Source organism: Macrobrachium nipponense, chromosome 25, assembly GCF_015104395.2.
Source record: "Macrobrachium nipponense isolate FS-2020 chromosome 25, ASM1510439v2, whole genome shotgun sequence".
In the NCBI taxonomy this organism is placed as follows: domain Eukaryota; kingdom Metazoa; phylum Arthropoda; class Malacostraca; order Decapoda; family Palaemonidae; genus Macrobrachium; species Macrobrachium nipponense.
The window spans coordinates 62,523,747-62,584,694 of NC_087214.1; the positions used below are offsets into that span (position 1 = coordinate 62,523,747).

Below are 60,948 nucleotides of genomic sequence, written 5' to 3' on the forward strand. Positions count from 1 at the left end.
ATTCTGAACAAATTCATTCACAGACATATATTATATATACAGATCATATATATATATATATATATATATATATATATATATATATATATAGTATATGCAATATAAAAACACTGTATCGTGCTTCTAAGAAATCAATAGAGGGATCCACAGTAATATCCTTGTTTATCTAGATATAATATATTTATGGAAATATATACAAAGCTTATTTCCATAAATATATTATATCTAGATAAACAAGGATATTACCGTGGATCCCTCTATTGATATATATATCTATATATATATATATAAATATATATATATATATATATATACATATAAATGTGTGTATTTAGGTACTACGTACTACGTATTATGTATGTGTGTGTGTGTGTAGCTATGCAACCATACGTAACATATCTACCTATATACACACATTGAAAGCATTTTTATATGTGTGTATACACACAATTAATGTGTGCGTGTGTGTGTTATTACAACGTCAGTAGGATAAAACACCGAGGCAAGAATTAAAGCAGAGAAATAATAATTGTATTTAAGATCCTGCAAACCAGTTGAGTCTCGTGCCTATACTAGATCTCCCCCAGATCTAACCCCGAGATCGTAAACAACAATAAAGGAGTCCAACGGGAGAATGTCCAAAAGAAAACCCGTAGAAAGAGTATGATCAGATCCAAGAAAGGCTTGATAAACCATTATGACACCTGTAGCGATCTGGAAGGCTGGAAGGCAGCATGTTATGCGTTTGTGCGTCCAGGGAGTCAGGGCAGCGAGAGCGGAGGTCAATATAAATGTCACCATCTTTAGTATACCGTCCACAGAATCAGTGGCGGATCTGGAAATCTTTCACTGGGGGTTTGGGGGGAGGGGGGCCCACTTAGGGGTATCATATATATGTAACATGCAAATACGTACATTATACATATATGTAGATATTCATATATGTATGCATAGACACAGGCCCACAGTAGTACTAATTGTTGCTGATTGTATGCAATTGTTGTTGAAATAATCATTAACTAAGCAAATTTTCGTTAATAATAATGATTTATCAAAAGAACACAATGTCCTATTATTCATGTCCATGGGGGCTGGGGGCTATAAGTGACCAGGTGGTCCCCCACCTCCTTGAATCTGCCACTGTAGAGAATATGTATATATAAATAGGAAAGATATATATATATATATATATATATATATATATATATAAGAGAGAGAGAGAGAGAGAGAGAGAGCGAGAGAGAGAGAGAGAAACACAATATACAGAGGAGAAGAGAGGATTTTTAAAATATTAATGACAGTTCGTGACATTAGGAAGCATTCTCCGCACTGATTATTAAAGAGGATAATGTTGGAGAGAGAGAGAGAGAGAGAGAGCGAGAGAGAGAGAGAGAGAGATTGGAGAGAGAGAGATAGATGGGTAACGAATCGAACTCCCCTCCTATTTCCAGCCAGAACCCAGCTCCTTCAGAGGAAACCAACGGACAGAACTTCCGGCCACCCCGCAAAAAAAAATATGACCTCGAAGTATCTATAGGGACTATATACGTGTGAGGGAAATGACCCACATAAGTCAGCGATTCCTCATTCCAAGACTCGACGGGGACACGCATATCTATAACATTCCCCCCACCCCCCCGAAAAGTCGTCACTACTTCGTAGCAGCCCCACCACCAACCATCACAGCCCACCCCCCCCCCTCCCCCCGCCCCCATCCTCTCCTCCTCAGGAGGCCTTGCGCGCACCTGCATTAGGGGGGAGGGAGCGCTTTTGCTAGCGTTGCCAAGTGCCACCCCAAAATCCTGCGAACTTTCTATCCCAGGGCATCGCCGCTTCGAAGGATCCTCCTCGGGGTCACGTCGCATCTGTGACCCCAAGCTTCCCCAGGTTGACGGGGCGCTATAGGGCACGCGGGAATACGTCCCGCGAATGGTGTTTAGGGGCAGGCAGAGATCGGTGTACACCTGGCAGGTGGCTGCTGCCTGCTGCTGCTGGCTGGGATGTCTCCTCCACCTGTTGATCAGCGTTGCCACAGGTCTCCTTTCCTCATCGATCCGCCAGTGGCCTGCTGGAGCTCTCTTTGGGAACTTACACGTACTACGTCTATCCCGGTGGTGTGTGTGTGCTTGTCTGTTCGTCCGTAAGTCCAGTCCGTCTCCGTTAGTAAGTCCGGTCTATTCCGTAGAGGGAGGCCGGCGAGCATCCTTTTATTTATTATTATTATTTTTTTTTTAGACTAGTTCAGTATATTACGTCTCTAGTAGTAGTACTAGTGTATATATATATATATATATATATATATATATATATATATATATATATATATATATATATATATATATATATATATATACCATACAGGCGACCTCCTACTTCGCCAGCGACCACAGTATATGCCTAGGTATAGATCGAAGGTTGTGGTCTATACACACGCTAAAAGTGTAGAATATAATAGCAACGTGTAAAAGGCATAAACACGCACAGAGAGAGAGAAGCAGACGAGGAGAGAGATCGAGAGAGAGAGAGAGAGATGAGAGACGAGAGAGAGAGAGAGAGAGAGAGAGATAGATTGTGTATATATAAATTCCAAGTTCACGTAATTGCAGGTATGGAAATAATTATCGATATTCATTTGTTTTTCTACGTATTTTATCTTTGTTTACTCTTGTGTTGCAAAATTACAGATATATATATATATATATATATATATATATATATATATATATATATATATATATATACATATATATATATATATTATATATATATATGATATATATATGTATATATATGCATATATATATATATATATATATATATATATGTATATATGTATTATATATATATATATATATATATATATATATATATATATATATATATAAGTCATATCACATTTCCGTGATTCATATACATATATCGAGCTACAATGTCCTTTAATATCTAATTCGCTCTACCTCGGAATTAATATATTTTCATATATGCTTAACCGAAGGGGAATTTTTTCTCGATAATAGATTTGCCTGGACCAGGGCGCGAACCTATGGATCCTTTCAAACCCAGGAACGTCAGTGTAGTAGGAAAAGCTTCACTGACGTTCCTGGGTTTGAAAGGATCCATAGGTTCGCGCCCTGGTCCAGGCAAAACTATTATCGAGAAAAAATTCCCCTTCGGTTAAGCATATATGAAAATATTATAATTCCGAGGTAGAGCGAATTAGATATTAAAGGACATTGTAGCTCGATATATATATATATATATCATATATATATATATATATATATATATATATATATATATATATATATGTGTGTGTGTGTGTGTGTGTGTGTGTGTGAGTGTGTGTATACATACATGCATACAAATATATGTATGCATAACCTTTTTTCCTTAAAAAAGTGACAAGAGGCAAAAAGCAAAGTTATTCATGCACACGAAAGATCAGTCAAGGATGAACCCCGTGTGCGGCAAACTTCCGCAGTATCATCTTTATAAAGTGGCCTAAGCGGATACCTCATCAGCAACACGTCTCTCTCTCTCTCTCTCTCTCTCTCTCTCTCTCTTCCAAGGTCTCTCCCACCCAACTTCTTCATCTCTGTTGACGTAAGAATGGATCATGTAACTGATGGTTAGTCGATTGTTGCGGGTTGCAGTTAGTATAGTGAAGGACAAGTACTAGAGGGGGTTATTGGCTGCATACGAGAGAGAGAGAGAGAGAGAGAGAGAGTCCTTAAATGAAACCCTAAAAGTCTGACGCTAACGGAGGAGACAAGAGATGTTAGAACTAAGGGGTTCACTGAGGTTCTATACGGGCTGCTCTATGAACAAGAGCACCGTGCTGGCATAAGGCCAGCTTAATCTCCAACAAAACAGCAACCATTAAGGCATAACTGAACAGATTCTGGAGTCTGAATTTTTTTTTTTTTTTTTTGGGGGGTGGGTTGTGTGTGACCGCTGTGAGGTGTCCAGAAGGACAGACAGATTATTTGATCTAGTTCCGCAAGATGGCGTCGCGATCTTTGGCCATCAGTTTGTGTGTGTGATTTCCAGATGTGTGTGACGGTTGGTTTTCTCTCTCTCTCTCTTCTTCTTCTTCTTCTTCTCCTTCTTCTTCTTCTCCTACCCTCAGGCTACCGATTCTCTCTGGTCTTTTGTGGTTCGCAGACTCCTATGAAAAGAAAATCTTCCGTGTTTGATATCTCTCTCTCCCCGCAAATACCTTCTTTTGTTTTGCTGTTTGGTGTAGATTCGGTCAAGTAGAGATACTTTTTATATTCTTCATACACATACGAGGGCTTTGGGTTTGAAAATGATCGAAAACATTAGTGAGGTTGGATAAATACCAGCAATGTCTAGACTCAAGCTCCACTCGAAAGAATATACTTTATAAAATATGGAGACGAAACTTGAATAACATCCAGTAAAAATAAGTTAAATCACAAATACATTTAAAAATAAAAACATAAATCACACACGCAGTAAGACTCGGCGAGTGGTTTTACCCTAATTGTGATTCGAAATATAGTTTCATTCAATTTTACACAATTTCATTCCCATATTTTTTAGTATTCTATAAAGGCAAATTATTCAGGTGGCTATTTGTCTGTCCGTCCGTACTTTTTGTCAGTCCGCCCTCAGATCTATATATATATATATATATATATATATATATATATATATATATATATATATATATATATAAGTCATATCACATTTCCGTGATTCATATACATATATCGAGCCACAATGTCCTTTAAATACCTAATTCGCTCTACCTCGGAATTAATATATTTTCATATATGCTTAACCGAAGGGGAATTTTTTCTCGATAATAGACTTGCCTGGACCTGGGCGCGAACCCATGGATCCCTTCAAATCAGGAACGTCAGTGAAGCTTTACCTACTACACCACGGTAGGTAAAAGCTTCACTGACGTTCCTGGATTTGAAGGGATCCATGGGTTCGCGCCCAGGTCCAGGCAAGTCTATTATCGAGAAAAAATTCCCCTTCGGTTAAGCATATATGAAAATATATTAATTCCGAGGTAGAGCGAATTAGGTATTAAAGGACATTGTAGCTCGATATATATATATATATATATATATATACATATAATATATATATTATATATATATATATAATAAAAGGAGTCCATAAAAAACACCAAAATATTTTGGTGTTTTTTATCGGCTCCTTTTATTAGATGGAAATAATATATATATATATATATATATAACTACTGAGGTTAGATGGCTGCAAATTGGTACGTTGATCATCCACCATCCAATCTTTAACCATACGAAATTGCAGCCCTCTAGCCTCAGTAGATTTTATTAATTTTAAGGTTAAAGTTAACAACGATCGCTCGTCTGGCAACACAGCAATGCAGGGCGGCTCAGCCGGGCTGAGAGTTTCATGCAGTATTTTCTCAAGAGTATATATATATATATATATATATATATATATATATATAATATATACAGAAAAGGTTAACCAAGAGTATATCCCGTGTACATTAAACTTTCTCTCTCTCTCTCTCTGCTATAGTCACATAACTACAAGTACTGTACATAATTCAAGTATATCATTATTATTGTCATCAGAGTCGTTTCTTCCGTTGAGGATCGATCTCGCTCACCGTGCTGGCGAGGCTATATATATAATGCGCGCGCGTGTATGTGTGTGTACTTAGCGTGCGTCTACGTATATACCTATACACCTCAGCCATGTTCTTACCTGGGAAAATAGACTGAAATAATAATACAGAGAGAGAGAGAGAGAGAGAGAGAGAGAGAGAGAGAGAGAGTTGATGAAAAAAAGTTGATTTAATCTTACAGCAAGAGGGATGGATAACAAAAGCAAAGAGAGAATCCCGTAGCTGATCTGCGGATCAGTCAAGAGCGTATATCCTGCTTCTGTCTGTGTGTCTGTGGCCACTTGGCGCGCCATTTTGTAGGTAACCAGAGATCTGACAAATCATCACGACTCCAGAATGTTTGCTGGAGCTGTGTGTGTGAAAGAGAGAGAGAGAGAGAGAGAGAGAGAGAGAGAGAGAGAGAGAGAGAGAAATGGTGGACACCGTATACCTACCATAACATTTAGCGCGCTTTATATGGTGGGATACTTATATTATATATATATATATATATATATATATATATATATATATATATATATATATATATATATATATATATCCTAGACCTATAGAGGAGGCAACGCGTAGTACTGACGCACGCTCGCACGCAAATTCATCTCTCTTTTATCAACGGCGGGCGTGCTTGCAGCTGGAACAATAGGCATATATACCTGTTGACAGCATCTTTTGATAATGCCACGAGCAAGAGAGAGAGAGAGAGAGAGAGAGAGAGAGAAGAGATGCGAGCGCATTCAATGGCATCTCCCACCTCACGCCTATAATAGCTTGTTTATATGGCAACCCCACCCTTCTGGGAGAGAGAGAGAGAGAGAGAGAGAGAGAGAGAGAGAGAGAGAGAGGCGTCCCATACTCTTGAATAGCAACCGAGAGCACCATCTCATTGATAATGGACGAAGGAAAATGGCGAGATCTTGACTATACTGACACCCTTGTCCTTGTCCACGTCCCAACTATCATGGCTCATGATACTAGTTCCTCCTCCTCCTCCATCCTCCACTCGACCTAACGTTATGCATAGTCCGTTTGAAAGTTTGAAAAGCTGCTCTTTAGGTCTAGGCCGTCTAGCACGCCATCCGGCTTTTAAGGACGACCTGGAAAGACATCGAATACATTATTAGATCTCGTGTCCTCCTGTGCGATTCCAGAATCATCTTACCCGTTCGTGTTCAAAGGTGGAGGGCATTGTCCTTATCTTTCAGCTTTCAGCCAAAAAAGATACCTGCCCTATACCTCCTCCAGCTTCAGTGAGGATAACATGGTCCCCGCATGCACCACCTGTTGCTGGCGACCCACATCAGCCATATTTCCTTTCTCTCTCATATTTTCACAATTCCGCTCCACGTAACAATCCAGGTCAGCTTGCCTGCTTGAGTAACATTGGAGAAAAGTCCTGGGATCTTTCTCTTTCCTACTATGAGATTCAGGGCCTCTGTAACACGGTTTTTTGGACTTTGCTCCTAATAGACCGGGAACCCGGACCATTAAGATACAACGATCGAGATACCGACTGTAACCCCTACTGGTTTTTAGGAGTAGACTTGTCAACTGTGAAACTGACCGTCTGCCAAAAATAGATGGGTGGCTTACTTAACAAGTAGCACCACTAATTGCTGGTTAGATTTTGGGGCTAGATCCAATATATGAGATACCAGATGAAACTAATATATAATATATCTGCAGACTCTACTGATTACAAAATGACCAGTGACAGACATTTTGGAGGGTGGGTTCCCCCTGACAGACGCACTGAAAAGGGGGGGTTAATTGGATCTAGATCCAACTTAGGAGATACCGAGTAAAATTTACACTACAATAGCACTGCACATCCTAGAATACTGTGGTGGTAATGACAGACATTTCAGTGGGTGGTTACCCCCTGATAGACGCCCCACAACGAGTGGGGAGAGGGAGAAAGGATCTGCTTCCAACATCGGAGATACCAAGTAATCAATAGTACTGCACATCCTAGAGTACTGTGGTGGTAATGACAAATATTTTAGTGGGTGGTTACCCCTTCACAAACATAACCCACGATAAGAAGGGAGAGATGGGACATCTTTTAGTGATTCAAAATCTATCGTAGGCAATATTAACATTATAAATATGGTAATTATCTGAAAATCGTGAGCCTGATAAAATGTAAAAGGCAAAAAATTCATGAAATATTGTGATGTTTCAGGATAAGAATTACTGCCGGAGTTATTTTTTAAAATTCCTATCGAAGTATGGAATATTTCACTTCATTAATTCCATCCCATTATATAAAAAACTATGTATGAGACTTACTAGGACTAGGCCTGGTCTACTTTCTATAGTTTCACACACACAAACATTATATATATATATATATATATATATATATATATATATATTATATATATATATATATATATGACTGAATTGTTCTTTAGTTGCTGTTGGTTCGTGTGGATGAAATGTAATTTTTATCGGATATGGGAGTTCGATTGATATTCACAAAGAGATGATGTATCACAACACAAATAATTACTGGAAACGGAAATGTGAATGAATTGTTCAGGATAGGCTAACTATAAACATTAAAACATTTTCGCCCATTCTATTCCCCCTCCCGAAGTTGACGATCATACAACTTGGAGCTCCTGACTCCCAAATTAAGTTGGCCTATAATATCATGTCAATTATCTAGTAGTCCACTTATTTTCGGCTGCCTCACTCAAATTTATCTGTACGCTATCACCAAGTATCAGGTACCATTTATATTCAGGGAAGAAAATTTAAACTCGTATAAAAATGATACTTACGCAGTTTGATGTTTAAAGCCAGCTGAATGTGTTTGTCGCTTAACTTCCCGCCGGCACGCACCAAAGGCAGCCTATGTAATGTGTTTCAATGCATTCTATCGATGCTGGCTTTGACGACTATTATTCGGCTAATTTTCTCCTTAGTAATATTTTTACTTTAATTGCTCATTATATCCAGTAGACAGGCACTAACATCATTTCATATCCTCAAGTCTGTTCAATGTATTTACCATTGCTAATATGATTTATAATGCGTCTCCAACACAGTTATAAAAATCGGACAACCGAATGTGCAAATATGTCAGCTGTGTGCAAGGCATAGGGCGTCAATCATTGAAGTAGCGATCTCCTTACCGAGAGTGACTTCGGAAGGCCATATTGAAAGGTCTCGGTCCAGCTCTTAGCACTATATTTTATTACTATTACTTTTTTTTCATCTTTATTATTATTGTTATTATTAATATTATTATTCGACCTAACTTCACAGAGAAAAATTACCTAACGAAAACAGGCCTAAGCACTCCAACCATTGTGGTCAAGGACTAAGCATCTGCTCTTGGATCTAAGCAGTGTCAAGCATAGATGGATCCTATGTAAATACAGGACTTTCTTTGCATACAGTAACAAAGCACTAACTAAACAGCAATGTAATACAATTACTAAACACTAACACTCACAATGCACTTAATCAGTAAGCACTCACACTTGCATACATTCACTATACACATACACACACACACACACACTTAACATACATCCACACAAACACTCACTAACATACACTCACACTCAATAACACAAAACACTCTGAATACCCAACACTCACTAGGCACTCACGATACACTAAATGCTCACTAAACACTTAAAACACTAAATTCACTAAATACTCATTACACCTCAAACACTCGGTAAACACTCACTTAATCCTAAACATTAATGAATCACTAAACACTCACTAAACCCTAAGCACTAATGAAATACTAAATGCTTACCAAACCCTAAATACTTATTAAATACTAAACAGTGAATGAACATCGACTCATTAAAAACACACTAAACACTTGCTAAACACTAACATTCACAAGGCATTGACTAAACGCTCACTTAACATTCGCAAAACATTCACTAAAACCCTAAAGACAAAACATTCACTGAATACTTACATCATAAACATTCAATAATATTCACAAGACATTCACTAAACCATAAAGACTCAGTAAACATTCACTAAACCCTAAACATTTCATCAAACACTTACTCATAAACATTCACTAAACGCTTACTCACTAAACCCTAACAATTCGCTAAACACTTACTCATTAAACATTAACGATAGAAAAAATTCACAATCGCACTAATTTTTCATTTCTCTTGTTTTCTTTACATTAATACTAGGTGATTATTTCTTTGATCTTATATTTATTCATAATCTTCTTGAGAGAATGGAAATGTTCGAAATAATTTGGTGTGTGGAGAGATTGTTTAAAAAACAGAGATCCTCTGTGTCCTTCCTTAGCCAGGTGTATTATATCTGACGAATTTTACACCACCCGAAAAAAAATCGATTATAGTAACAACAATATTCATTCATAAAACTGATAATCCAAAAATGTATCCATGATTTCATTAGTACGAAAGTCAGTTGAAACCAAAAGAAGGTAGTCCTGCTTCGATAAAACAAACCGAGTAGGCTATAGCGCAATTATTTTGATCTGTACCCTGACTATAGCGTATATATTACATATGTATTACTATCTATTTAATGGGTGCGTATTACTCTATTTAACAAATGTCATGTACATAGATATTTTACAGCAATAACTCTAATAATGATATGAACTTACATGCTACTTTACAGTGCCAGTCTTCCAGCCACCGCTACTTTAATTTTCATCTCGTAAACAAAGCTAAAGCGAGTACTATAATTGAACTCAGTTGCTTGCTTGACAAAATAATATGACCGAATTATTATGGGCCTACAGATGACTGTTATTTATATGAAAAAAATTAATAATTTTTGTGTTAAATAGATACAAAGGATATAGAAAGGATAAAAATATTTATTAACTATATCACGATAATGTATAATACGGGTCAATAGTAGCCTACTACTATACTAGTCTAGACATTAATTATCAGGGCTTGCCCTTCCCCCTGCCCACCTGTTAGGGTGTGTCTGTCAGGGGGAAACCACCCACTAAAATGTCTGTCATTACCATCACTGCATTCTAGGATATGATGTGCTATTGTAGTACAAATTTAACTTGGTATCTGCAATGTTGGATGCAGTTCCTGTCTCCCTCTCCCCCTCCCCCTCCCCATTCGTTGTGGGGTGTCTGTGAGGGGGTAAACACCCACTAAAATGTCTGGTATTACCATTACAGCATTGTAGGATGTGCAGTGCTATTGTATTACAAATTTTACTTGGTATCTCCGATACAAAGTAAAATTTGTCTGCCCCTTCCCTTCCCCCCGCCCCCACTCGTTGTGGGGTATCTGTCAGGGGTAACTACCCACTAAAATGTCTGTCATTACCACCGCAGTACTCTAGGATGTGCAGTGCAATTATAGTACAAATTTTACTTGGCATCTCTAGTGTTGAATGCAGATCCTTTCTCCCTCTCCCCACTCGTTGTGGGGCGTTTGTCAGGGGGTAACCACCCACTGAAATGTCTGTCATTACCACCACAGTATTCTTGGATGTGCAGTGCTATTGTAGCGTACATTTTACTCGGTATCTCCTAAGTTGGATCTAGATCCAATTAACTCCTTTTTAGTGCATCTGTCAGGGGGAACCCACCCTCCAAAATGTCTGTCACTGGTCATTCTGTAATCAGTAGAATCTGCAGATATATTATAGGGTGATTCAAAAAGAATGACCCTATTTCATGATCAAATATTTCGTGAGTAAATGTATGAATCAGAATGAGGGAGTGGGTGTTTGAAAGATCAGATTTCCCAGTTTTCTATAAGTTAGAGCATTTTTAAATGAAAAACTGTTTCAGCGATGGATTGGTCAGATAGGGGCCCAAGACAGTGCTCTTTGTGCTTGGCCTCCTAGATCTCCTGACCTCACAGTTTGTGATTTTTTTCTCTGGGGGTTTGTAAAAGATAAAGTCTTTGTTCCGCCATTGCCAACTGACCTGGAAAACTTAAAACATCGAATAAAAACAACGATCAATTCAACTGATCCTGATGTGCTTCAACGTGTTTGGGAAGAATTCTCATATCGTATTGATGTTGTTCGTGCTGCAAGGGGTGGCCATATTGAGCACTTGTAACATGTGAAATAAAACTTGACTGTTAGTAGAATACTTATATTATAAGTTTTATTTTTTGCTATTTTTCCTTCATAAAATATTTAATCATGAAATAGGGTCATTCTTTTTTAATCACCCTATATTAGTTTCATCTGGTATCTCATATATTGGATCTAGACCCAAAATCTAACAAGCAGTTATTGGTGCTTGTTAAGTAAGCCCCATACCCAAATTTTCGGGCAGACGGTCAGTTTCACAGTTTACAAGTCTACTCCTAAATACCAGTAGGGGTTACAGTCGGTATCTCGATCATTGTATCTCAATGGTCTGGGCTGCCAGTCTATTATCAAAGCATCGGATGTAGCTGAATGTTGACATATGTATATTTTACAACCACACACAAATTTTGTCAGCATTATCAATAACCTAAACCCGATAGTTTTAATTTTTATAGAGTAAAAATTATCTAGCTGACGCCATGGCCAATGATTACGAGCCAAGAGTCGAAAAACATTCATTACGTAAGCAAGGTAAACACCTTTTGACGAAATGTTGCCCCGCCCATCCACCAGGCAGAAACTCATTCACCTTGTTCCATCGGCTCTGAAACCCAAAGACTTTATGAATGGCGGAACGATACATAGGTGTGGGTGGGGTATCTGTGCTAGCGTAGTAATACTACTGTAGCAGTAGTGCTACAACAGTATAGCAGTAATATACACGAATTAAACGTTTAGGCCAACTGCTGGGATCCTTGAGGAGCATTTAGCACTTCTTACAACTACTCGAGAAATGAGTTTTTATAGCCAGAAGTTAAATTTTCTAATCCAACAATGCCCATGATAGCCTTCAGTGTTATCCTGAATTATAACGAGGCCAAAGTGGGTGGAGCCTCATGAAGTCATCATTCTGACGATCATTATTGGTGAAGGTTTAAGCCAAAATACGGTACCGGTTATTTTTTTTTCAGTAGATAGGTAGATAGCCAATAAATAAAAATTGCTTGACATTGGATATAGCAGTTATCAAATCAAGCTTGTTTACTGTTTTTGAAAATTACCAACTATTCCCTACATCTTGTCAATCTGATTGTGACCTACAAAGTAGACTATAATTTCTTAGGAAACTTATTTTGGGAGATAGACTAATAATCGAAGTGTTTTTGTATTTATTAACGTATTTTGTTGGTTTGTTCATTATGACAATTATCAGTGGAGAGGTTTCAGAGTTCATAAAGGTGTGCTGCTTTGCTTGTATTTAAATTTGTATGTCATTGTTGCCAGAGGTATAGCTTTCATAACGTATAGCCAATCATCCATCGAGAAAGAGGGAAGAAATGCTGTCATAAGTTACGTAACGCGTGCGTTCGAAACCTTTTCTCTGAGTAAGTTGGCCCGTCTTCAAAAAAAGTCACTTTTACATTTTAAGTACCAAATTTATTCAACCTACTTAATGCAGAATACAGTAAAAATTTATGTGTAGATATAATGTGTGTTCTGAATAAGCGTTATATTTATGAACTGCATAGATAAAAAGTTATTGCGAAAAAACCGTGTTGCAGAGGCCCTGAATCCCATAGTAGATTGTGTTGGTCTAATATTTCTTGGGGGGCCACTATCGTTATGATATCTATAGTCTTTTGTTTATGTTTTCCCAACGGTCTTGTACTTAACATACAGGGTTAATATTGGAGAAAAGTCCTGTTTAATTAGTCAAAGCTATCTGTGTTGGCTGTTTAAATTATAGATTGGCAGGTCTAACTCATCTGACATAGCCATCATTATTCTGGAAGAGCGTAACGTTCAGACTGTATCAGGTTGAATTCCTAAAGTTAGTTTCAAAGCCTTTTAAGTATTGTTTAAATTTCTTTGCGAACAGAACAGAATACAGAATTTAGGCCAAAAGCCAAGAACTGGGACCTATGAGATCAATCAGGCTTGAGAAGGAAATTGATTGTAAGAAGGTTTGAAAGTTGTAACAGGAAGAAAACCTCAAAGGAGTTGCACTATGAATCAATCGTTAGAACGGGTGGAAATTCAGATAGAAAAAAGAGAATATAGAAGAATGTACAGTAAGAGGAACAAAAGGGGTGCAAATAACCTTAAGTAATGCCTACAGTGCATTGCTCTAGCGGTTAGCTATGAAGGTGTTGTGAGGTGTGGTTGTAGAAAACCAATTATGTCATTCCAGAGCAGTAGATTGAACAGGTCTGGAAAAATGGAAAGCTTAAATATATTACCACTTTAACACTTGTATTTTCACAATGGCATTTCATGATGACTTGTATAACACGGAAACAGCTTTATATATATATATATATATATATATATATTATATATATATATATATATATATATATATGAAGAACTTAGGATTCAACCTCCTACCGCTAAAGAGCCCACAACACTGCAGCAGTAACCAATCATGATACAGAACCGGTGATTTTCCATCGCCCCAGGGGAGACACGAGCCTGCGATACCTTAGTGGTGTGCAGCGATACTAACCACTATAAAATATGACAGGATTTCCCGCTCAGTTTATGTAGATGAGAATGATCACTGGAGTGAGGGCCAAGGTGAAAAATGTGACAATATAAAGTTGGCAAAATAGTTATCATAGGTGAAACGACGGGTCAGAATATCTTGAGGTGGTTCGGACATACTGAGGGAATGACGGATAATGGATGGATAAAAACTGTATAATGTGAAAGCGTGAGATGAAAGGAAGATAGAAAGTTATGGAAAATGATGGTGAAATGTGGAACTAGTAGTGACTGAATTGAAGGAGGGGACTTGATATCCAAGAAATGAGTTAGTTCTTGAATGTCAAGAGGTGAGGGGTACTGCTTGTGTGAAGGGGCTCAACTTGCTGTTCATCAATGTGGGTTTCTGAAGCAGCTCATGTTGTGGAACTTTTTCTGTGTATAGTACTACTCCTTGAACCAATAGCTGAAGGATGATTGTCATGTTTTTTTCTTTTTTGTTGTTGTTGAAACCATCCCCTCTTAAGGGGGAGCAACGTACGGTAGAAAATTAAAGTGAATGTATACATCAGTTCCTCTTTAATGAAGAATAATTACAGTGATGAGATTTAGAAAGTTTAAAATCACTGCTATTTATAGTAATAGTGACATTGCCTTATGGTTATGGTGTATTTCTTTGACTTCATTTGCAACTCATCAATATTCCCATTGCAGTGTTATTTCAAAATGTAGAGCTCCTCAGGAACAGGTACTACTGAGTCTGATGAAAAGAGATTCCTACCAAGTCACTAGCCAATCTAACTGGGTGTCATTTTCTCTCTTTTCAGTTTGTGATCAAAGTCACAAACTACCAGGCAAACAATCATGTGACATAAGGCTATCCAAGCACTCTGGGCAGCGCGGCGTGCTCAGGGTTCCAACAACTCAATATCCAGAGCTTCAGTTAAGTATTCTGCCACTGATGCAGACTCTCCCTGCTCAGGGAATGTTCAAGCTTCTACTACCTCCACCACCACCACTGTTATTACCACCACTCCAGCCAATGCTACCTTAGGACACACTGCTGCCTCCCACGGGGGCAGTAGACGCACCAGCAAAGCTGCATCCATTACCACAGCCGCCATCTCCGGGGAAGGAGGAGAAGGGAGCACAAATGTTTGCAGTACCAGTCCAACAGCCAGTAATGCTGCTGCCACCATTACTCACACGGTCAAAATGCTCAGTCCCAAAATGCAGCGCACAATCAGAATAAACGAGAACCAGGTATTGATGCTCGCTGAAAAGGCCAGACACGACCATAACTATTCAGGCTATCTTTACAAGAGGTCCTCTGACACAAACAAATGGCAGTTGAGATGGTTCATACTCTACCAGGTAAGACATTCTTCATTTTTTTGTATGATTATTAATCACTGAATTAAAAATATCAAAGAGGTTATGTAGGATCTGAAGTTTAAAGGGAATATTATCAGGTAGTCTAGGTCTTATTCTATGTGAATAACACTGAAGGAAACAGTCCTTCTTTCCATCAGCAGATGAACATTGGACAAAGGTTGCTAAGAATATAAGTGAAATAAGAGCAAGATGGGGCAATAAAAGATAGAAAAATGACAAAGGATAGGGGCAGTCTAAGGATAAGGGCAGTCTATCTTTTTATTACCATAATTCCGCTGTTGTCTGTCTTCTCCCCCTCTACTTCATCCAGCATACCCTTTATCACTGTCTTTTTTACAGCGTTGGTAGCAATTTCAGCAGAAAGCCTTAATTATTAGGAAGGATAGGTTGAGTATACGTTGCATTATACTTGCTGAAGAAATGATACCTCTATGGAAGGATAACTAAAAAGGAATCACTTGTTCAGATTGAGCATATGGCGCCACACAGCCTGACTATAGAAACAGCAACACTAAGGCAGGTTGAGGATTTGGTGTATGTTAGATTAGGACTGATTAAGTATGGTCAGGCTAGAGATATGTTACTTGTTAAAGTCATAATACTATTTGGACAGTGTAAGGATAAAGAGTAGCACGAGAATAGGTTACAAATATGGCAGACAGGATATCATATCTGTTAGACAGGGTAAGGAAGTAGTGCCACATGTACAAACTAAGGATACTTTATCGCTAGGGCAGGTTACATGGCACTTTAAAGACAGGTCGAGTATAGGCTGCTGCCTCCAGGACAATTTATTCAAGGACAGATAAGAATCAGATGTCAAAGTGGTGTCCTTGTTGACACTTGTGATTGAAACATCTGTCTTCTCAATAATTTACTATATTTCAGGTGACTGAATTCAAAGAAACCTTTTGACTTCCTCACAGTTTTGTATTGACAGCCATCACTTCCAAACCATGTATCACCGTTGTAAGTTGGATAGACCGAAGTCCTTTAAGAAGGAGAAAAATGGCATCTAAATTAGATGGCACTGCTTGAATGGTAGTTGACCGTAGAAGAAAAGACAAAATACATTAAGACACATTAGCATCTAGAAGAGTTTTGAGTGATACAACGCGACCATTTCACTATGAGTAGTTAGCTTATCTGTACCTGTCTTTCAGTCGTTTATGACCTCCTTTTACATTGTGTTGTTGTTGTAAGGGCTTTCTTCACTCTAAGTCCAACTCTTTGCAGACTTGTCACCATCCATAGCCTTTTTGTCCTCACTTGCTCACTTCTCAATTCTTCTTCCAGGATCGCTTTTACTAATCTTTCTTCTACCTTCCACTTATAGAGTTCAAACTACTTCTAAACCTTCTTCCTTCTAATCCTGATATTCTTCTTTTGGTGTCTTTATTTACTAGTAAATTGGACATCCATCACTATTCAGTTCCTCTTTATATGTCTGTGTAGCTATTGGTAGAGTCACTTGAGGAACATTCTTACCTAGTTTGGACACGTAAGAAGTAGTTTTTCTTTAGCAATGTGGAAAAACTGGAATTCTGAATCAGAATTTATTTCAAATACAAACATGGTTAAACATGATTGTTTTTCCTTTTTACTTATATTTTTCTTTTTAATCAAGCTTTATGTTGACAGCGGAGACTAAATGGGAAAAAGTTTACTTATGGCTAGTTTCAAATGCCTGTAGATTCTGGCTACATAAAAATAATACTATAAATTTCCAGGAGAGAAAGACAAGCTAGAGTATTATTTCTTGTACAATGACGTCACAAGAAATTGCATCAGGATAAACTTGCATGTGTACTTTACATCAGAAAGTTCAGATGAACTTGCATACTTATCCGTGAACAGCAACAAGAGTGAGGTTTCAGTTGGTAGAAATTTGGTGAATTTTTAACGGTGTGGTGTCAGAGAGTAACGTCTAAAATCCCTTTTTCCTTGTTTTCACCTGCCATCACTGGGGAACGCAAAGAACCTGTTGTTCTATTCCGAAAACGAATCAAGTGTCAAGCCCTCTGGCGTGATTATGCTGGAGGGCTGCTATGTCGAGAGACTGATCACCAACACCAAAAACAAAGATACAGAAAAGCAGGTAAGGTGACAGATGTCAGCTATTCTGTTCTGTTCTGTGAAGGCAGTGTCACAAGCAAACATTTACTGGAATCTTTTAGCATTTTGGAACCGACTTTGAATCAGTTGTGTAATGTCATGCATGTATATTTAAGTCAAGAGAACACCAGAACATAACTTCGACATCGCTTAGAATGAAGAAAAGACATTGGCTACTTGGTTCAAAATTTGGTCAGCAGGATGCTAAAACATGGCCTAAATGTACTCTTGGGTCACCTCCCAAAATGTAAAAAGTTGTGGCTATATCCCTTTGCTACATCAGTAAATCAAAATAGTAGGCTAAAGGAAGTGCTAAATGGTTACTTCTTCACCAGAGAAAAGATGAAAATACTTGATAATGATGAACTGAAACCACCTAGAAAACTAACCTTTAAATTCCAAACAGTTTTGCTTTGCAATCACTTATCGCCGGGAGAACCAGAGGCAGTATGACCTGCGGGCAGAGACCGAAAGCGATGGCAAGGCCTGGATGGAGGTCATTAGGCAGGCCTCATTCAACAAACTCCTGCTGCAGAAGGAAGAGCTGGAACAGAAACACCTCCACCTGCTACAGATCGTCGAGAGCGAGAAGACGGCCAAGTGGCAGTACACCCAGCAGTGCGAAGAACTCACATCAGAGATCAAGAAACTCCGGGCAGAAGTGAGTGGCATGTTTACTGTTACAGTATTTCTTCTGCAGACTGTTTGTTTTTCCATGTAATTAGATTATATCTCATAAATTTACAGATAGTGGCTGCCATACTGCTATAAAGCAAATTAATAATACTGCAGACAACCTAGCTCTGAGAAGATGAGTAATGCCTTTTTACTGTAAAGCAATCTTCCCCTGATTTTCTGCAGCTATGCTCTTTGAAGAAGGAGTGGCGAGTGGTCCCATCCAGGAGACTTGAAGACCTTCCAGAAGACTCTGAGGAAATCAAGAAGATCAAAAAGGTTCAGAGCTTCTTCAGGGGTTGGCTGTGCCGGAGGCGTTGGAAGCAGATTGTGGAGGAGTACATAAGGTCTCCTCATGCCGAGAGTATGAGGAAGAGGAACAGGTAAGGTTCAACTCAAGCTTAGTTACATTAACCCCTATGCGCCAGCCAAAAGCATAGAGGAAAATAGGCGAGTTGAGGGTAGGGTTGATGTCCCTCAAATGCCAAGAAATCATGACTTGTCACTTGAGATAAACCTTGATGTTTGGTGCAGGTGACAACAGGTCACACTATAAGATGAGGGATGGACCCAGTCAGTAAAGGGTTGGGTGATTTTGTGAGCACAAATAATTTAAATTACAGCCACATCTCCATTGCAGATAGAATAAGGAGTTCTCATCATTTTATACAGTAATAATGTTACACACACTTATACTTCTCCTTGCAGCTTGGTTTTCCGAATGGTCGAGGCAGAGGAGGAGTACGTGGAGCAACTCAATCTCTTAGTATCCTGCTTTCTGCGACCCTTCAAGATGGCTGCTTCCAGCAAGAAGCCTCCGTGCAGTCATGAGGATGTTAACAGCATATTCCTCAACTCTGAAACGCTGCTCTTCCTCCACCAGATCTTCTTGAAAGGACTTTCGGCAAGGATGGAAAGTTGGCCCACTCTAGTTCTCGGTAAGTAGCAGCTGGTCGATCACAAATCCAACCTCCTGGTTTTTCGTCCGTCGATTTGAATTCTTCTTCTCCTCCTCGGCTTTGGGCTGTCTAAGACGAAGCATGTGCCAGTTTCCACGACTAAAAAGGACCCCCCTCAATTCTTCTTTTTTTTTTATATAGCATGTCTCACGAGCTCTTTCCTGAGAAGAGACGAATGTATCCTCAAGCAACTGGAGACAGTTGATATGTTCTGACAGTTCGACTAAAATCCTTGACTCCGCCCCCCTATCCATCCACCCATCCATCCATCCATCTCTCTGTCTATACCGTTCTGTAACGTTGTTCTGTACTATATTGTATCACGCTCTCTTTGAACATTTCTCGGTCTGTCTGTAAGGAGGCATATAGTGCACTGGGCACCATTCGGGGACACAATTGATTATACTGAGGCATTGCCACTAACTTCTAGGGTGGGTCAATGATACGAGTCTAAAATATATATATAATATATATATATATATATATATATATATACTATATAATTATATATATATATACATATACACTTATAAGTATACATAATATATTATATATTTAATATATATATATATTATATATACATATACATATATATATAGATCTATATATATATCTATATATATATATATATATATATATATATATATTATATATACCTACATATATAAATAAAGATATATGCCACGAAGGAAAAATAAACGAAGGAGGATCTGGAAGATCTTTCGACGTTAAACGTCCTTTACTGAGCAGAGACTGACATAAATACGGGAAAAGATAATACAAGAAGATTCGTATAACTGACAGATAGGGATTATAAAGAGATTAGTACCTAGAATCTGACACACCTGGAAGATGAGAAACCTTCCCAAACAAGCATAAACAAAGGGTGCAATTAAAGGTTTAAGACAATCATCTCAGATACAATATCCAGACAATTAAAGGATTATAGGTGACAGCTATTCAGAACTTGGTAAAAAAAACCATATTCACAATACATGTCAGACATACATTACAACAAAAATAATAACTCTAAGGCAACTGATTTTTATCTAAGTCAGTAATTATATCTTTGAGGTCATTCTTAAACATGTTACAGATACAAGGGTCTAAATGAAAAAGGCCACGACTAACATTGAAATTACAATGAAAAGTAAGTTGTATTAAAGCAGATTCTAAAAGATTTCGTGATAAGACATCTCTTGACCTTGCAATTACTGAACTATCAACCCAATTTATTCGGTGGTTGTTTTCACTTAAATGAAGGAATATTGCATTAGATTTTTGCCCAGTTTTTACAGAATATTTATGCTGGCTTAGCCTTACTTCTAAGCCTTTGCTAGACTGTCCGAGATAAAATGAGGGACAATCCATACATGGAATTTTATATATTATGTTGTTGCTTTCTCTGGGGCCATTTTTTATTAACATTCCTCTTAGTGTGTTATTATAGGAAAAAACAAGTTTGACATTAAAAGCTTTTAACAATGATTTAATGGTTTCAAATCCGTTAAAATAAGGCAAACTGAGAATGTTCTTAGATTTTTCTTTCTGCATGTTACTTACAGTATAAAACCTTTTGTGGGCTTTATTATAACAAATGTCTAATATATGTGAAGGATAGCATAAATCTTTCCCTATTTTTCTTATGTATTCAATTTCTTGATCCAAATATTGTGGACTGACAATGCGCAATGCTCGTAAAAACATAGAGGAAAAAATTGATATTTTTATGTTAAGATGGTGGCCTGAGAAGAAATGAACATATGTTAAGTTGTTGGTCGGTTTCCTATAAATACTGAATTTACATTGAAATGGTTCTCTATGTATCAAAACATCTAAGAAAGGGAGGCAATTGTCTTTTTCTAATTCTAGAGTAAACTTAATCGATGGTACCTGGTTATTTAATTTAGAGAGTAAATCATTTACATCAATACCGACAGGAAGAACAGCTAAACAGTCATCAACATAACGATACCACTTTATAGGAATATAAATGATATTAGGTAAGTAGCGTTTTTCAAAGAAATCCATGTACAGGTTTGAGAGTAATGGTGATAAAGGATTTCCTATTGCCATGCCAAATATTTGTTGACAAAATTCACCATTGAATATAAACTCACAATCACAAATGCACAAACTCGTGAGTGAAATAATGTGACTTATAGGTAGAGGTAATTAATGCTGAGTTAGTTCATTACTAAGATATTCTAAAATAGAGTCTATAGGGACTTTAGTAAAAAGAGAACATACATCAAAACTAACGAATCTATCAGTAGGGCAAAGAGCAATTTTGTTTAATTTATGTATGTTCTCTTTTTACTAAAGTCCTTATAGACTCTATTTTAGAATATCTTAATATTTATAGGAAACCGACCAACAACTTAACTTATGTTCATTTCTTCTCAGGCCACCATCTCAACATAAAAATATCAATTTTTTCCTCTATGTTTTTACAAGCATTGCGCATTGTCAGTCCACAATATTTGGATCAAGAAATTGAATACATAAGAAAAATAGGGAAAGATTTATGCTATCCTTCACATATATTAGACATTTGTTATAATAAAGCCCACAAAAAGTTTTATACTGTAAGTAACATGCAGAAAGAAAAATCTAAGAACATTCTCAGTTTGCCTTATTTTAACGGATTTGAAACCATTAAATCATTGTTAAAAGCTTTTAATGTCAAACTTGTTTTTTCCTATAATAACACACTAAGAGGAATGTTAATAAAAAATGGCCCCAGAGAAAGCAACAACATAATATATAAAATTCCATGTATGGATTGTCCCTCATTTTATCTCGGACAGTCTAGCAAAGGCTTAGAAGTAAGGCTAAGCCAGCATAAATATTCTGTAAAAACTGGGCAAAAATCTAATGCAATATTCCTTCATTTAAGTGAAAACAACCACCGAATAAATTGGGTTGATAGTTCAGTAATTGCAAGGTCAAGAGATGTCTTATCACGAAATCTTTTAGAATCTGCTTTAATACAACTTACTTTTCATTGTAATTTCAATGTTAGTCGTGGCCTTTTTCATTTAGACCCTTGTATCTGTAACATGTTTAAGAATGACCTCAAAGATATAATTACTGACTTAGATAAAAATCAGTTGCCTTAGAGTTATTATTTTTGTTGTAATGTATGTCTGACATGTATTGTGAATATGGTTTTGTTTACCAAGTTCTGAATAGCTGTCACCTATAATCCTTTAATTGTCTGGAAATTGTATCTGAGATGATTGTCTTAAACCTTTAATTGCACCCATTGTTTATGCTTGTTTGGGAAGGTTTCTCATCTTCCAGGTGTGTCGGATTCTAGGTACTAATCTCTTTATAATCCCTATCTGTCAGTTATATGAATCTTCTTGTATTGTCTTTTCCCGTATTCATGTCAGTCTCTGCTCAGTAAAGGACGTTTAATGTCGAAAGATCTTCCAGATCCTCCTTCGTTTATTTTTCCTTCGTGGCATATATCTTTATTTATGGATTTATCACGTTCCTAACTTTCGTGATTCAGTTATACATCTATATATATATATATATATATATATATATTATATATATATATTATATATATATATATATATATATATATATATATATATATATATATACATATATACATATATGCAGTTTGCTCCGCTTTTCCATGACCATTTTGTTTGGAAGTCTTCTCAGGAGAATTTTAGTAAAAAATCATTTAAAAAAACGGTTGACGATAGCGTCGACACATACAACAATCCACGCAAGTAAACATTTGTATAAACTGTAGTACTGTACCAGCGTGATACAAATGAGTTATTTAAAATACATTAAAGAAAACGAACGAATAGATACTGTAGGAAAAGATCTCAGAACTCGGTATGTGATTATGCCTGAGAACATTTCAGTTTTTGAAAATTATTTCACAATGTGAAATGTAGGGAAATGACGGCCAAGCAGAAAGATCAGCTTAGCTGAGCGCAAAATAGCTTAAGATTCCATAGAATAGCCTGTAAGGTTCATAGACAATGAAGTACGTTTACTAGAGCAAGTTCTGAATAGGGATGAAATTGCTCTATTGGGAGAAGAGGTGTCATGCAGGGCGTTCAGGAGACCATGCTTCTGTGGCTGGAAACTGAAAACAGTGGTCTAACATTGCTACTTGTGCCCATGCTTTTGACGGACTAGTTTAATATGAAATCTTTTACAAGCCATGGGGTTAAAAGGACAAGGCCAGGTTTTTCAGTATTGGATATTTGTGCAAAACCATGAGCAACCAAAGTGCCTTCCTTCGTTTGGTTTTGCCAGTTTGAAAATATCTTGCAGGTAAAGGCCTTCTTTTTATTACGTTCAGTTCTGGATAATGTGTCTGGGCATTTGTGTAAGTTTAGCCCAAAAGGTGCTATGTTTTGTATCTCCCACCTACTTGCACCACAGTATGCCTTTGACCCAACCTCTTCACTCTGGGTTGATTCTGGAATTACAGGCCAGTAATGGAAACAGGTGCACAAAACGTCTTGAGGTTCTATGGAGCAAAAACAAAAAAAAGTGGCGTGAGTCTGGAAGATGGCAACACTGCTCATTTACTCAATGTTGTTAACTATCAACCTACCAAGATAGGAAACTAGGAACTATTGTAGATAGATACTGTGTAAATATCCGACCAGAAGGAGCGAATGATTTACGTACCTTTAAGATTGATTCATCTAGCAATGACTAGCAGGTGGGAGTAGAGGGTTTGGTGATCTGAAGGTGGGTGGAAGAAAGACATCTATAATGAAGATGAAGACGAGTTAAGACACATGTGGCAAGCTTCAAAGAAGAATTAGCATACCAAAACCAAGCGTGAATGTTTTAGCCGAAGCATTTAGTATGACTCACAGGATCTACAAATTATAGCATCATCACGACTCTTCAAAGACATGCAGTAAAAAGAGAAGAATTTCACTAACGATATCATAATATCAATGGCATGCAATTAAAGAGAAGGAATTTACTGACAATGTCATAATACAGGCAGTCCCAGGGTTACGTCCGGGGTTCCGTTGCCGAAGTGCGACGTAAGCTGGAAAGTGATGCGAGCTGGGACACAGTATTAAAAAATTGTCAATGTATTTACCTTGCTTCTGGTGACGTGTGCCTCCTTGATCTTGTACAATATCCTCAAAGAATGTACAAGTAATTTTCCGTCGCTTACAGCGTGCAGCAAGACTGGATCAGCGTAACCTTGGAACATTTGCTGTAACCTGGAACAGATTATTTTACGAATACATTTGAAAGGTGCCAGGAGCTCAGGATGACATAAGCCGAGACCGACGTAAACCTGGGACTGCCTGCCATCTCAAGAAGAAACATCCCAGCCACAGATGTCCAATTTCTTAAGAGGCTTTGTTGTGTAAGCTCAGACAACCAACCATCAGCGTCACCATCATGACCACCGCTACCACTATCCCTGCTTCATTTAGCTCATTCATTCATTAATGGCGTGTTGTAATTAAACAGTTGCATCTCATTTCCACTAATTTCTTTGTGAGTGTGCACTTGTGCTTGCTTCCTAACTTATGAGAAGAGTGCTTGCTTGGAGAGAGCTCGAGAGAGGTATGAGCGTATGAGCTATTATTTTGTGGATGGAGTCGTGGCATTTAAATTCCTATTTGTCCATTTGTTAAAGAAGTGCTCCAGGCTTCTTGTCACTAGTTTTCCCTTTGCTATAAGTTGACTAGAATCCTGTACTTGAAGTGTTTAGTGTCCTTGTCATACTGACTTCATCAAATCCCCATCTGGCACAGAAGCATAGTGGTGCCTTCTTAATCAAATTTGAAACCTGGTCGCAAGCAGTTAAATATACGATTCCATCACTGACGTCACGTGTTGATGAAACTCAGCTTTTTCAAAAAATGGAGACAGTAGTCATATCCACAGCATCAGGTAAGTTTCATTGTTTGCTGTATAACATTTGTTTGATCCTTATTTGTAAACTGTACTGTATAATGTATAACCTATGAAGACTAATGTATGGATTTATGCAGTATTGTATCCTTGAAGCAAAGTTGCTCACAACTGACCCACTGGATAACCGGTATCTGCTCTCTGTGCATTTGATACTGAAAGGTTATTTTTCAATGAAGACATGCTATCTTGGCATCCTTCTAAAAGAATCCTCCTAATTTTCATCGCGCTACTACGCAATATTGGGGTACTTTTGCATACTGCTAGCCTCTGTAGAGATACGAGCTATTCCGCACTTACAGAAAGGATAACAAAAGTGTCGAAGGCCACCAGAATGTGAACTACCCAGTGCTATTGCCTCGTCTCTCACTCACTCTGACATCAAGAAAGATTCAGGTTCTAGCTGGGTGGCACTGAAAGTGCTCATGCCTCCTCCAAGCTCAGTATTAAAGAATCCTACCCCTGTGAGTCTCCTCCCTTGCCCTAAAATCTAACAACAGCTTTTCTTGACCCACAGCCCACCCTCCTAAAAAGGTTTAATTGAGATCCAACCATAAATTTCTGATATTTTGTGGACAGTCAGACAAACAGACAAATGAACGAACAAGAAAACAGACAAAGGGGTAATTATTAGCACATTCATGTTTTGCTCATGCAATACTCACATTTGCCTTTTCGTGTTGATTGTATTAACTATTGCCACATCCAAGCCTCTATTTATTAACAATTTAGCTAACACAGCTGACATTTTTTTTCTTGTTTAAATCTAATCTCAGTTGGTGCATGTTTCTTACAAGCAGTTGTTAAAGACCATTTGTATTTCCTCTAGTCTTATCTCAGAGATTAATTTTTTTTGCTAATTTTGTAAAAAGGAGGACCACTTGGTGTTCTAACTAAAATAATTCATGTATGAGGGGCCTATGAATTACATATGAAGGCTCTACATATTCTTTCTTTTGCACCAAACGTGCCATGCAGCCGAAGGATTGCGGATCGGTTTTGGTAGGTGTCCCGTCAAAGTTAAAGTAGAAGAGGAGTAGTTTTGCACTAGTTCCAGTCACTGTTACCTTGTTTATTACTGACTCTGTCAATATTTTGTGTTACTAAATGTGATGCATTTTGTATGATTTTTGCAGTATGCATAGTACGATAGTTATCACTCCTTAGAAGCTGATTGTTGCGGAGGATGTTGATATCTGTAAAGGCAAAAACAATTGCAAATGAAGGTATGGCAGTGTTGTTGTTTTGCATGACAGCCTTTTTTGTCGCTAGCTGTAGCACATTTCAAGTTTTTACACACCTGTGAACTCTTCCATTCAAGTGTCTGTTACATTTCACATGGAACACAACTGTGACACTTCTTTCTGTGTGTCAGTCTAGACACATAAGAAGAGCAGTCATAGATAGCCATTTTCATCAAGGCCCTGCATTTCATCTAGGTAGTACTGCATTTCAACAAATAACATGAATTCCTGTGATTTATACGATTCGAACTAATTCCAAAACTCGATTTTGCTAAATAACTTAGGAAAGACTAAATAAGCAAGCTTAATTGTATGGGGTACCTGCAAAGGAGAACAATAATATACTATGTGTGTGTATGTTCATAAAAGTTCAATGTTATGAAAGTTATCGTCAGTTTTAATCTTACGCCGATATACTCACGTAAGGAGATGATAGGTTATGCCAAGTTGGGTTAAGTTGGATTAGGTTAGAGCAGGGAGAAAGACTGTTATCCAGAATGGCAACGCTGCCGCATACCTTCATAAAAGGTCACTTTGGCCAATTCTGAGAAATGTCCTTATGCTGGTGGGACTTTTGGGCCTTGCCGGGACGCATTGCTAGTTGCACCACTCTGCTAAGGTTAGTTGCAATATCAACCCTCCTCTTATCTCAAGGCTTGGACCTGCATGTTAGTCCAGAATCTCTGAGCAGTGTTGTCGGCATTGATAAAATGTCCCTTATAACAATAAGCTTCAGAAAGTGACAACTTTCAGTTTCTCATGTGAAAACTGCACAAAATGCATCTCCTTCAGTAATATACGAAGGTACCCCGGTTCCCTTTAACATCCTGGTGAGCCTGAAAGTGAAACTTTTGCTGCGATAATGACACAGTCAAGAAAGCCATAGACGGGCACATTGCAGTGGCTCCACGGACGGACCTGTCCAAACGAACAACCCAAAAAAAAGGAATCTGTCTACTGTTATTTCTGTGAACCAGATTCTTATGCAGTAGATGAGCTCTGCAGAAATCTCTTTGAGCAACATCATCATTTGGATGAAGATCAGGTTAATGAAGAGGAAACCAAACGAAATGAAAAATTGAGTGTCCTCTAACCCCACTTCATATAGCAATTTGCAGCAATTGTTGGATAACGACAAAAACGTCATAAGAGAAATGACTTTAAATAATACAACTGGACTTGATAAAACTGGTGGGAAGGAGGTCCAACAAGAAAGGTTGCCATAGCAGAGTGGCACCTCTAAAACTGGAGAAGACTGGGTGCTGGAGTTCCAGCACTTCGTGAGCAGGTACTCCGTCAGTTGAAGTAAACAAAACAGAATCAGTGAGGAGGAATGAAAAAAAATGTAATTCTAAAAATGTCACTGTGCTATGACTGGACAGTGACAGATACAGAAACAGCAAAATACAGTCCTTAGATATTAAAAAAGAAATTACTCCTTGAACTGACAGGCCCAGAAGCTGATGACACTAGCATAGTAAGTGTGCAAGAATATGCCTTGCAGTACGCTGGGACACAATTGCTTGAGAAAATGAAGAAGACTTTCAGCTCATTCGGCTGAAGTTGTCTTAGCTAGGCTGGGTTATACAGGGTTAGATTATGTTAGGCAAGGTTAGTTTGGCAGGTATGATATATGATTAACTCTATCCCTTTGCTGCTTTTTCCTATCGTATTATCAGCGTCTCTTGGAATTGAAAATGCTTCGAATGGAGGGCTTACTTTTTTGGTACAACAAACACTTGTCAAAAACTGTAGCTACAAAGAGGTGATCTGAAATAGAAGTGAAAGGAGTGTTGTCCAGCTATATTGCTTAGACTAAGTCTTGTCAATAAGTGATATAAAAAAAATTACTCTTATTTATCAGATAACTTTAGGTTTGGAAAGAATTCATTAATAGGAAAAGAACATTAGGCTATTTGAATAATTGAATTCACCTATGGCATTACCATCAGGCGTAATTGTTTAATTTACAGAAAAGAAGCTGTAATATGGGAGATGAAACTACTCAACCAACTCCTCTCCAAAAGATGCTGACCTCAGCAATGAAACATAAGGGGATGCACCCTGGTAGCTATAACAAAACACTGGCGAGACTGGGAACTGGTTAGACACAGCTGATATGAGCCACCAACAACCAATCCAAGGGGAAATCTATTCGAAAGTAGAACTGGAAGCAGGTTATTTGATAAATATGTTTCAGCTGTGTCCCATCATGAACTAAAGATTGACGGACTGGCTTAAAGTTCGCTGGCATCGTGACATCAAAAGAAATATGCTAGAGGGAGATAGACCGGGATAAAAACAAGTCTTGAAGCTAAAGGAATTTCACAGAGGAAAGTGTGTGAAATCAGAATTCGTCTGGAAACCATATAATTCACAGATTATGGTTCATTCATCTAGAAAAGGGCATAGATTACAGGGGTCAAGTACTGTTTTGTTCAACACTGGTAATAATTAATGACCACCATACAGTCTCAAAGTCGAGCATAATTACTCTCTCTCAAACCAATCAGATGTCGAAGTTTCAAACTCAGGGATCAACCGTTTTGATCTCACTCTTTCAAATGATTCGCTTCCAGTCGATAGAATTCTCTGACTTCAGCAGTATATCCTATAGGGTTGTAATCTACTGATGCTTACTTTTATTGCTGCGAATCAACCTTGTTTCTGGAATTAACCTTTAATACCCCGATCACGTCACAGACAGCGTATAGAATGAGGTTTTGTTATAGTTGTTTTAGGGGACATCAAGGTACTCTAGTTTAAAATCTAGCTGCGGTTTGTTCTCCAAATAACATCGGGAAATGGTATGTTCGGGTTGTGAAAAGTGTGAAATACTATCGCCATTTAAATACGGATTTATTAAATTGTGAAATATAACCAAACTATTTCTGTCAAACGAATCTACACACATCTCACACTGTGGAAAATACTCTAGTTGAAATCAGAGATGACCATCATGCCTGTACTGTCCTTTTACCTGTGACATGAGTTTTTAGGCAAGTGATTATTTTTGCACAGTGTATCATAGTCTGTGTACAGAGGTATATGCATGCTGTGTGAAGTGAATAGACTATGGATAGAATACATGTCATTATAGTGTCTTTCTTACTATGAAACTTTACTGTGGACAAAGTATCTTGTACATATTACATCACAGCTTGCCACACAGATGATTCACTCCATTTTTCAACTTTTGACGTCAGCGCAACAAAGTGGGCTCATTTAGTAAGCCAAGTAAATGATCCAGTGCTTGCCAAATCATTAGCAAATTAGGTAAGATATGCAGGATCAGTGAAAAAATGGTCGTTTGGGCACCAAAAGCTTGTTCTGAGAACTACCAACTTCTCTGCTAACTGTACGCGTGAAAGAGGCATAGTTGGGATCTTTTTTGTGCTCATGACGACAAAAGTAACTTTTTACTTTTTATCGCATCACCTGTGTATAATCTTACGTCCTGGTAGTCTCAATTTCTTTGTTTTTTTAGGAGGGCTTTCCCGAGTGATGTTTTAAGGCTCCATAGCAGGTATTCTGTTCTAGTATTTGTATATCCGAGCTACGTACACTCTGGGCAAAAGGAAATTATCATCAAGCATGTCCTCCAGTGATCAAAGAACATCTTGGGAACAATCTGGATTATTTTCTTGGAAACTCTGGAAGTAGCACAGTCCAATCAGGAGTAATGAGAATTATTGATGATGTCTCTTGGAAGGGCGGTCTTCATATGCTGAGCTTTGCGTTGTTTCTTTTTTATCTCCAACTACCCGAGATTCATTGTCCTTACAGTGCTTTTTTTCTGAAGTCTGTCTCGCACCTAGATCAACAATACACACTCCACCTACTTCACATGCAGAAATACATCATGTCTTTTGGAAGCATTGTGGCAATGAAAGAGGAAAAATGATACAGTGACACGAATGACTCTTCAAACAATTGTGAAACTAGAAATTTTTGAATGTTGAACCTTTTTCACTCTGAGAAGCAGCAGTAATAATGCTTACCACCAAATTTTAACTCTTGATCTTGGGGTATATACAAGCAATGAAAGGTTATCAGTTCCCCCTGAAACTGATAACCCTTCATTGTTTGTGTATACCCCAAGATCAAGGGTTAAAATTTGGTGGAAAGCGTTGTTACTTCTGCTCCTCAGGTTGAGTTTGCCTCACACCAACACTTACCTCAGGGTTGCCCACGTGGAGGCCATTGGTGACGTCCCATGTGGCAATGTCCAAGCTTCAAGTGGTCTCTATTCATCATAAGTATGTATGCTCTGCAAAACTAAGAAACATTATTAAGTGGAGCACTTTTGAGGGTTTCTGCTCTGGATCAGTCATCGCTCTTTATTTTCAGAACTTGTCACGACACTAACCATGCTAAGTGACCCATCTTTTTCTATAAAGTATGTCCTTCTTCCTTTTTGCACTTTTGAAATTCCTCGTGTATAGGCCTACAATGTATGCTATAACTGGTACATCTGCAACAGATATACAACTGCTGTGATCTGGCGCATATGAAATGTTACAAAAGTTTGTATTTTCATAAACCTAATTGACGTGGCGACTTGAAGTTGTTTCAGTAAGGCCCTGACCTTGCCTTTAGTGGATTAACTTAGTCCTTCCCATGTTTTCCAAGTATACAGGGTAAGATACACAAAGTCTCTTCAAGGGAAGAACATTTATTAAAGCTCTAGAAACAACCTCTGCAGAAAATCCTGAATAATTTTCATGAAACATTCAATTCACTCTAAGATGATTGAATCTGTGAGGATGATTCTTTTGAAGACTGGCTTTATGCCAAGCAAGAAATAACTTCAGATATGTTTGTGGCTTTTTCTTAGTCTAACAAAAATTGATGAACTTGAAAAAAATACGATATTTAAGAAATCCACATGCAGTTTCAAAGTCCCATGGTTCTCTTCAGTGTGGAGACACTAATCCAGATGGGTTTTAGTGTCTCCACACCGAAGAGGGAGCCTGACCTCCAAAACTGTATGTGGATTTCTCAAATAATTTGTTCTCCAATCTGTGTTTTTTTTAAGTCTCCTCTTGCCGCTGCAGTAAGCCATATGGGCAGATCATGTGACATCTCAAGTGAATTTTATTGTTGCTTTCAGATGCTTAAATAAAGTACCCGTCAAAAAGTTGTTGCTTACTCAGTTTTCAGAACAGTGTCGGATAGAAATCCTTCGTGGCTTTGGAGTTTCCTTTTTGTCAACCATGTAGTAGGAAAAAAGGACCCCATCAAGGTTCGTCAAGGTTATCCAACAATGCCACTTTTCATTTTCTACCACAGATACCATTTTGATGCTACAAATATCCATTTCTAAGTGTCTGGCAAAGGTAAACAGAGGATGCCTTGATTTGCAGCTGAAAGCAACTAAGGCAGTTGGCTCTTCTGAACCAATCTTTGCCAAACTTCGTGACGCACAACGTAGGATTTTCCCTGAGCTGTAAAGTGACTTCAAAGTGAATATGCTTGAGAAATAGGCATCATCACGGGCCAAATTGCAGAAATTTGCAATGCCTCAGGTAGGGTTGTGGAGAAAGAATTGATTATATTGTTATATTCAATGCACAAACGTAAACGACGCATTTTGAAGAACAAAGTGTGACAGTTCAAATTCAGTTACCCTCGTACCAACTTTTAGGAAAATGGACCATCGTCATTCGTTTCAAGCTACAAATTTTACCATTAATCTTGGAATAGAACCTCAACGATAAAAAATCATCCATTTTCAGATGAACAGCTCACCTTACATTTTTGACATCAGAGATCAATAATTGGCATTTCCTCCCTTGCAGGTGACCTGTTCGACATGCTCTTGCCAATGCTGAGTATCTACCAAGAGTATGTCAGGAACCACCACTACAGCCTGCAAGTCTTGGCAGAATGCAAGCAGAACCAGCACTTTGGGGCTTTCCTGAATCGACTCGAGAACAAGCCAAGTCTCCAAGGAAGGACGCTGGAGACATTCCTTACCTACCCCATGCATCAGGTAAAATGGGATTGATTTATCTATGATAACTATGAAATCAGTGTGTACAGCAGTCATTTCAACACTTTTCTTACCCTAGCAATCCCTCTGTCATCTGTTTTACTTTACCCATCAAAACCTATCTTACAACTCCTTTGATATATTATGTAAAGAAATGCATTTGTAATTTATCATGTCACTTTTACCACTACACCTTAATCTAGAGAAACAATCAATACCACTCGTCCATACAAATCTTATGTATCCTGGTCAGTCACTGAGCCACACCTCGCCAACAGTATCATAGCATTTATGGCAAGTGATCAACTCCTTCCATATACATATATTTTTGCTCTTTCCAGGTCCCACGTTACATCATCACTTTGCACGAGCTTCTGGCCCACACTCCCCACAATCACGTGGAGAGGAAGAGCCTGGATCATGCCAGGCTGGAGCTGGAAGATCTCTCGAGGCAGATGCACGATGAGGTGAGTACTCGTGAGTGCTTCTAGGTGGTCTAGTTACTGAACCATTTCATGAGTGTTCTTGAACATTTCTTGGCAGTTTATACTTCATGGAATGGAATGGAATGGAATGGCATATATAGAGTTTTGTCAAAAGCCCAAGCACTAGGAACAATGAGGTCATTCAGCTCTGAGAGGGAAATTGAAAGTAAAAAGATTCAAAAGGTGGAACAGGAGGACAACTTTGCAGTTGCACTAAGGAACCTACTGGTTTGGTGGACCAGTCCAGAGAACTAAGCAATAAGTCCTTTCTAAAAGTGCCGTGACGAGGAGGGTAACTAGCTCTTTCCAAGTTTCTCAGGAAATAAGTATTTTTTTTTTTCAGCAGTGTTTTCTCATTAGCTAACGAAACTAACCTTAATTTTATTTGAAATGTTGATTTCCATTTTCAGCATTCTGATATACTTAATAACAATCCTTTAGACTGGAATTCGGACTATCCACCTCGATTGTTAATGAGCACAGATGCAAGAGACAATAGTTTCATAGGAATGAATCTTTTCAATTATTTGTTCATTAAGAGACACTTAGATTCTCTGCTAAGTGAAAAAGGATTGTACACCTCTTTGAATATCAGTATATACTTACTTTTGGCTTTCCATTTTAGAGTGATGCCCGTCAGCTCTTAAGCAATCAGTTAACAGCTCCATACACGGCAACTTTCCATGAACCCTGCGTGAAAATCAAAAAAGCTTTGTTGTAATATTCAACAGTTACAATGATGTTAAAAATCCTTTGACACTGAAAATATCGCTTGAAGGGGCCTTTTGATGAACTTAAGCTTTTAGGACAATGATGTTAAGGGATGTGTAATGCTTATGTTAGTTTAATTCTCAATGAATTCTAAGACAATTCTTTGGATAAGTGTGCAATTTCATACTCTCTGAAGGCGAATTAGAACGAATGAGAATCTTGATTAGTGAAGTTTGTACATACAAGTATGACAGTCTATAAATGCACTACTACATACATACTGTATACACACGCACAAGTCTATATACTGAAGCCATCTTCCCTCCTTTCTCCCCCCTACAGGTGAGCGAGACAGAGAACATCCGCAAGAACCTGGCCATTGAGCGCATGATCGTTGAGGGCTGCGACATCCTGCTCGACGTCAACCAGATGTTCGTGCGTCAGGGTAAGAAACCGGCCGCCTCGGCCGCACTTAGTTCATGCTTTCCTAAAGAGGCCGTGCCCTCCTTCCCGCGTCGGTCTATCGATTTCCCGCGCAAAACCACCGACCTCTTCACCAGCGAGGATGGCGAGGAGGTCAGCGGCACGCCCCGGTCCCAGAGGTCCCACTCGACCGTCTCGTACATGTCCAAGGAGCAGCAGATTGCCACCTTCGGCAACCGCCGGCGGCTCTCGTCGCTCCGCCAGAACTCCCTCGGCAGCGCCACGCCCGCGCTCATAGCGGCAGCCGCTGCCGCCGGCTGCTCCGCGGGGGCATCCATGGTGCGCCATGCCCTGAGTCTAGGAGCCTCGCCGCTCTCCCCGCCGCACCACGACGCTGGGCGCAGGGCTTCGGACATCCCGAGGCTGCGGAAGAAGAGCGTCCGCATATCCGATGACTCCTTCGACGAGTGCGAGGAGCTGGCAGCTTCCAGCAGTGTTGCAGCCGCAGCCGCTGTTGCTGCTGCCGCTGCCGCCGCTGCCAACCCGCCGCAGCAGACCGTCGAAGAGCCTGTAGTACAGACCCTATCATCGTCGGGCAACACGCCCTTGAATTCGTCCCCGGAGGATAACGGAGACATTGTGCTCCCCGGGATCACCCTGCAGGAGGAGTGCTTCTCCCTAGACTCTTTGGAAATGAAGCAAAATTCGACGACTTGAGGGAGGTTATTGTACACCGCAACAGCAGCGGTGTTGCCGTCAAGGCGTTCCGGAGTTTGTTTTCGCTAAGATCTCGCTCGGTCGGCGTCGTCTAGCTGGTTTTCACGCTTAGAATTATTATATTCACTCATCATTTTTTTGTTTTTGAGATGTCCGTGTTCGTCAGAGATAGTGAGGCAGTTGGGTGTCGCGATATATATTGACAATACATTTTTCTTACACGATTCATTTGTTTATTTATAATGCAAGAAAGGGACAAAAAATATTTTTCTTTTTATCTTTCTAGCCGCGTTCGCGTTTTTTTCTCAACTATGCATGATGATACCAATGTCTAGTTAATTTCTCTCTCTCTCTCTCTCTCTCTCTCTCTCCCTCTCCGCCTCTATACAAACATATGCAACCAGACATCCAGACATATATATATATATATATAATAGATATATATATATATATATATATATATGTAGTATATATATATATATATATAAACTCCTTCCAGTTTTTCTTCCGATCCACTACAGTGGATCCATTAAAATGGGTTTTAATGGATTGTACTTGATTGGTTCTGCCTGGTCTGGAAATCAAACCAAGTCCTTCTTGGTGGAGGGTAGTGTGTCCTAAACATCTATATCTATATTATATATATATATATATATATATATATATATATATGTATGTTATATATATATATAATAGATATATATATATATATATATATATATATATATATATATATATATATATATATATATATACTATATATATAATATATATATATATATATGATATATATATATATATATATATATATATATATATATATATATGTATATATATCATACATATACATATATATATATATATATATATATATATATATATATATACTATATATATATATATATATATATATATATATATATATATATATATAATATATAAGCATGAGAAAAGTACATATTTCCGAAACCATGAAATATGAATATTGAATATTATTGAGGGATTCAGTGAATCGGAACCAATGCCGACAATATTCATGATTTGACCAAATAAAAGCTGATTCATGGCCACCTTTTGGAAAGACATGATATCAGTCTCCGCAAAGACAGGCTGTGAAGTAAGTGGAACTGAGATTAAGGCTTTGCTCGACGAACTGTTCGATGTGACGTCAAAAGTGGAGAGACAGCAGATAAGGTTCTGACTTTTCCCTCCTCTGACGTTACATCAAACAAAGTTGGTCGGGCAAAGCTCGACCATGTGGATGGGGCTTTGGGTGCCATGCTTTTTGCCGTGCCCAGGTCTGGGTCATAGTTGCGGCCGGGTACTCGAGAGAAGGACAGTGCTTAAAGTTCCTTTATCTCGCCCCCCCCCCCCCCCCCACCACCCACCAAAATCACATTCCTATTATTCTCATAGTCTGATATGTAAGACATACACACAACCTCTTGCAAAGTCCCTAATAAACAAATAAACTGAAAAAATCATAACCAAAAATGTGACTTTCTTGTCGAGGGTAATAAAGATGTATTTATTAAAGATGATGATGAAAGGACTTGAATGCTGAAAGAATATTCAGTTATAAGGCACTATTGTTAATTCCGTACAGTCAGCTACAAAGAGGAAGCACAGTACGCAATGGCTAGTCAGTGAATTCTTGGTTTTTGACTGCTTTTTCAGTCTCTTACACAATTGACGAAAGCCAGTGGCGTCTGGGCTGGACTCTGAAAGTGGCATCCGGGCTGGACTCTGCAAGTGGCATCCGGGCTGGACTCTGCAAGTGGCATCCGGGCTGGACTCTGAAAGTGGCATCCGGGCTGGACTCTGCAAGTGGCATCCGGGCTGGACTCTGCAAGTGGCATCCGGGCTGGACTCTGAAAGTGGCATCCGGGCTGGACTCTGCAAGTGGCATCCGGGCTGGACTCTGCAAGTGGCATCCGGGCTGGATTCTTAAAGTGGCATCCGGGCTGGACTCTTAAGTGGCATCCGGGCTGACTCTGCAAGTGGACATCCGGGCTGGACTCTTAAAGTGGCATCCAGGCTGGACTCTGGAAGTGGCATCCGGGCTGGACTCTGGAAGTGGCATCTGGGCTGGACTCTGGAAGTGGCATCCGGGCTGGACTCTGAAAGTGGCATCTGGGCTGGACTCTGAAAATGGCACCCGGGGTAGACTCAAAAGGCCTCCCTGGAAGAGTAGATACGCGTACACGCAACCCAGGAAGAGAAAGAAACTAGGGATGCCATTGTCAAAAATTGCTTACTGTCTAACATCAGAGTCGATAAATGGCTGTTCAGCATTACAATCAGACGCAACATATTAGAAAACCTAGAATGATTCCATTCCTCACCTGCTCAAAAGATGCCAGAGTGCCATCACCTGGATGGTGCTGCCCGAGGTAGACCACCCCGCCTTAGTTCCGCCACTGATGAAAGCACTTGCTGGTTTTTTTCGTGGCCCTTTTAAGGACAGCAGCCTCTTAAAGTGATAGCAAAGGACTGTAATGAGGATTATGTAATGAACCTGTGATCTTTCCAAGACAGTGACCTCCACGGGCTTTAGCCAGGGTGTATCCACCCTTGCAACGTGTTTATTACAAGTCCGTTGGGGATTTGTTCTTTTAACCCTTTGTGTGTTCACCTTTGCAGCACGCTTAGTACAAATCCATTGGGGATGACCGTAAAAACAAACAAAAGTCTAAATATCATAAAGATAATGGCCCTCAAGAAATATTAGTCCTAGCTAATGATGTCCGTAAACCCTTGGGGTTCACAACCTAAGAAAGCTCCTTTACCTGCATTCTGTTTCTATCACATTTTCAAGGTCAAGAATCATTTAGCGAGTCATTTTTGAAAACAACAAACGTCCCAGAACACAAAATAGATCCTGTGGAACACCAGCGACAACTGGCTCAGAAAAATGATCGGCAACAAATGCAGTACATTCCATAATGAAAAGATTAGAGAAAAATCATCAGTCCTGTCTAAACTTAAAGGATTACAAAATAATCAGCCTTTTGGGAAAGAATTATTTACATTGCTACCTTTGCTATTACAACCAAAACCTTGAAACTCCAGAGAGAATTATTTGTATAATTCCAAATATAAGCAACTTACGACTATCACTTTACAACAGACAATTCGTGCGGCCTCAGAAGATAGAGACCAAGTCTGGTTTATAAGAATATAAAGCTCCAAAACTATACCTCATACTTGAATTTCTAAACTGTACAACTACCATTCCGTTCACCCTTTTTTTATGTCCTATCTTTCTTCCTCTTCATCACCGACCTTCATCAGTCAACTCTCTCCTGTTCAAGATTTTGCCAGGGATTCAAGCCTCCTTCACATCGTAGCCATACAAGTCATTGATACTTCATAAAGACCTTTGTTAACATGAGACCTCAGTAGTGACCACTAAGAAAAGATAGACCTAGATGCTGTTGGGACACAAGTTTCTTGAATGTCCACACCACATGGTCTGGGGTGAGCAATTGCATCCCACAAACCTGTTGGAAACAGGAGGAATAACACCTTCTGACACCACCCCTTCAAAGGGAAAAAGGCTAATATAGCCAAGCCTCAGTGCTTAAACCCCATTTTGGCCTTGAATCTGCTGCTTCAGAGTTAGGGCAAGAACTTTTTGGTTGGTTACCCTACTAGAATTCAAAGTTTGATCTCGGGCTAGCTCAAAAATATTGTCATGTCTCTGCTGACCTCCACAGCAAATTAGGTACTTAATGGTTAGTCATCTATGACAGGTTTAGGTCAAGGTGAAGGGCTCGATGCTAGCCACCTCACCCAAAAAGCGCTTGTTAATAAATGAACGGTGAACTCCTGGAGCCATCCCTCAAAATGAAAATGGTATATATGCTGTAGATGGATATGTTTATTTGCCATTCAGCTATATTCATTTTCATCTTAGTATGGGGGGTGGGTGATTTTATGAAATACTACACCTGCATTCTGTAGCTCAGCTTTTAGGATGAAGCTGATGGGTCATCATTCCTGACCTTGTGAATGCCCATAAGGGGGTAGGTACCCAGCCATCCATCCCAAGTAGAGTTATATCTCACTTCGCTGACCTGAAACGCTGGGGGGAGAGTGACACTGTTACTACCATAAACTCTCTAACTAACTATACATGTATCGTTAAACCCATGCTAGAAGGTGAGTGAAACTGGGACTTTGAACAAGTACTTTCGTAGTTTACTTCTACATTATCAAGTTCGCACTTCATAATGTTGGAATAAACTATGAAAGTACTTGTTCAAAGTTCCAGTTTCACTCACCTTCTACATGGATTTAAGGATATTCTCAACCTCGTGTTCCTTCGTACTACATTGGATATATATCGTAAGTCAGTCCTATCAACTCTTGCATCAATCAACTCTGCCTCTTTAAGATCAGCACCACTAAAGAGCCAGTCCATTTGCCCCTTTCATGCACATCTGTTCTCTCTTTTGACAATACATCTCTCTTTACAGCTCTCAGTCCAAGGTCCATTTGTTCATTGTCTCTTTTCTTGGTCTTAACTGCCTTACAAAACAATTTTTTTATTAATTTTGTCAATGTACTTCTTCCTTTGTGTCCTTTGTCATCCGCCTTGCTTTCTGCAAGTTTCCTACAAATGTACTTCAAATAGTTTTTTACTTTCCACCAAAGCCTTAAATCCACAGAACCACCATCTCTACAAAGATGTCTACTATATGCCTACAAGTAAATAGATAAGCTTCAAACTCGTTGAAACTCCCTATCTACCTCTGCTGCCTTTCTTTGTTCTTACCAAACTCACTCAACTCCGTCCCATGTTTTCTTCCTCTACTGTGACAATCGACATTCTTATTCATCTGAGTGAAAAGATGACCGAATGTGCCTCTGTTGACTACTTTTCTCGCATCAACTCCATCTTATTCTTATACCATCAGCTTCGATTCTTTCCTCGTAAGTTCCCCTTTTATCCAGAATCTCGTAATATCAATCGCACGATACTTAATTTCCAACGACCCAGTTCTTTCTCACTGCCATAAGATTTTTACTCTTTTCTAATTCTGTCACGGCTGTCAAAACCTGGCAATCACTCCAGCTCTTTCTTTCGCCTACTTTTTGCAGTCAGGTCACATAGCACAACCAGCATTTGGCTAATCAAGCTAACACAAACCAAGATTTTCCTCTTTTTGCTGACTTTCATAAGTAATTTTAGTTTATGCATTGATTACAGGACCTCCAAAACATTTCCTCCTCCCAATACTTTAAGTTTCAGTCAAAAAGCGTTAGAAATAGCATGTGCGTACAGTTCCACACGTTGCCACATTTTTTTCTCGTGCAACACGGTAGTTTGCAATTCCACTGCTTGTCATGTCGGTCCACCAGACACAGTTGCCGTTTCATTCACACAAACATAGATGCACACCTGGTATTCATTCCTTTAACAGGTAAATAGTAAATAGAGTTCAAAATAATTTTTATCCCCTCTAGATGTTGCGTTGGTTTTGGCTCTTCCTGCCCCTTGTAAATATGGTGGTATATGTTCGACCCGGTATTTTAATCTGTTAGTAATCTTATGTTTTGAGAAATAGTCAATAATGAAAGACAAAATCTCTCATAGATTTATATCCGTTAAAGATGAATGCATAATGAATGCGTATGTATGTACCTTAGGTATACAAGTACATACATTCACACCTCGTACAGGTGTGTCAAAGCTGTATGTATTCATAAACGACAGAAGGCCAATTAGGTGAACATGTAGATAAAAATTCATATATATAAATATATATAGTTTAATATTTGTAGCTATGTAGGATATGATGCTGTCACATCCAAAACTACTCCCTTACTGCTAATTACTGCTAATTATGTCCATTGTCTCCAGCTGTAACTGACACCTGGAATTATAATTGTTCAGAGAAGTCATTAAAGAACTTTAAAAAGGGACACGTGGGTTTTATTTCTCCTCCAATTTTTTTATAACTTTGTACCCGAGACACCAGTAATGTTACCTACAAAGGGCAGGTTCAAATTCACTCTGAGAAAACTGCACATATTTTCCCCCTTGATTACCAGAACGCCCTCCGATCAAACTTGCTGTTGTCATCATTCAGCAAGCAAATGTTCATGGAGCACATGTAAAAATGAAGGCCACTAAATGCAGATGAAAACATAAGTCAACAAGCAAAGACGTCAACAAGAACTGTCAGATACAGTGAAGTGAAGGAAGGGCGAGGAGACTTTTTCCCATTTTTTGTGGAAAAATAAGACAGCTGGCAACAGGCTTAATGAAACTATAGCCAACAAAGACCCGCTCATTCCAAATCAAAAGCTAATGAAAAAGAATACTTTGGTGGACTCAAATCCCAGTTTGTCTTTGAGGAATTTTGCCCAAGAGTTGTGGGATCTCTCTCAAAGACCAGCCTCTCTTTTAGGTGCGGGACAACTTCCTTATGATATTTGGTGTCCTGACAGAATTACATGCCATGGAAGAGTGCTCGGGGCCAACTGTAGCACTAAGTACAATCCAATACCCAGACTTATTCATTACAACATTACTTACGGAGAGTAAATCAGCCTCACATTCCATATACTACACTTCTTACTGATCTGCTCCAAGTCTCTGTTAAGTAGCAGCAACATGAATTTACTTCAGAGGAACAAAAGAGTGCAGCAAGGGTTGAAGCATCCTAAGATATCACTATTTTATCTCCAAGACCAATCATAATGTCCCTAGGGAAGACCAAAACAAATAAAGCCCCAGCACTCTACCCTGCGGGACACCTGACATGTCAAGTGTCACTAAAAATAACATCTAATGTAATTCTCTACAACTGGTCACAAAAACATTCTTAAGGAAATCAAGAATATAGCTTCTAATACCTAAATCAAAAAGTTTATATACACCTAAGTTCTAAAGTTGTATAAATATAAGCCTCATAGGTAACCCAGTCCAAGTCAGCACTTGAATCAATTTGTACTTCTCTAAACTTGTACATTTGCAAGACTATCAGATATGTAATCATGTAAAGGATATTGCAAGGACCTTATTGCTTCCTTTAATAATACAAATGGTTAAGAAACAAGGCTGAAATCAATGTACCTGAACAAGTTGTTACAGACAAAACATTTCCTGAACGTCAGACAGCACTGGAGAATGGATAATTAGCCTGTAGTTGTTCCAGACTTAACTTTTAAACCTCTTACTTATATGCACAGAATGATATAATTTTCCTTCACCTTGAAAAATACCTTTCAGAAATTAAAAATACTTGGCTAAATTTAGGAGTTTACCAGACAACTTTCCAAAAACAACTGGAAAATCTGTCCAGATCTAACATCGGCTGTCACGACTGTCTAGAAACTTTTTTTTATGTCCCTTGAGCGATAGAGCGAAAAGTGGCTCAGGATGCCAAGTCTATGGAAGAGGAAAGTCAATCAGAGACTGTTTACCCCTGAAGAGCCCAAGAGGTAGCTCTGCTTTGTCCTTAGGAAGGGGAGGGTATTAGGTATGTTAGGTTCAAATCTTTCATACAATCTTTTTTTTTTAAGTTATTACTTTTAACACCTCTTGGCAAATCTGTCAACTGTAGTCTTGTCGACTTTCACTGTAACTTCAGCAATTCGGCTAGGAGCTTTTGTAGCACTGTTTGTTGACATTAGCCTGTTTGTCATGAAATGTGTGATAGCATCTGATTAAAATTTCTTAGGAAATGAAGGCTAGCATTGATATGAAACAATATCCATTACACTAGAGTTACATTCTACCATTTCCTAGCTAGCATGAGACTTAGGCTACAGAGTTTCTCAAATATGGGACAACACTGATTAACTATGTCCATCAGTGTGGCAAAGTGACCAGTGATGTCTTCGGTAGCAGAAATATCAGCTGCAACTAGACCGATGACATTGAAAACTGTATAGGTTTCTTTATAACCGGGAAACATTCAGAAGATTAACATGGCCCAGTAGCAGAACTATCATGCTAATCAGTAATACCTGATCCAAGCTAGTCTCTGTGCTGAGCGCTGAGGTTATCAGAGCAGTGAAAGATTCCTTGGTGTCAATGGAATGCACCAAATACCTCAAATTGGCTATTTTGTTTTGCATGTGTAAATAGTTGAGATTGTAACTATAGTTAGAAATATCAAACCTTGGGATATAAAAATAAACTACCTTGAACTTCTATTTTGAAACAAGCATTTCATAAAAAGAAATTCAAGTCATATGCAAACACAGCATTGAAGGTTACGAAAATTTCTTGCAGTGGTCTTAAATATTTAAATAGACTAACTTACATCTTAATATAATTAAAATAAGTTTCAAGACCTGGGCTCAGCTGGGTACCACAAGAACACTTAAAAGCATAAAGGTCAAACAGGTAAAAAGCTTAAGGTGATACAACTGTTCAAATGGAGCATCAACGCTAATGCCAACCACCAAGATATATTTCGACTATAGAAACCACTACTTTCCCCTCTTGCCTCTCCCTTACGATGCTCTTGATTGGCTGTTGATAAGCCAATCACAGGGCTGGAAACTCTCAGTCTCTCAAGAGATTTCACATGGGTAGGATGTAGTATGTTCCACCTCTCGTCAGGGATACTTGTGAAAGACAGAGGTGGAACATACATCCGCCTATGTGAAATCTCTCAAGAGACTGAGTGTGTCCAGCCCTGTGATTGGCTTATCAACAGCCAATCAGGAGCGTTGTAAGGGACGAGCCTAGACATGAGATGCACGGTTGATGTGAACCTACTATAGTATTATGTTTGCTCGTAACTTTTCAGTCATTAATCAAAAGGAAATGATGATGACTGTAGTCTTTGTGGAACAGGATACATTACATAGGATACACAACAGATCGTAACACTTAGGCATCCATAACATCAGCTGTCTTTATACTATGCAAGACAAACACATTCAGCCACATTCACGATTAACGTGAATGCACATTCAGTCTTATCTATCTTTACATTCTTGCAGACTGTTCCACTCAACTTCCACTTCCATTTCCCGGTTCTTCCAATCACTCGTTCATCTCTGTTCTATGTTTCGTTCCGCATATCTTACCAATCACCCGGTTTCATTCAATTATCACGATTCATATAGCTTTGATTTCTTTTATTTTTTATCAAGGTTTGTTGGTTCGGCACCAAACCCATGAGACGGGTACAGAAAAATACAAGATTGAATATGAAATGATAGGTAACAACATATATATATGTATATATAGAATCTACCAGTCACTTTTTACCAGATATGTATGTAATTGTAATAGCCACAATGCCCTCTTAACTTCTTGAATTCTTCATACCAGCTTATAATTAATTATAAATAACTTATAATTATGAGTGAGAAGAAGCAATCAAATTAACGTGAATTCCATTTAACAGGGAATGAGATAAGTATCAACTTTCTCGAGATTAAAATACCAAGAATTAAGTTGGAGAATTAAGAAGTAATCAAGAAATATTTTAACTTGAGAATAAGTAACAGGATCTAACAAGAGAATCAAATAATAGTAGACGATGGAATTAATAGAATAACAAGGACTGACTGGGGAAACATTTCCAAAAACTGACCAGAGGAACACGAGATAACAGAAAAATAAAATAAGAACGACTGATCAGGAATAAATTTACAAGACAATGAGGAATAAGAAGACTTTGATGTCGGGGAATATTCTACAAAAGGAGGAAGGCTGGACAACCAATCAAGTGTATGTTTGTCTAAGGTCATTTGTGTCCGAAAGAAAGCTTTAGAATTTGAATGTGAATTTCAAAATGGAAACAAATTCGAGAAAAGTATCCAGAAAGAAAGCGGTTAAGGTGTAAGTGAGAAAAGAATAAGTCGAGTCTAATATAGTCATGTTTCCAGGTCCCCCAGCCCCCTACCCCACCTCCACGAGAGGGCAGGAGGTCCAATAGACTGTGGGATAATTTTGAACCTAAATTCTTTAGTGTCTTTGAATAATTTATTGTTTAGTTATCAAAGGAGGGACTTTCTCATTCCATTTCATTTTTAATCCTGTTAAGTCAATGATTAGTTCCTTTATTAGTAAACAAAACATAAAGACTAAAAAATATGCAAGAAAGAATTCCACAAGTAAGTATCTCTCTATACTCAAAGGTACTTTGTCATGCAGTTCATTGGATTGATTGACAGATTGATTTTAAGTTATCTGGCGTCACATCAGTCAGGGACGTTGAAGCACCCATTTAGCAGATAGAACTGTGTGGTGGGCATCTGAGTGACTTCCTTTAAAAGAAATAATATACCAATGACTTTCTCAATTCGAACCCAATAATTTGAACAGGTTCCTTAATCCAAATCCTGGGAGACCACCCTTCAATCAACAAGACTCGTCTGGGCCACTTCAAGAGTGAGAAGGAAGCTGTTCGTCAGTGCTTCCTCTTCAGGTAGGTGCTGCTAATAGCTCTCTGGTTTCAGGTGAGTGTCTGATATTCGTTTGTGTGTGTGTGTGTGTGTCTGTGTCTGTGTCTGTGTGTAGGGGCGCGTGTTTACCAACTATCTCCTAAAATAAACGCCCCCTCAAGCAGAGTCTTCAAGTAAGAGAGACTAGAATCGAATATGCAACCTAGACCAAAGTCCTGGGGCCCTAGTATGAGGTCATTCAGAGTTACAAGGGAAATCGAGAGTAAGAGGCTTTAAGGGTGTAACAAGAGGAAACCTTCAAAGCAGTTGTGCTGTGAAACAATTGTTAGATGAACGTGAAAGTCAGGGTGGGGATACGGTAAAAAGTTTACCCATGGGGGAACCTCCCGAAGTTTAGTCAAAATGATTACGATCCCTGTCCCAGTAGCCTCTTCAAGGAGTGATTCTGGAGCTTTGTTTTTAATGAAGCAGCAGCTATTGACTCTTGATGAAGTGAAATCAAGACTCCTTTCAGTAAACTGTATTTTTCCTAACTATACAAACCTGAGGTCATTTACATTAGGAATCACTTCGCCCGATGGTTTGTGTATCATGTAGAAACAACGTGAGATTTCAAATCTTTCCACCACTCGCTCGTGCTACACAAAAGAGGGCCTTATGCCAGTAGAGTTTACCTTTGTTAAAGTAGGCAAGCCTAAAATCACTAAGACCACTGGCATATAGAGAACTATTTTATACGAAGTCAAATCATTAGCTTCCAGTCATCATTTACCAATGAATTTACCGGAAAATCTTATCTAGTAAGATGATCTCTTCTTCGAGTAATCGTCATCATGTATGTATCTATGTATGTATGTATGTGTGTGTGTATGTATGTGTTGTATGATAAGCTTTACTCTTCTTTTGTGCTAAGAATTCTGCAGCCATAACAATGGTAGAGAAATAATCTGATGATATGTTAATTAAATATCAAGGGGAACTCTCTTAAGATTAAGAAGTACTATATTCTTTTATAGAATTCTAATTAAATTAAATGCTATTATTAGTAAATATTAGTTTATTCCTTCGATTCTGTTTGTTTCTGTGCTGCTTTTTAATATCATCAACAACAGCAACAACAACGATAATAATGATAATAATAATAAATACAAACATTATTGATAACTCACATTAACCAAGAATGTACCTTCTTCAGCAACCACTTCATCATGGCGACAAGGACATCTGCTGGCAAGCTGCACTTGGTCTCAGGGGTCGGCAAAATCGCACTCAACGACGCCACTCTCATCGAAGACCCCAGCGAGGAATTCTGCCATGCTGACGACGCAGGTGAGCACAAATAACAAGTTAAAAGAAAAATAAACGAGTCTTCAAGGCCACCGTAAAATAGATCTATCTTTCAGTGGTCTCGGTACGATGCTGTATGATCCTCGGCTCATGAATCTCTCGGCTGGCCAGCCATAGCGGCCTGTGTTGTTGCGTTACCTGGGGCACGATCATGGTTAACTTCAACCTTGAATAAAATAGAAGTTACTGAGGAGGCTAGAGGGCTGCAATTTGGTATGCTTGGTGATTGAGGGTGGATGATCAACATACCAATTTGCAGCCCTCTGGCATCAGTAGTTTTTAAGATCCGAAGGCGGACAGAAAAAGTGCGGATGGACAAAGCCGTGTCAGTAGGTTTCACGATTAATGCTAAGTTCATGGGGTCGTCACTATGGGGAGGTTAGGTCACTTCTTAAGGGTAACTGTAGTCTCATTAGAACTCAGGTCAGCTCTCTCCTTGAGGGAACAGTAACATAAGTAGCACTGAAGACCAGTTGCTTCTCAGCTTAGAGTAATGGTAGCATCAGTCGAACTAAGGTTCATGTCGCTTCAAGGAAGACAGTAGGATCCCTAGCACTGAGATCAGATCACTACCTGAGGGTAACGGTGGTCTCAGTAAAAGTGAGATCAGGGCACTTCTTGAGGATAATGGCAGTGTCAGAAGAGTTGAGGTCAGGTCATTCCTTGAGGGTAACAGTTGTCAGTTGATATGAGGTCAGGTCACTCCTAGATGGAAATGGTAGCTTTAATAGACTGGAGGTCAGGATGCTTCTGGGACCAAAAGATAATCATTGCCAGAAATAAAGATTGTTTTTTTGAGAAATTGCTGGCGTCGAAACGATTTTTTTCATACTTTCTGAAACAAGTTACCCATTATCAAGATTCCGGAGAATGTACAACTTCCTTTCTCTAGCATTCACCTTCACGGTCTCCCTTTTCAATTATCTGGAGAACATAAAATTTGCATTATTTTTAACAACAAAATACAAATCGATGATGATTCTTCTCCCTCCTCTTCTCTCCTCAAGACTCGACCGTGAGCTCCTTCTCCTCCCAGAGCAGCAGCGCCAGCGATAGCTCAGTAGCCAGCAACAGCGACGCGTCGGGTATGGGACCAAATTTCGCTGTGGAGCAGACTAACCTCGACTTCAAGATCGTCGTGGAGCAGAAGAGTGGCCTCCCGATCGTCATCCATCTCGTTGCTCCTACGATGCAGGAGAAGCAGGCTTGGATCAGCGACATCAGCCACGTAAGACGTGCATGCTTTCTGAGATATACAAGATAATCCATTAGATTTCTAATGCATGTTGCTAAGAGAATGACGAGATGCTTATTCTGACATTTGAGTCATTAAACGAAAGATGCAGGTTGACTTGATGTTCTCTCCCTTTTCTCCCAAAGTGTCTGGACAACGTTCACTTCAACAACTTCTTCCGCTCGTCTATGTCTGACACTTCCTCTATAACGATGCCCCACTTCATTAAGAACGACCCCAAACTCTTCAGGGACGACATTGACATCAGGTTCTCCCGCACGCTGAACTCTTGCAAGGTAAAGCGCAGTTGGTCAATGGGGTGCCAATAATTTGAGTTTATTCACTTTAGGAGACTTCTGAAAGGTATGGAGTCCTCTGACTTGCAAGGTGAAGCACACTTAGTCAATGGGGTGCCAATAATTTAAGTTTATTCAGTTTAGGAGTCTTCTAAAATGTATAGTCTTCTGATAATGCAGTCAGCTGTAGTCTTCCAACAGAATCAAGCGTTTCTACCAAATTCTCTCAGATGGCGTTCATGGTACTAACAGTAAATGCCACTTGGCAGGTTATTCAGTTGGCAATCCCTTCAAAAACCCTAATTTCCTCTGCAAATTTATCCAGTTGGTGGTACTCATAAATATCTGACTTTCTTCCCCACAGGTACCCCACATCCGTTACGCTACTCCTGAGAGGCTCCTAGAACGGCTGACGGATTTGCGTTTCTTATCTATCGACTTCCTGAACACCTTCCTCCTGACTTATCGCGTGTTCACCGACGGCGTTACCGTTTTAGAGGCTCTGAAGAAGGTCTATTACAATCCAGAATTTAACGAACAGAATATGGACGACTCAAGGGACTCGTCTGTCGAGAGGTAAGTAAGGATTTCCTAGAGAAGCACATGCACAAATGTGTGCGCACATGCGTGAAATAACGAGGTCTAAACATGAGTGGAATGAGTTCGAAAAACAGGTCATCAGACAGTTTCAAAATTGTAAGGATCACTTTATGCATTTTAGCAATATTAATTAAAAGAATTTTGTAAATCTGACTTAAAAATTGATAACAGATGCACAGCTATAAATCAATTTTTCCAAATAAAGATGACTAATGTTAATTATAGGTTATGGAGAAACTATATACAATAAAATAATCATAAATCTCTAAATCATGTGACAAACAAGAAGAATGAGCAATCAACAGTATTCGTATAATGCATAGCTGCATAGTATAGCTGGCTAGCTGGATGAGTATCGCTCAAACGCATTTGACAAAATTGAACATAAACTAAAACATTATACTTGTCTTCTCTCCAAAATACCATCTCCTGAAATTCGTTTCAGAAACTTTGGAGACACTGAGAAAAACAGCATTTTCATGACTGCCGTAAGGTTATATTCTCATCTTATTTTATTTCCCTATCCCCAGATCTCCAGAGTATGTATCGTCTCCTCCACCGGACACGGACAGCGGTCTTAATTCTCCCAGAGGATCCTCAGCTTTTAGTGCTTTCTCTGGTAGGTAGTAGGGAAAAGCTATTGACCCAATAAGCCTTTGCAGATACAGATAGATACTGATTGATTTACTGATTGATGTAGCACTGCATTACAATGACTGAAAGATATTTGCTGTACAACCATTCCTGCCCACTCAGGCATTTCTGGAAATTTGCCAAAACAGATCTTGACAATTTCTGGGAGAGCAAGGGTTAAACAGAGGCAGATGCATGCAATGTAAGTTTGGAGGAACTATAGCTTTAGTAAAATAATTGTGGCTACAAACACAGAATTTCAGAATGTATGAGACACATGACAGTCTATGAAAATATGAGGATAAGCACATAAAATGTAACTGCAATGCTGCAGAAACTAGCACTCCCACTAAACAATGCTTTACAGAAATCACATATGTAATTCTATAAAAGAGTTTGGCTTTACATGCAAGAGAAAATGAAAAACGAGCCAAGTTTCAAGTTCTTCAACAACAGTGTCAACGATGATCAAGGCGGCATCAGCATACAGTGATGAATGATTGCCAGTTTATCTTGAATAATGACCATGTTATAAGACTGCTGGAGTGTTATGTTTATACAACATTGTCATTTCTATCTCTTCCAACTATTCCCTCTACTCTCTTACAGGAATTGAGATCGATGTACCAGACGAGAGTTACTGGATCTTTGACGTCCAGGTGGCAAAAGCTTCGGGGGACATTCACTGGCGTTTGTCATACAGGAAATGTAAGAAAAGTATGAGTTGCTTATGAAGTGAATAGATATTGAAGGACATTTGTAGTTTAATGTGCATATATGAATCACAGTGATATATGAACTTCAATGTAAAGGCTGAACTATTGCACACAATTAAGCAAAATTTGAATTCTCCCCTCAACAGCTGAAGAGGAGCCGAGTGACCAGGACGACGTGGCAAGAAGAACTCTTGAGGACTTGGCAAATCTAAACAAAACGAACCTTCAAAACACAGAGGAACAACAACAACAGCAGCAACAACAACAATGTGGTGATTTATCAGAGAGTTCACCTACTTCCCCATCAAGCCCCAAAAAGGTGAGAGAAACTGACTTGTTTAGACTTGTTTCTTCAGCTAGTGTACTTTGCTTCTGTCAAAAGTCTCTTTTCTCTTTGTTTCCATGAACTGAGGTTCTCTGTTAATAGGAGTTCAATATAAAAAAAACAGATAATAGCACTATTCTACTTATACAGATGTGGGAGGAACTAATAAGACAAGCAAATTATCCAACTTTACAACATTTCTCTAATCACCAGGAACATGCAACCCATATTCTTGAGCTTTATATTGATTCAAAATCTGAACCATTTCTTTAAGATTTCTTCCCTTTTGTGCCTCCTGATCACCAATAAGTTTTTTTATACCTATCCTCACCTCTCCCTTGCCAATTCCCTCTCCAGAGCACCAACTGTGGTACTTAGATTTTTGGCTGATTTAAGAGCAATTCTCGATTTTTCGTGGGGAATTGCTACTTTGGTCATCGACCTATTATTCATCAGGTCTTAAATTAAGTTATTGAAGTAAATGTATCTTTTGTTATAACCTTTTCTCCAAGTAATCCTTGGTTTGATAGCTTCCGCTGCTTGATAATTCTGTCAAGAAAGTGGGAGTACGTCTAATTTATCCCAATTCTTAAACACTTATTTTTCAGCGGATTTGTTGCTCCTGATCCTCGAGTTTTACCTATCTCTAATTCTGTCCTTTCTCATATTCTCTGCCTGTAAGGACCAAGGGTTCTTGCATTCCCAAAGGTTGGCAAGGCATCTGCCCCAAGTGCAGTTCTTTGAGAACTTGACAGACAAGCAGTTTCCTGTGTTTTATTGTCCCTTCTGCCCCGGTTGTTGAAGCCTGTACTGATCCTTCCTCTTGAAAACATCCCTGGTAAGGTGAACCAAATACAATCACATTTCTGTAGCTTATACTGTTACTGATTTGCTGAAAGCTTTACTTCATGTGCAATCTCTTAAAACATCTTGAATCAAAATCTCTTCCTTAAGACCACCTTTGACTGGCTTCTGGAAAGCAAGAAACACTGGTAAACTTTTTTTTCCCATCTCACTAATCTTTTTCTGTCTCCTCTATTGGACTTCAGAGCATCTTCCACACAGTATCTGCGGGATCATTTAAGACCACCAGTAAACAATGAGGACTTTATGATGTTAACATTTCTGTCCTGTTTCCAGGTTGAAATCATACGGGGGACCATACCAAACATTAACGAAGAGGACATCAAGAACCCCACATCACCAAAAGGACAGCAGCAGTCAGAGGACAAGGCTAATGTGACTGAAAATGAGGAAGAAAATGGTAAGCAGTAAATGGAAACCAAACAAAACATGAGTCTAGTGCATGTGGCAATAGCCACGACAAGGTCAATTAACTACCTTAGATGCGAGTTGGAGGAAATATCTAGAGCAGAAGGAAATACTCAAAAACCATTACTTTTATCCTCTTCTTTTGAATTGTTACAGAAGTGAACGGTAATCAACTCGGCAGCCCAACAGATGCCTCTGAATCTACCCTGGAAGGAGAAGAGGATCCAGATCTACTAGATTCATCAGAATGGCGCCTGTCGCTGGAAAATGACCGGAGGAATTCCCGAGGCAGGAACAGCCGACGTCCTTCTCATCTTCTGGACAACTTCCCCGCTTCAAACTACCCAGAGGCAGTGCACCGGCTGTCCTTGACACAGACGATGTTCCCTCTGGAAGAGCAACCACAGGTCAGTGCTCTTAAGAGTGTCTCCATGACACCTTCACCCTTTCCAGTTTTCTGAGGTGGACCAAATATGCATAGAGGTATCATATTTATTTAACAATAGTAAATATATTGAGATCAACCAATAAGTCAGTCCAGTTTCATTAAGCACCCATTGGATTGATTGATTGATTTAAGTAAATTAAGTTATAAATTGAAGCACCAGGGTGCTCTCAGGCATTCGGTGCTTGGACTGTGTGAAGATAAGGGTTGGAGTGGTTGGAAAGCATGATTGAAGAAAGGAAGCAACATCTAAAAATGTTTACAGTGCACCACGTGAGGTGTACTGAGCAGCTAAAGGCCTGTTTTTCAGTATATTCCAGCAGAAGAAGAGAATACTTTTTTAATTGCTCATGGAATAATAATTGTAATTTACTTAAGGTAAACTTACTTTTACCTCACAGCTGCAAGTTAGAGAGCTACAAATGATGACCAGTATTTGGCATTTTATCGCAGAAATTTGGAAAAAAATTTCATACCTTTCAGATAAATGAAAGTATTTGAAATGATCACGGTATTTTATAGAGACGAAATCACTTAGCTACTTTCACCTAACATTTCCATTTTTCTCCAAAACAAAATTTTCTCAGTGAGAACCAAATGTAGAGTATATTAATATTTAACTCTCCCTGCCTATATTCTCTCACCTTTGACATGTTCTGAGGGACACACCAAGACTGAAGATGCCAGTTCTGATTCTGAATCCGAAGAGGACATGGACACCCTCGAGGTGAACACCAACCACGGCCCAACTAACGACCCTTTCAACAACATTGCCACGACGTCGGCAGGTGGATTCCTGATGGTGGACGAAGGGACTGGAGGATTCTCCCACAACCAGTGGTCCAAGAGGCTCAGCGGAGAGAGTGAATACAGTCTTTTAGCTTTGGGAGGACTCACGTCACCTAGGTCGAGCATTCACACCATCACGCCAAGATCCTCTTTCCAGGTAAAGTGGTCAAGTTTGATAGTCTCTTACAAAATGGCCCGATATAGGTCCACATTACAGTGCCTGTTAAAAAAAGTAGGGATCTTTCATAGGCAGTGACCCGAATTGTTTTCACCAGGCATGTATCCACCTTTGCGGCATGTTTAGTACATGACCGTTGGGGGATTACCGTAAAAACTTAAAACAAAAGACTGAAAATATCATAAAGCTAATGACCCCAAAAAACGACCAACAGAAACCCTTGGGGTCACTAGCTATGAAAGATCCAAAAGTAGCATTTTATTTTGTATCTCTTCATATATGCACAAGTATCTGAGAAGTATTAAGACAGAAGACAGGAATCTGAGTATACTTAGTTTCTCAATCATATTGTCAAATAATTTACACCGGATTTGCAATGCATATAACAAATCTAAAGTTTTACAGATGTCAGTCTACATTCACATACAGTTTAGAAACATTGTACCTACTCTTTATTGTTCTATGCTACTACTAAACAGACATTCGTATCTGTCCTTAGTTTATTGTTTATATTTTCATCCCAAAAGACTTGAACACCATTAAGTGTTCCTATTTCAAACTATTTCCTGACTAAACTATTTTCCCTGCTTTTCAGGTGCCAGACTCACCATCCCATTCAGTGCCCAGAGTTGGGGTTGTCATCACCTCCTCCAGGCAGTCCCAGCGCAGGTAAGGTCATGCCGCGTTACAAAAGTGTGGGTGCAGTAGTAGATGACCTCGAAGTCGAGTGGTCATGCTATTCAGTTCACTAGCAAGGGGGTTGGCATCTAACTCGACAGGGCTCCAAAGGGAAATCAGCTTGCAAGGAGGGGTTGTAGGAAAAGGTACAAAACATGGAATAGAAAATAAAACCTAAGTTCAGAAGACATCAGCATAAGACAGAAAAGAATTTGCTCCTCTTTTAAACATTCAGAGATCAGAAGACTCCACAACTACACTGGCAAACTATTCCAAGTTTTAGATGTAGCCAAGATAAACCTCCGTGCAAAGTGAGTACTAGTATCAACCCTCACAGTAAGAATAACACTATACTATCTTTTTTTTAAATTACAGGTGCAGCAGTGCTTCTGCTGCAGCAGCCTTTGCTGTTGCTACAGCAGGTTCGAGTAACCCTCGTGACATAACAAACGTACCTCCTCTGGACCAGTTCTCTCTTACCGACTGCCGAAGAGCATCGTTCAGAGAACGGCCTCGACAGGAATCCATCATCTCAACAGCGGCCACAATGAGGGTACTCAATGTTCTTCGCCACTGGGTATCCAAGCACTCACAGGTTAGCCCTTGGTGTTTCCTTTAGTCAGAAATATCAACGTCAAAATCTTAAGAGTTACATTTTCTATATTTTCTAGTGTATATTCAAAACGTGCAAAATTTCAACTTTAACACAAACGCTGGATGCTTGCAAAGTTTGGCTGCAAGATTCTGAAAGATGCCAAAGACTGTTGTTGCACTGCTGCTGTAATAGCTTAGTAGTAGTAAACTGACAGAACTGAATTGAATCTTTTAACCTAGTATGATCAATTTTCTAACGCTCTTCTGTCTGTTTTGTATTGCCTGTCTTGCATTATTAACATTTTTTAACTTTTATTTATAAGGTTTTCAGACTGCAGGTTGTATGGAACATAGTTGCCCTTATAAAAAAATTTCTTTTAATCTTTTTTAGGATTATTATATGCTTGCTTTCTAACATCAATCATATTTTGGAACAGGACTTCGATACGGACTCGCAGCTGAGAGCATTAACCATTGAATTCCTTGATGACATGGCATGTAGTCCATCTCTGCTTCCTGCTGAACACAAAGCTGCCTCACAGCTACTGAAGCTCCTGGCCAAGGAAGAGCCCCCCGAAACACAAGTGGAGCTGAGCACGCTCCTTGCTCCACCATCGGTGAGTTGCTTGAAACTGCTTTTGCAAACCAAAGTCAGATTCCTTGGAACCAGGACCACTATGTCTCGAATTGTGTTAATCTATCTTTGGTTCTTCTCTGTCATGATTGTTTTAAACCAGTATGAAGGTTCTCCCAACAGCCAGAAGAACACTTATGCAAAACCAAATGGGCACAAAACAAAGATAACTGGACAAAGTATCAAATTTCATTTGCTCATCAGTCTAGTGCTGTATAAAGCACTATTGTTGTGTTTTGTTACTCATCAAATTTTCTTCTTGTTGACAGACTCCTAGTCGTGAGAGCATTGAAACACTTTCAGCTTTAGAAGTAGCCGAGCAGATGACCTACACTGACCATCAGATCTTCATCTCCATCAGGAGCGAGTGAGTTATCAGTCTAAGATTACCAGTCGTCCGATCTTTGTTTGAGATCATCCATTGAGAGTTACCACCCTACCATTCTAGGGCTAATAGCCTTGTAGTGCCAGTAATGAAATATCTGCCTAGGACTATAAGTCACGATTTTTAGTCTAAGTCTAACAAGAAACAAATTAGCATTATAACAACATCACTGATGAGTTGCAAGTCCATCAGTCCAGAGTTCTCAGTCTATGACAATGAATGTCTAGATTTTTAAACAAAGTAAATTCTGCTGTATACTCTTGTCACCAAATTCAACAAACTGCCAGTCTGAAACACACCTTAAAACTGAGACGTAACCCTCACAAAAATCTTACAAACTATTACTTGGCATGGCACCAGTCACTCCATAAAGTTTCCCTGAAATTTATATTTAACTTTTTGAGACATCTAATGAACAGATAGACAAACTACCAATGCATACAGACAAAGTTGTATGTGAATCCAGAAAATCAACGGAGACTATGCTTCTGGTCAAGTTATGCAATCGACATGGTATATGCATTATTCATTGATCTGGGTCAACGACTGATCTCCCTTGTGTCATAAGATCATTCAAAACACTAACCATAAGATTCAGACCAGCTTCCTTGATTAACCAGTCGACAGGGATCAATCGATTACTGCTATGAACATTCCTAAAATAACGACAACAAAAATAATTTCTCTGTTGTTTCTATCATCTTAGAAACCCATAAAATAGAGGAATCATATACAGCTTATGTGCATGATTTGCTCTTAGATTGAACACTGTATCCAGCTAATCTTTTTCGTCTTTCTCTTGACAGAGAATTCTTAAAGACGTCTTGGATGAAGCCAGATAAGGAGGAGAAAGCCCCCTATATTTTACTCATCACCCGGCGTTTCAACGAGGTAAGAATACCTAAATGGGAAATTTCACAAATACTGTGGACTGTGGAAGCACTTTTTTTTCTTGGTTATGACCTGGCCACAGGTTCCTTATTATTGCTACCATGAAGGCACTCTTTACTTATCTGGGGTTTTTGGTTTACCGACACGTTTTCTTTTCCTGGTTCTCTATAGACTTACAAACTTCACTTTTCTCTGTTGCTAGGAGATTACACTTTACTATTTCTGACTTTCTACTGACCATACATTCTTGTCTAATCTAGGTTAGTGCAGACATGTGAATTCCTCTTCAGGTGTACCATGGACAAGTGTGCTTTATTTTGGGGCTTATCCCATGTGATCTCTTTTTATAAAGTTCCCAAGGACACGTGCTCCAATTTCCTGGGTCATTATTTTTTATATAATATTACTATGGGAAACATGCTGTAATATCCAAGGCTCTTGACAACATAAGAATTTTCTTTGAAGCTGTTGTGTACACCAATGCCTTGCTTTGCTACCCTGCGAACTACTGTAGTAGTTGCTACATACTCTTCTGTTTCATATTTACAACAAATAAAAACCGTGATTTTTTTTGTATAAGTTTAAAGCACTGGTCTGCTCCATAACATGAGCTTCTTACTGTGAATATCAGTGCGTTCCCTTTGCTCTACTAGGTGTCAAGGCTAGTGGCATCGGAGGTGCTCCGAGCCACAACCATACTCTCCAGAGTAGCCGTTATTGAGAAGTGGGTCGCCGTAGCCGACATCTGTCGATGCCTTCACAACTTCAATGGCGTGCTTCAGGTAGGTACCAGGTGGAATCACTAGTTCTGTTTGTAATGTCACAGCTCTGAAGATAACTCTTTATTCCAGTCATGAAAAAAGCGCAGCATTTATACTTGGAATTCATACAAACTTTCAAGGGTCAGTTTCGTTTTCACTGAACAAACTCTAGAGGAGGAGTATATTATGCTGTGCTTTAAAAGTACTGAAATTTAATCATTTTTCTGATTGTCACTCATATATGCACTGGTTGACTGATTTGTGGCTATTAAACTGGCATCATAATATATATATATATATATATATATATATATATATATATATATATATATATATACATATATATATATATATATATATATATATATATATATATAATATATATATATACACTGAAGATTAGTGGATACACGTACAAAGTAGAGTGCTGGCATTGTAAGTGTCTTGGAAAGAGTCAAACTTTTTTGTCTAAAGTTACCTTGAGAAAACAGTGGATTTTTCAACAGTCTTTTACTTTCCAGGTTTGTGCAGCTTTCCAGAACACCTCAGTGTTTCGACTCAAGAAGACCTGGGAGAGAGTCTCCAAAACGGTTTGTAAAAGCACAATTTATGTCTTTAATATATCTGACCTGTAGAAGTAGCATCTCTAGACCCCCTACTTGTACAATTTCAGTACAACAAACTTAAATAATTATATTTTAAGAATCATTGGAAGTTCATCTCACAGTAGCATAGAGGTTAGTTATTTTTCAGATATTTGAAAAATAAATGTTGGATTCGGTTGGTACATAGGTGTAGTACCTCAGATGAAGGACAGTAGTAACATGTTGAATACAATTTGTCTCTTGATCAGTGTAAGTTGAGTAACTTTGGGTCTGAAGGACCATCAATGTAAGCCAGACTTCAGTGATGCAAGAACTCCCATATGACGAGTGACTGTATCTAACAAAGCTCACCACACATTGTGAGCCTGGTGCGAAAACAACTTGTCCATTTCTAAGCTCCAGAGATGTAGTACCATTCAAGCAAATCAAAGGTTTCTGACTGTTTTTCTCTTCCTCTTGCGGCCAAAGACTCGTCAGACGCTGGAAAAGCTGCAGGCGCTCGTGTCTTCTGACGGTCGATTCCGGAACCTTAGGGACGCTCTCCATCGATGTGACCCACCATGTATTCCCTACCTGGGCATGTATCTCACTGACCTGTCGTTCATCGAGGAAGGAACACCCAACTTCACAGATGATGGGCTCCTTAATTTCTCTAAAATGAGGATGGTAAGTGACAAGTGCAAAAGATTTGATGTTTGAATAAATTCTGAGAGATGCCCCAGAAGAAACTGAAAACCAAAATGGTGGAGTTTGAAATAGATGTTGTGCCATACTAACTACTGACATCACGTATCATTCACTGTGCTTCCTCCCGCTTGCGTTGCAGATTGCCCACGTCATCCGTGAGATCAGGCACTTCCAACAGACGCCGTACAAGATCGAATACAACCCCCGCGTCACCTCCTACCTGCTCGACCCATCCCTCCTGATGAGCGACGACAACCTCTACCGCCTCTCCCTGGACTTGGAACCACGCAGATCTACCCTCACGAACGTCACTGAGCCTCTCCTTCCGACCACAGCCACGGGAACGGCTGCAACTGCCACCACCACCACCACTTACTCCTCCTCTTCCTTCTCCTCCTTTTCATCCTCATCCTCCTCTACATCCTCAGCTTCATCCTCCTCCTCTTCCTCTTCCTCGTCTTCATCCTCTTCTACTTCTTCGTCGTCTTCCTCCATCTCGCTTTCCTGACAGCGACAACTTACAACCAACGATGTCTTGGTTAATCTATGATAATCGCCCTCCTCCACTAAAGGGTTAATCAATCTATGAAGATCATCCTCTCCAACAAAGAAGGGCTTATCAGTCTATGAAGATCACCTCCACTAATGCCCATGAAGATCACCTCCAACAAAAGGGCCCCTATTAACCTATGAAGATCACCTCCAACAAAGAGAGGCTTATCAATCTATAAAGATTGCCCCCAACAAAGAAGGACTAACTAATATATGAAGATTGCCCCCCCAAACAAAGAAGGACTAACTTAATAATGAAAGAATGCCCCCCCCCCCCACAAAGAAGGGCTTAAATCAATCTATTGATAAATCCCCTCCCACAAACAAAGAAGGGCTTATCAATCTATGATAATCCTCTCCAACAAGAAGGGCTTATCAATCTATGATAATCCCCTCCAACAAAGAAGGGCTTATCTATCTTTATAATAATCACATGCTAGCATTAAAACTTTAATTAATCTATACAACTCCCTCACCAGCGTGAAAATATTATTGATCTACAATCTTCACCCCCCCATCATCAATGGGCTAATAAATCAATGAAGCGCACCCTCCCATGTGAAATGATTACACAGTTAACCTATGATGCACAGTTAATCAATTAACCTATAATGCACACCCGCAATTATTTTTGGAAGGGTTGATTAATATACAATGTTTACCCTCCAACATGAAAGGGTTACTCAACCTATGATGCCCAACCTCCAACATGAAAGGGTTATAATTAACCTATGATGTTTGCCCTCCAACATGAAAGGGTTACTCGACCTATGATGCACATTCCCCAACATGAAAGGGTTATAATCAACCTATGATGTTTGCCCTCCAACATGAAAGGTCACAGAGTAGGGTAAAGTTTATCCATGATCACCTTAGATACCTTGAATAATAAATTCTATACTAAGACGGTACAATAAACAACCTTTGACAATAATATCTTAAGTGTAAAAGTTATTATGTATAACTTTCGAGATATATATTTTCTCTCTTGTTATGAACTGTTGAAGTAATGCTCTTGTAACCTGGAAATCATAACTTTTAATGTGATTACTATCATTAAAACCTTGCAAGACGCATCTAGTTTCTTTATTTCTTTTCAAACTGTTCGTCAGGCTACCCTACAGTTATGCTGGCCAATATTTTAACCCCAGGCTACCCCATAGTTGTACTGGCATTAAGGAAAATCGAGAATTACTATTACGAAGACCAAACTGGCTTTGAAGGCTAACAAGTAATAACCAAGTAGTGCTATACTTTGAACACCTTGAAATGCAATGAGATCCTTAGACCTATATATAAGATATAAGCTTGATTTTAACATCAACTTACGTTTGTTAATGAAGAAATTTGAAGGGCAGTGATGCAACACTTTGTTCGTGGTTAAATACACGAAAATATAATATAAATTACTGTATCTGGTTTACCAATACGAGGCATAGTCTGTTTGCTGAATAAGTCTATAGTAAATCTCGGTGAAAAATATTTCCTAAGATGGCAAAACTTCCACAATAGCAAGAACCAAAATCTAAGATAAAAGAATTATAACTTTACGTGACTATATTATAACCTTGGGTCTAATTGTCCATTAGAAATTCCACCGTGCAGAGAATACACACTACAGAGTACAGTTTGTTCTTAATTATCCTCTTCAAGTCAAGTCAAGGGTATTTCTATGGCACAGCTCCGCACTGAGTTATCGTTCAAGAATCATTTTTTCTTATTAAAGTTTATAGAAAAGGGTGTAGACAATACAGTACAGGTTCCATCGTACAGAGAATACAGAGTACAGTTTGTAATTATCCACTTTCAAATCAATGGTACTATTTCTCCAGCAGAGCTCCGCACTGATCTATCGTTTACTCATAAATTTTCTTTTACTAAACTATATAGAAAAAGGTATAGATAACACAGTACACATGAGATAATCTTATTTAATTTACCTTTTATTTATGTTTTGACGTTTATTCCGGAGGCGATGGTACGAAGCACGACGCTCCACGGTTTTTTTGTTTTTCTTTTCTTTTTCTAAGCCAGCACTTTCATACCACCTGGAATGGCTTCTGTATGGACAATGGTACTTTTTTCTTTAAAGCAAGCACTTTAAT

The 60,948-nt window shown here is 38.9% G+C and overlaps 1 protein-coding gene across 2 annotated transcripts; it reads left to right on the plus strand.

The window, feature by feature from the left end:
• Positions 1 to 1,827: 1,827 nt before the first annotated feature.
• LOC135199442 (ras-specific guanine nucleotide-releasing factor 2-like) lies at positions 1,828 to 59,078 on the plus strand. Of its 2 annotated transcripts, XM_064227481.1 has the most exons (30): positions 1,828 to 2,140; positions 15,013 to 15,559; positions 17,559 to 17,678; positions 18,102 to 18,356; positions 18,557 to 18,753; positions 19,079 to 19,308; positions 26,242 to 26,265; positions 32,309 to 32,502; positions 32,844 to 32,969; positions 34,041 to 34,143; positions 45,142 to 45,244; positions 46,417 to 46,550; positions 47,576 to 47,796; positions 47,949 to 48,098; positions 48,463 to 48,674; positions 49,229 to 49,317; positions 49,941 to 50,039; positions 50,194 to 50,366; positions 51,513 to 51,636; positions 51,801 to 52,051; positions 52,763 to 53,035; positions 53,652 to 53,725; positions 54,110 to 54,329; positions 54,766 to 54,945; positions 55,232 to 55,329; positions 56,154 to 56,238; positions 56,892 to 57,020; positions 57,521 to 57,589; positions 58,073 to 58,270; positions 58,431 to 59,078. In XM_064227481.1, the coding sequence occupies exons 2-30, from the start codon at positions 15,401 to 15,403 to the stop codon at positions 58,797 to 58,799; spliced, it is 4,659 nt and encodes a 1,552-aa protein (XP_064083551.1). In that variant the 5' UTR covers positions 1,828 to 2,140; positions 15,013 to 15,400; the 3' UTR covers positions 58,800 to 59,078. The 2 variants fall into 2 exon arrangements, with proteins under 2 accessions (XP_064083551.1, XP_064083552.1); XM_064227482.1 differs by lacking the exon at positions 26,242 to 26,265 and having other exon boundaries at positions 1,829 to 2,140.
• Positions 59,079 to 60,948: the final 1,870 nt, after the last annotated feature.

Coding starts and splice junctions, on each gene's coding strand:
- LOC135199442 (XM_064227481.1), top strand. CDS start 15,401: ATGCTCAGTCCCAAAATGCAGCGCACAATCAGAATAAACGAGAACCAG. Junction 46,551..47,575: donor CTGCCATGCTGACGACGCAG/GTGAGCACAAAT, acceptor TCTCTCCTCAAG/ACTCGACCGTGAGCTCCTTC. Junction 58,271..58,430: donor ATTTCTCTAAAATGAGGATG/GTAAGTGACAAG, acceptor CTTGCGTTGCAG/ATTGCCCACGTCATCCGTGA.